This window comes from Brachypodium distachyon, chromosome 4, assembly GCF_000005505.3.
Source record: "Brachypodium distachyon strain Bd21 chromosome 4, Brachypodium_distachyon_v3.0, whole genome shotgun sequence".
Taxonomy (NCBI): domain Eukaryota; kingdom Viridiplantae; phylum Streptophyta; class Magnoliopsida; order Poales; family Poaceae; genus Brachypodium; species Brachypodium distachyon.
Genome location: NC_016134.3, coordinates 26,942,049 through 27,013,457, shown reverse-complemented (window position 1 = coordinate 27,013,457; position 71,409 = coordinate 26,942,049). Strand labels below are relative to the sequence as shown.

Below are 71,409 nucleotides of genomic sequence, written 5' to 3'. Positions count from 1 at the left end.
AAGAATCCACCATAATGTCAAAAGCAGTATATGATGCACGAGCTTGATCGGTTTTGGACGAAAGATTACGTGCCATGTGTCAACCTCATGCCCTAGAACGTCACACGGTTTGTTTTATTTTGGTTTTGAGTGGGTGAGAAGAGGGGGCTACATTCATGAATGTGAATTTTGTGACTTCTTAGAAGTTTCGACATGAAAAATGAAACTTTTGAAGACCCAAAATTAGAAAAATAAATAAATAAATTTACATAGGAAAAAAAAGAGGCTAAAACATTGCCGGGAGTACAATATACAACTAAAAGAAGGGTGTGCCTATTTCTCGGTCGTCTGATATTTAAGCAAAATGCCTTAAATTTGTGTTGATGTTTCATATCTGTTGGATTAAAATCTGAAGGTCATTTCACTCTTCCCTCTCCAGGTGCTATAGTTGGATTAAGATTTTATGGACAAACACGGCGACTGATCTCTCTAACTAAAACGGACGACTTCTCAATAAAAAACCGTAAGAAGAAATTATTAGTACAAATTTGCATCAGCAGAAGACAACGCCTAATCTATGGGTCAATGTCTCGTCCTCCTCATCTGTGCCACGAGACGCTAGATCGAGATTCATATACACCACACGTTGGGCAAGGGGAACCGCATCAACACGAAAGTTTGGGCGGCATTTAGGGAGCAATAAGCTTTTCTTTTCAAAAAGGGAAAAGGGTCTCCGCCAACTACATCAATCAACCCACACATCTATTTTTTGCAAAGTTGAGTTGAGGCCAAAACAAGGGATATTGCCCACATAAGAAACTTCGGTCGGATCATCAAGTTTATATGACATAAAATGTACTCCGGCGAAAGGACCGGTGCTTCGTCAATCCGTTAAGATAATTAAAAGTACTAGGGTACGTATTCGTGTTGCATATTGATACTAATGTTTTTCAACATTGCATCAATATTTATTTTTCTTTTCTCTACTATGTTTATACCATTTTTCAAGAGCACTCTTTTAAATCCAAATGGGGGAGAATTTTTTACAGACGCGCCTATTGTTTTTTCTTGACGAAATGCAGCAGCGTTGCGTTTCATTAATTAAGATGGAGAAAAACGAGTACATTACAGAGATAATTACAGGGCAGGAGAAACAACAGCAGATGCCATGAACAGTAGCAGAACCAAAAATTTTAGAGCGTGCATCTCTTGCCGGTGTAGGCATGGCGTAGAAGAGAAGCTAGCTACAGTAACTAGCTCCGGCCGGAAAAGTACCCTCCTCGCAAAACATTACACAAAACTCTGTACTCCAAACTGCCGTTTAATTGCCCATTACTTAGTTTCCTAACTAACGCCAGCACCAGCTATACCGGCTTAAGTTCCCTCCAATTTGCACGCATTATATGTACATATATTGCACGGAATGTGTAGCCAGCGCGACGTGCCGCGAATCACTCTTCTCTTAATTGCCAACTCTCAGAGACATGCAACGTGCCGGGCAATAAATGGCACGGCCGTTGAACCGGTGAATGTAGCTAGAGCTAGCTAGCTAGAGGCCGGCGCTGGCCGGACAACGCATGAGCTATATCGTCCTAGAATCAATTCCCTGGGAGAGAGCATCACAGCGTATAATCGTTGATGCCCAGCCAGCTTAGCCATGAATACTACGTGTCTGTGGATGCCTGGTCGCGATCATCACAGCGTATATAATCGTTATCTTTCTTCCTTTTCTGCATGCATAATTGGCCGGTGCCCTGCCATGGCACGGCAGTTCCTTTTCCGGTTAATCTGGTAAGGGTTCCTCGAGCGGTTTAATCTATTGCTTGTCTGCATTTTCTTGGCCATCAATGTTGCTTGTTTGCGAGCCCCAAGATGTGTCTTTCAGGGTCTTAATGGCTAACTAATTGCGCCCCAACGCATCCCGCCTTTCAATTCATTTTGAGTGGACACATATTCGAGCTTAAAATTAACGACCCGGAAAAGAAAAAGATTGAACTCGCTGGAGTACTCCGTAGTAGCACTAATTGTTTCTCAATAAAAAAAGCACTAATTTTTGTTGTTGTTTTGTGATCTTTCTTACCCTTGTCGAAGGTGTTGAATCGAAACTTCGTTCTGGGGATGACAACATCGAGTTCGACCTACAGTTAAACACGCAGCATCAGCACACGTATGATGATCTTTCTTGCAGGCTTGCATAGGATTTGATCTTTTGTTTGTTTCAGCCATTTTAGCATAGGGCTAGTCTTTTTTTACACTAGTATATCCATGTCAGGTTTCACATATTTTACAAAAAATACATATGAAAATTCACAATGCTAACAATGCATTAATTAAGCGTTCATTTTGTCCATCGTCAGCTGGGTAGATACATATTTAACAATTTTAAAACAATAGTCCTCATAAATGATTTTACTAGTTTAGAGCCGTTGTAGTAAAATAAAACCCTTATATGTGCCGGCCCGTAAATCCTACATGGCGGCGACTAAATCAACATTTCCTGAGCCTAAGTCAAGACGCCCACGTGGCACAGTCAATCCTACATGGCAAAGAAAGACAAATCAACAAGTCAAACCTCTCATGCCATGGTCAAAGAGTTAAATGAGTTAGAGTAGTGGGCAAGAAAGGTCTGAAGATGAGGCTTTTGGTCCATGGTCCATGGACCAACACTCACTTCCTTCTCATGTTACACACAAAAGTTATGCATCAAGGATCTACTTTTACCATTTTGCTTCCACTTTTCTCTCTACCTCAAGGGTAGCCATGTTCTTTTGTCATGAACCCCTACGCTATAAATACCCCCCATGGGGGCATGTACCATTCACTCTCACTTGAATAAACTCAAGAGAAGAGGGCTAGAGTGCTCCCTCTAACGTTTGCTCTCGCGCGCCGCTCTCGACTGAAAGTCGATCGGCCTCGAGGAAGCCTTCTAGGGACTCTAGTTTCGAGGCTCCAAACTAACCTCGGTTGGCACGGGCTCGAAGGAGAAGGGTTGGGTTAGAGTTCCGAGGGTATCCTAACCTCGATACTTAGAAAGACGCGTTCGGTCCAAGTACGATGTGGCCTTGACGAATCTCTCGCTAAAATGTGTCTTGGAAAGATCCGCTCGGCCTAAACCCTTGGCTAACAACCCCCTCGAAGCATTTCCTAACATATGATTAAGTCGCACCCGAAGGGGCGACCGAACCTATTCAAAAAATATCGACGTGTCAACTTGTCCAAGTGTACGGCGACCTTCGCTATAAGGCCGGCGTACACGCCCTACCTTTATACTCGCACTTGTGCCATCGAGCATTGGAACCCCTTACTCTAATTGTTGTCGAGAACAACAACAGTGGCGCCGACCGTGGGGAACCCTCGCCGCAATTGAAAATTAATGACCCCGACGAAGCCTACTTCATCGGGTCCCCAACTTGCCGCGAAGTCTACACGGTTGCAAACGAATAAAGCAAGTGCCTCGGGGGCTCTCGAGGAAGAAGGAATCCTCACCAATCCGGACGTCGCCACAAGCATGGTCGCCACGACGGAAGTCGCGGTCGCCCCTTCGCTACCGGCCGTCCCGGAAGGAACCGAGGTGCTCGAAACCGTCGTACGCGGTCCCTCGACACTCACCAATGTGGTGGCCAGGATCGCCGAGCTGCCTACGGTTGCCGCCCCCGCAGGGGATATGGAACTCGGCATGCCTCGCTTGATGGGCTTCACGCCACCTTCCCTACAACCGGTAGTGACATTGTCCTCGGAACATACAAGAGGAAACAATGTGGCGTCGGGAGGATCCGCGCCGGAAAACCAAGGAGTCCCGGCCTACGACCCCTCCAACCCGGGATTGCCTCCGTTGGCGCTCGTCGCGATCGTCCATGGAGCTCCTTGGTATCATCCATATTGGGGGCTTCCGCCGCAAGGCGCTCTCCAAGTGGCACACGCTCAGCATCAACCTCGATTTGCGAGTGCCCTGCAAGTGCCCCTCGCTCCCCCCGTCAGGGTCGAGCAAGGTGGCAACCGGGTACCGCCTCAAGCTGCGCCTCCTGGGGAACGAGACCCCATCGTGCATGGGAACGAGCAAGTGGTGGAGTCCGGAGCCCGTGCTGACGGCGAAAGGAATTCCCGTCGATGCTCCAACCCCCCAAGAAAACGCCGAGATCATTCTCCGAGCGACTCCTCTAGCGACGAAAGCGACGAGGGAGGACCTCGCCGCCGAAGGAACCAAAAGAATCGGCCGACTTGCAACCCGCTCACGCGGAAGATCCAAGACACACTTTTTTCGACAAGGTTCAAACCGCCTACAATACGGCCGTACGACGGGGAATCGAATCCTCTTCAATTCTTGGATGTCTACTCCACCGCAATACGGGCCGCCGGAGGAGGTCCCGTCGAGATGTGCAACCTTTTTCCGCTCGCGCTCACCGGGATGGCGGAAACTTGGTTTTATAACCTGCTGAAGAACTCCGTGCACTCGTGGGAGCGCCTCCAAGAGGTCTTCATCGCCAACTTTCAAGGAAATTTCAAAGAACCCGTGCAGGCTCACGAGCTATACACCGTAAAACAAAAGCCGGGGGAATCCCTCCGAAGCTTCTTCCATCGCTTTGCGAAGGTGCGAAGCCAAATCGCCAACCCGCCGTCGACCACCGTGATCGACACATGCATGCAAGGCCTTCTCTAAGGATAAGTGAATCGGGCCCTAAGTCGTAACCCACCGAAGATGTTCAAGGAGCTCTATCGAGTCTTGCAAGAATACGCCCGGGGCGAAAACGGGGACATCGCCAAAAAAGACGCGGCACGCGCCACTCCTGAAGGAGCTCCCTCGTCCGACAAACCCCCTGTGCCCACTTCGTCTTCCAAGAAGAAGAGGAGGTGGGGGGAAAAGGCCCCCGGCGACCAAGCCCAGAAGATCTTTGCCGTCGAAGGACAAGCACCACCCCAACAGACTTGGCAACCCAAGAAACCACCTCGCCCCGCCGAGGGAGGAGCTGGGAGATGCCTCATCACAACTCGGCAAGCCACAACACCGAAGAGTGCAACACTCTCATCACGGCTCGCGAAGAGTTCCAGGCACGAATGCAAGCCCGACGCAAGGATGAGAAGACAACCGAGGCTCCACGCCCCGCCAACGTCCTTGTCGCTGACCCAGCACCCAAGGAGGATAACCTCCCATTTCAGGAACCTGCGCATCACGTCGGAGTGATACTCGGGGGCTCCGCCACGGGACGGGGATCAAAGCGGCAACGCAAGGAGTATGCTCGCGAAGTCAACGTCGTGGGAACCTTCACCCCGACACCACCACCCAAGTGGGCGAGCGTGCCAATTGCCTTCACCGAAGAAGACACCAAGGGGATACGCTTCCCACATGACGACGCCCTCTTTGTGACGGCGATCGTCACCAATTGTGAGCTCAAAAAGATTCTTGTGGATGGAAGAAGCTCCGCCGACATCCTATATCTGGGCACATTGAAGAAGCTGATGGAACCACAAGGGGGATACAAGAACGACTCGCTGCAGCCATCCCTTTATCCCCTCACCGACTTCGTGCCAGGGAAGTCCATTCAGCCGCTCGGACAAATTGAGCTCCTCACGACTTTCGGAGATGCCACAAATCATCAGACCGAGCTCGTGCGCTTCGACGTGGCGGATATGGAGGCCTCCTTTAACGCCATCCTCGAGAGGACGACGCTAAACCGTCTTTGTGCCGCCATCCACCACAAATTCTTGTGCATGAAGATCCCAGGCCCGAAGGGCGTGATAATGGTCCGCGGCGAGCAATCTTCCGATAGAAAGACACTCTACCGCCATGAGACCAAGTGCGCCGAAAAGGGAGAATCATCCAAGAATATTAACATGCTTTCGAACGCGGGAGCATCCGAAACCAATCCCCCGGAGTGCTACATCCCTAAGCCCCTCCCAAAAGGAGAACTCAAGGAAGTATGCGTCTTCCAAGATGACGCCATGCGCACGGTGAAAATTGGAGCCGACCTCCCGAGTAAACTCGAGGAAGAACTCGTTGACCTGCTTCGAAAGAATTCCGATCTCTTCGCTTGGTCACCTTCCGACATGGGAGGAGTCTCGCGCGACGTCATGGAACATCGCCTCGCCGTGAGACCCGACAAAGCTCTCGTAAAGCAAAAGCTTCGGAAGCTCTCCACCGAGCGAAGCGAAGTCATCAAGCAAAAAATCGCCAAACTCTCCCACGCCGGTCTCATCCGAGAAGTTTGGCACCCCGAATGGTTAGCCAATCCGGTCTTGGTAAAGAAAGCCAACGGCAAGTGGCGAATGTGTGTCGACTTTACCGACTTGAACAAGGCGTGCCCCAAGGACGACTACCCGCTCCCTCGGATCGACCAACTGGTCGACTCCACGACGGGATGCGAAAGGTTGAGCTTCTTGGACGCCTATTCAGGGTATCACCAAGTCCACATGGCCAAGAAAGACGAGGAAAAGACCAGCTTCGTCACTCACATCGGCACCTTCTGCTATCGCAGAATGCCTTTTGGTTTGAGAAACGCCGGCGCAACTTTCCAACGCCTCATCAGCCTCATCCTCAAAGAACAATTGGGGAGAAACGCCGAAGTCTACGTTGACGACGCCGTCATCAAAAGTCAAATTGCGAAGACCCATCCTAAGGACCTGCAAGAAACCTTCGACAATCTCCGCAAGTATGACGTGAAGCTCAATCCGGAGAAGTGCGCATTCGGAGTTCGAGGAGGAAAACTCTTGGGCTTCCTCGTCTCTCAACGAGGGATCGAGCCCAACCCGAAAAAAATCCGGGCCATCATGAAGACGGAGCCTCGTCGCTTCGTCAAAGATGTGCAACGCCTAGCGGCAAGAATGGTGACCTTGGGGCGATTTGTCGCCCGGTCAACCGAGAAGGGTCTTCCTTTTTTAAAAGTCTTGAGAAGCCTCGACAACTTTGAGTGGACCGTCGAAGCTCAAAGGGCCTTCGAAGAGCTCAAGACCTATTTGTCGACCCCTCCGCTTCTCACGAGCCCAAAGCAGGGGGAGCCTTTGCTCCTATACCTTGCCGCGACCCCGGTCGCCGTAAGCGCAGCACTCGTGAAGGAAGAAGACAGGTCACAACGCCCAGTGTATTACGTGAGCGAAGCCTTGGGAGGAGCAAAGGGTCGATACATCCAGATCGAGAAGATCGCACGCGCCCTCCTCATTCGCCTCTCGAAAACTCCGTCATTATTTCATGGGCCACACCATCATGGTGCCAACTACCTTCCCACTCAAAGGAAGTCTTCGGCAATAAGAAGGCCACCGGAAGAATCGCCAAATGGGCAACAGAATTGGCCCCCTTCTTGCTGGAACTCACAGCGAGAACGGCCATAAAATCCCAAGTCCTGGCTGACTTTGTGGCTGAGTGGCATGCTCCACTAACCCCGCCCGAAGAAATCGCGTCCAAGATCGAACCCCCCGAACCACACTGGATAATGAGGTTCGATGGCTCCAAGCGCCTCGACGCCGACGGGGCTGGAGTCATACTCATTCGCCCCGAAGGCAAGATCTTGGAGTACGCCGGCCATCTTGACTTCAACGCCACCAACAATATGGCAGAATATGAGGTGCTACTTCTTGGGCTTCGATTGGCCAAGGTCATGGGAGTCCGACGCCTTCTCATCCAAGGAGACTCTCAACAGGTGACAAACCAAATGGACAAGTCATATCAATGCCTTGATGAAAGGATGAAGAAATATATCGAAGAAGCTTGCAAGATGGAACTGTATTTCCTGGGCATGGAGGCGCGACGCATTCCACGAGGAGAAAATCACCTGGCCGACAGATTAGCCCGAATGGCCGGTTCCAAAGAACTGTTGCCGCCCGGTGCATTCTTCGAAGTAATTCGTGCCCCATCCATAAAGGAAGAAGCCGATGCCCTTGACGAAGCTTCAAAGACCAACATGGTCATCGACGCTCCACCCTCTTGGATGACACCGATTATCCGCGCCTTGAAGGGCGTGGTGGACGAAGAAGCGGAAGGTCCAAGCGCCAAAACTCTGCTCGCAAAAGCCAAGATGTACGTCCTCCTCGACGGCATCCTATACAAGAAAGGAGCGGCCGCATTGCTTAAATGCATAACTCCCGACCGAGGAGCCGAGCTCCTCGTGGAAATCTCTCAGGAATATGCGGCCACCATCTTGCGCCAAGAGCCACCGCGGCAAAAGCCCTACGTCAGGGATTCTATTGGCCCACCATGGTGCAAGACGCAATCACCATATTGCGAAAATGCGAGGCTTGCCAGAAAATGGCTAAGTCAATCCATGCGCCCGTGACTTTCCTGAAGAATACCCCGATAACATGGCCATTTGCACGCTGGGGAATGAACCTTCTCGAGCCTTTCCCCGCATGCAATAGGGGCTGCAGGTACCTCGTGGTAACGATTGATTACTTCTCCAAATGGATAGAAGCAGCGCCGCTTGCCAAGATCACGTCACAGGCCGTCCAGAATTTTTTCTAGGAAAACATCATATGCCGATATGGCGTCCCGCGAGAGCTAACCATGTACAACGGCAAACAGTTCGATTGTGCGGAATTCATCAAATTCTATGAATGCCTTGAGATCAAGCTGCACTTCGCATCCGTAGCTTACCCCAAGAGCAACGGAGCATGCGAAAGGGCAAACGGACTAATGCTCCAAGGACTCTGCCGAAGGATAAAGCACACAGTTAGCAAAGCAAGGGGAGCATGGGGAGATGAACTCGCTAGCGTGGTTTGGGACATACGCACCTCCGTAAGCCGTTCCACGGGCCGAACACCATTCTCCTTTGTGTATGGAGCTGAAGCAGTTCTTCCCGCCGAGGCCGAGTTCCGCTCACCTCGGGTCGAAAGGCTCCAAGAAGCCACCCCAATCGCCTTCATCGAAAATGAAGAGCATCACAAGACGGCCGTCGATCTTGTGAAAGAAGCTCGTGACAAAGCCCTCATGAGGCACGCCGTCTACGAGCAAAGCGCCGCACACTTCTACAACACAAGGGTGCGGGAACGAGCCTTCTCCCAAGGAGATCTCGTGCTGAAAAAGAATGTTGACCCAAAGCTCCAGCGCAAACTCGACCCTAAATGGGAAGGACCATACCGCATTGCCACAGTATTGGGAAATGGTGCATACCACCTCGAGAATATGAAAGGGCAAAACCTTGTCCATGCCTGGAACGGCGACAAGCTTCGGCGTTTCTACGCATAAGGAGGATCTTCAAGGGAAATCCTTGCCGCTCCCAAAAGGAGACTATCAGCACCCAACCGGCCTTTTCCCTACGAAACTTCGAGGGATCGTAAGCGCCAACGAGGCCACGTCTACATAAGGCTTGTAAGTGCCCATCGGGCCATACCTTAAGACAAGGAAGAAAGGATCAATAAAGCAAGTCCTTGAGGAAAAATTAAGAGTGACACGCGACACTCACACAACTCATCATCATAAAAGAGCCGCTGCCCCTGTGCCGCTCACCGAGGAACGCGGAAAGGCCTCCGTTGGCCCGAGCATCCTCTAAAAAGTGTCCACGGACATAGGTCGCTACTAGCGACTTGTTTCTTGGAGGATCCTAGCGTGCCTCAAGGCCATCCACCAAGTAGAACCAAGTCCCCCGAGGGCCGGAAGCTCCTTAAAATGCATTTAAGGGGACCCATAAATAAGCGAGTTAGGCATGAGCTTACTTACCTCGGAGAACCGTGCTACCCGTATGCGAGACGTCGCGCACGGGCCTGCATGATAGTAACCGGATTAAGGCTCCATAATAATCGTGGGAAAGCATAACTTCCTGAAGTACGAAGAGGGCAAATTCCGCATGAAATTTCCCAAACGGCAGTTCGAAATGTCCGGATCACTAGCGGCATATCGATAGCGACCCACAAGGGTACTAGGACCCATGGCTCGTAACCATGGCCTAAGGCGCCGAAGCCGAGTCGTATCCCAACGGCGACAGCAATTGATGACACAAAAGTGCAATCATAGCGAACGATCGCGAGCTGTATAAACTGAGGAAATATAGTACTTCACAAGAAGGAAATATAGTACTCCAAGAAACACATGTTGAGCCAAGTTAACATTTCCAATAATGTCGACTACATGGTGAAACATGAGAAATACATGCTGAGCTAAATTAACATTTCCGATAATGTTGACTACATAGTGAAACATGAAACACAACAAAAAAGCTGCCTTACAACCTCTACGACTATGAGCCTAAACATGCTTGCCATGAGGCTAAGTAGGGTGGAGATATGCAACATCGCATAAGTAAGCAGCTGAGGTACATCACCACCTCCGAGGGCAACGAGGCTCACACCTCACCGTCACCCTCCTGAAGAGCGGGCTCAAGGCAACGCACGAAGCGTCGAGCCTAAGCGCGAAGAGGAGCACCCTGGTCCGCCAGAAACTTCTTCGCCTCGTGAGACATCTCACCCTCAAGTCCGCTCATCCCAGCACCGCCGTCCAGGATTGCCGCAACCGCCGACGAAACAAGTCGGTCACCCGTACTCAGGAGGCACTTCTTCATGGTAGGCTCAATGAGCTCCACCTGGGAAGTAAGCACACTGCTCGCCTTATCCACCGTACGACACGGAGGAAGATCCGGCTGGGGAACACTCCTCAAGCAAATCATCGTCTCCCGAATCTTGGTGGCCTGAGAAAGTAAAAGCGAAACCACCTCGGGACGACGATCCGGAGGAGGGCGAGCACGAGGAGCAAGCATCAGGCTGTCACCCGCTGCCGCCAACTCCACCTTGAGGGAAGCAGCCTCCGCACGGGCATGCTCCCTATCAAGGTTGGCCACCACCAAGTCCTCCTCAACTCAACGGGTCCTCACAATCTCGTCCTTTTGGCGCTCCTCAGCAAGTCGAGCCCTGGTCTGCATGGCCGAAAGCTCCACCGAGGCGCGAGAAAGCTTGGCCTCCCCGGCCTCGCGCCGCACCCTCTCCGAAGCCAACTCGCTCAAGGCAAGGGTAGACTTGGACATCTCCACGTCCAAAGCAGCAGAAACCGCCCTTACCTGAGTCCTGAGGGCAGGAAGGGCCCCCACGGCCTCGACCAAACCCCTCACCCACGGGAAGACTCCAAGTTCATGGTGTTTATCTCCATGTTCTCGAAGTGGGTCATCACTGGGGTTGCATCCTCGTCGTTGGTCGTAGCCACTGCCGAGCATGCATGGTTCCGCCTTCCAAAGAGGAGGAAGGGGGAGTCCTCGGGGAACTTGTGCCGATAGTCCCGGCACACCTGTGCGAAGGCACACTGCATGGCGAACTGAAGGCCTTGCTCGAAGGTGGGGTAGCGGCTGATGAAGGTGATATCCGGCGTTGTTGGCGCGATCTCACGCCTGCGGATCTTCGCCTCGATCTCCCACCGTGGCTGCCATCCTTTGGCTCCCACAGTGCCAAAATATTCTACACTTCCTAAGGATTCCAAAAAGGTGTGTATCACTAAATTTGGCCAAACAGATTTAAAGTTATGATCATTTGAAGTTACAGGGGCCTATCTGCAAAAGTGCCATTTAATTAATCGGGGGATTAAAATTATATTTTTATTTTATAAAAAAAAGATGCCACGTGTCGTGCTCCTATTTGTCGGTACCGGTTCGGTTAAGTGAATAAGCAAGATCTAATCTACACCGTTGATCAAAGATCGGACAGACGAGGGGCTAGGGTTTGACCGGGCGGCGGCGGCGGTCACCGGAGACGGAGGGGATGGCGGCGCGGGGTGCTCCGGCGATGCGGGCGGCTCGGGGAAGTCACGGGGAGACGCGGCGCGGCACGGCGAGGTCGATGGCGCCGTCGGCGCGGCGCGGGGCGATCGGACGCCTCGCCTAGGACGAAGCGAGCTCGGCGGCGCGGGTGGCGGACTCCGGCGAGGTTCGGTGTCGACGTGGGCGGTGCTGCAGTGCACGAAAATGACGATGGAGCGCGTCACGGGGTGCGCGCGAGAGAGAGGAGAAGAATGGGGCAAGCAGCTTTGAGGTTTACTCACGGAGCTCGTCGGCATGACGCGAAGACGGCGACAGCGCGGGCGCGGTTCTGGCGAAGAATCGGGGCGGCCTGGCGACGCGATTGGCTTGGGGAAGCAAGGGGGAAGAACAGAGGAGGGCATGGGCTATTTATGGACGCGCTCGGGCTCGAGGACTAAGGGACGGAGCGAGGGGAATCCGGCGGTGAGCGCGCGGCGGCGAAGAAGGAAGGCGCGCGGCGGACGCGGGGCTTTCCTTCCGGGGAAGAAGCCCCCTGACAGGTGGGCTCCACCTGTCAGCGGGTGCGGGCGCGCGCGTGCGGGCGCTGGGCTGGCTGGGCCGCGGGCACGCGCGAGGAGTTGGGCCAGTTCGGCCTAATTCGGCCGGGCCGGTCCGTTTGCTCCTTTTTTTTTTCTTTTACCCTTTTCTTTTTGTGTTTTTCTTATTCCTTTGATATCTTTTGATTTTGAACTCGAAATTGGTCCAAACGAAATCCAGAAAATTTGAAAAATCATGTCCTACCATGATACAACTTTTGGGAGTAGTTTCTCTTCAAAATAAAATACATAAAAATACATTTTCCTTATAAATGCCTTTAGGGCCATATATCTATTTAAAAAAAAATACTTTTTCAACTCCAATGATTATCCAGAAATTATGGGATAGCTTATATATGCATTAAACCCCTTTTATACACAAAACCTATTGGTTTGAAGATCCAAAGTTCAAATGGGTGTAAATCCTAAAGTTCAAGTTGAAATCAAACTTTTAAAGACTTTTTGAGATTCAAATTTGAATTCAAACATGCAATTATGGCATGATGCTCATGGATGCAATGCTCATGTAAAGGTTTGAAATTTTGGGATGTTACACTCACCCGAGGTAGGAGCATCCTCCTCAGGACGCTTGCGGCCAATGGAGAACACCTAGACGCCCACACCGCTGGCTCCGGTCGACAACTCCACCACTGAGTCGCTCAGAAGCCGAAGCCCTGTCTTGCGAGTGAAAGCCTCAACCTCGTGACTTGAAGGAGGAAGAACTTGGTCCAGTCCAATCTTCCCCTTCATGTGTAGGTCCAAGGTCACCCTTAGGGGGGACCTCGACTCGCCCACGACGGGATCCGCCGAATCCGCCGGGGCATAGTCAAGAGAAGGAGAAGGAGTCGGGGGAGCTTTCCTCTTGCATCCACTCGACGGACGGGGTATCTTGGGGACCGGCACGACAGGCACCGCCAAACCCAACACCGCCGTTCCCACCTTCGCCTTCCCGCAAGAGTCCCGTAACTTGGACCCCACTGCCAACATCGACGGTGTAGCCAAGCGGGAGTAGCGATCGCCCACTCGAAGAAGGCGACCAAGCTTGGGGTCCTGTCACATCTGTGCCATCTTCCCGAAGCACTTCGCGATGATGTTGTGGCATCCCCCCTCGCTGATCTTGGTCTCGTAGTCGCGGTGCTCCGGTCCGCCATATGGACCTATCAGCTGCGCGGCCCACAATGCCGCCCTCTCCTCGGAAAACGTCGCTGAAAAAGACAAGCCAAAATTGTTAAGTACCTTCACAAGGGAAAACAATCAAGGCACGAAGGGAAGAGGAGTGCCATTTATGTGCGGTGACGAGCTGTGGAGGACGGAAAGATCGAGAGATCCCAATCTCGAACCTTGGACAGCTCCTCATCATGAAGCGCCCCGCCATCACCATCTCCTCCATGAGGTCACGAAAGCTCCTCTTGGCGGACACCTCCTTGATCTTGGCCACCTTCCAAAGGTCGGCCGACCGAGGATCGCCGGGGTGAGACACCTCCCTGAGGCCACCGACCCCAGCGTGCCGAGGGAGATCACCCATGTGCGGAAGACGGGTCTTCGAGGCCCGAAGGAGAAACCACTGGGACTCTCACTTAACGAACAACCTCTCCGCGCTCTTCCCGGCATGAGCAGGAAGTCGTCCCAAAGCCGGAACGAAGCCTCAGGTTCACCGAACCAAAGGCGCTCAGAGCAAAGCCGTCCGGGGTGAGCAACTCCCTCACCTCCACGGTGAAGTAGAACAGCAGAAGCTTCATCGAAGGCTCCTTGTGAAGTGCCGTCTCACACAGCCACCTGAAAACATTCAACCTCACGATCGTCGACGGGTGAAGCTGGGCCAACTTGATGCTGTACGTCTCCAGGAACTCCAGCAAGAAGGGGTGAACAGGCACACACAGGCCGGCGTGGAACAAAGCCGAGAATGCCACGATGCATCCCGGACGCCGCCGTTGGTCGAGCCTCACCTCCTCGCCATCGGGCAAGATACCGTCCCCCTTGGGGAAGTATCCCGCCTTCTCCAGCTGGGCAAGATCCTCGGGGCTCATCAACGAAGGGAGAAGGTGGTCGTGTGCCCAACCTCCGCCGTCCACCGGCGCTATCGGAACCAAAGGAGGGCCACCACGAGGGCGGAAGGAGACCTTCTTCTTCCACGACAGTCGGTTCGCTGCAAGCTGCGCCGCAGAAGACCCCCTCAACGGCTCACCAACCGGATGCTCGACATCGGGTCCCGCCATCTCACCTGCAAAAAGATCCGCCAAGAATTAGCGAAATGCGGGAAATATTCCGAGAAGAATTGGCAAAGGGAAGGAAGTCAAGCTCCTCGGGCCGGAGCCTCCCTCCCGCGCCGCCAAAAAAAAAAAAAAGGGGAAGCCTAAAGCTCCTATGGCCGCAGGCACGTCCGCTCTTGAGCCCATCCGCTCCTACGGCCGCAGGCCCACTCGCTCTTCAGCCCGTCAAAAAAAAAAGGAAGGCAGGGCGAGCTGCCACTCTCGCCCGCCAGGCGTTCGATGAAACGCCCGCGCTCGCGCGTGCCTTGCCTGCGCCGTGCCGACCCCGCGCCCGCGCTCTCGCATGCCTCGCCTGCGCTCGCGCCCTCGCTTGCGCGCCATGCTCGCGCCCGCACCTTGCCGCGCGCGCGCATATACCGCGCCACGCACGCGTGCCTGCGCTCCACCGGCCCCGCATCCGCGCTCGTCCGCGCGCCGTGCCTGCACCGCATCCGTGCCACACCGCACTGCGCCGGGCCACGCACGCTGGCCCGCGCCACATCGTACCGCGCGCACGCCCGCACGGCGCCCGCCTCGCCACGCCAGGTTTGCATCGAAGCCATGGCCGCGCGCACAACCGCGCCGCGCCCTCACCTCACAAAGCCAAGGCCACACCCACACGGGACGCGCCCAAGCTCATGCCAGGCCGCGACGCCCTGAGGGCGTTCGGCAGAATGCCCGCAAGGGTCGCCGGTCCTAAAAAGCATCAAAAAACAGAGGCACAAAGCTTCCCCCCACCTTCACAAGAGCAAGAAGGGCGTGGCCGAAGACGAGGATCTCCCGAGAGGACTTGTAGGCACGATCGGCACCTCGCCCCGAGCGGCCTCGAACATGCTCTGCGCCCCCACGAAGGCTCGACGATGGAAAGCTTCCGCAGCGGTTCTTCAACAACCAACACGACCTCCGTCGTCGCTAAGGAGTAGCTAATGCCCCTGCAGAGCTCCCTACTACACCAAGCTCTCGAAGGAATGTCGGACGTCGCCGAGCGCGTCTTCGGCACCGGGGAAACCAAACGAGTATGGTGTGAAGCTTCACAGTGCCCAAGGTCTCCATTTTATAGGCCAGCAAGCTCCTAGGCGTCCAGGTACAAACCAATCCCCCGACGACACATCGCCGTCCTCTCTCCAGTCCAAGGCCGACGAAAATAGCAAGGGGACAAGCTTTCTTTCCAAAAAGAAGGGGAGGAAGGAAAGGGGAGCCCCCCCGCGCGGCCCCGACCGGAGCAGAAGCTCCCCTCATCACCAAGGATGACGCCAGCAAAGGGACAGAGGGCAAAAGGCGGTCGGCTTGACCGCCACCTTTCCCTGGCCGTACCGAGGTTGAAGACGGGTCCCAAGCCGTCCGATCTAGGGCCAAGTGGCGCCCTCAGCCGTCGGATTCACTTACATTAAGACGAACCGGTATCGGGCCCCGCAGGGCCCCTGATTTTTGCAAAAAAGTCCTCCAGGACACCGGATTTCTCGCAGAGAGGTCCCTGGGGTCCCGGTTTTTGCTAAAATACCCCCCGAAACTCGATTTCTCGCAGAGAAATTTGCCGTAGGCATGGAATTTCCCCGCAACGCCTCCAAGGCTCCTATTTTTTACAGGAAAACGACCAAGTATCTCTGTTTCTCACAAGGGAGCCAGCCAGGGAATTAATCAAAGACACCATTGCGAATACAAGAACAGGACTCAAGAGTCTCGCATAAAAGGTTGACCTGAAGGCATTCTCAATGCCTCCGGCTCAAGAGGGCTACTGTTGTAGTAAAATAAAACCCTTATATGGGCCGGGCCATAAATCCTACGTGACGGTGACTAAGTTAACATTTCCCGAACCTAAGTCAAGACGCCCACGTGGCACAGTCAATTCTACGTGGCAAAGGAAGACAAGTCAACAAGTCAAGTCTGTCGTGCCATGGTCAAAGGGTCAAATGAGTTAGAGTAGGGGGCAAGAAAGGTGTGGGGATGAAGCTTTTGGTCCATGGTGGACCATGGACCAACCCTCACTTCTTTCTCACGGTGCACACAAAAGTTATGAACCAAGGAGCTACTTTTACCATTTTGCCCCCACTTTTCTCTCTCCCTCAAGGGTAGCCATGGTCTTTTGTCATGGACCCCTAGGTTATAAATACCCCCCATGAGGGCATGTACCATTCACTCTCACTTGAATAAACTCAAGGGGAGAGGGCTAGAGTGCTCCCTCTAAGGTTCGCTCTCGCGCGCCGCTTTCGACTGAAAGTCGATCGGCCTCGAGGAAGCCTTCTAGGGGACTCTAGTTTCGAGGCTCCAAACTAACCTCGGTTGGCACGGGCTCGAAGGAGAAGGGTTGGGTTAGAGTTCCGAGGGTATCCTAACCTCGATACTTAGAAAGACGCATTCGATCCAAGTACGATGCGGCCTCGACGAATCTCTCGCTAAAATGTGTCTTGGAAAGATCTGCTCGGCCTAAACCCTTGGCTAACAACCCCCTCGAAGCATTTCCTAACATATGATTAAGTCGCATCCGAAGGGTCGACCGAACCTATTTAAAAAAAATATCGACGTGTCAACTTGTCCAAGTGTACGGCAACCATCGTTATAAGGCCGGCGTACACGCGCTACCTTTATACTCGCACTTGTGCCATCGAGCATTGACATCCCTTACTCTAATTGTTTTCGAGAACAACAACAAGAGCTAAGATTTTTGGTTATCTACTTGTGTACCCATTGGCTCCGTTTCTAGCTAGGTTTTGCTGCAGTCCGAAGGGATATGCCAATAGTTATGGTTGCATGTATTCAATTTGAGTGCGCTATAAGTGAGGTTTTCATCCACCACAAGTGGGGACAACGTGACTTATGGCTGCGGGCTGCTTAGTGCAATTTCTTGTCCAGTTGTTATAAGCCACCAGCAGTTTTCTTTTAATTTATGCAGAAGCGGGCTACGTACCTTGCTTAATGTATCTTTTTGATGCAACTTCTTATTCAATAAAAATCCTTTTATAAAAAAATGTTAATACCATGTGTACTTGTTGTACAGACTTTTAGTTTTCTATTTTTCATATGTATTATTTAATTCTTGGTCCTATTGTTGCTTATTTAATAATCTTAAATTTTCAGCAGCTAAAAAGGGTCCATTGATGTTCTTTATTTTTCTGTTTTTTTCCTGAGCATCAATTAGTTACCTCCGAACAAATATACAGTACCACTCTTCTTTAGTCGATCAAATTAGTTGTCATCGGTTTAGACAATGTTTAGACAAATTTTTGCTTAAACCTGTGACAATTAATTTGGATCGGAGAGAGTACTACAGGCTACAAACCACGTACGACTCATGTACTCCCTCCGACCGGTATTACTTGTCTCAAATTTGTCCAAATACGGATGTATCTATGTGTAAGAAGCGTCTAGATACATAATATTTTGACAAGTAATCGGCAGCTCCTGTTTATGAAGTTCCCGCTCCCAGTATATCCCAATATATACAAGTCAACTAACTGCGATGAAATGCGTAAATTCGGAGAGAGAAAATATCAAAATGTGACAGTAACAGGGGTGTGATCGTACAGATGGGGTCACGCTTGTAACTCGCTAGTACTTTTGTTGAAACCGATCTTGTCACTTAATTAACTGCATGAATAATGCCCGACCCTTGTCACTTTGAAGTCACATAGTCGAATGATCAACCTGTGTCGTAGGGTCTCTTTCATGTGCCTTTGACGCCTAAAGAAACTACACAAAAAAGTAACAATTAAGGCCATGGTTTGTTACCCTCTGCACCCATGCATGAAAAGACATGGTTTCCAGAATTCCAGTTCCATGAAAAGCCACGATCTCCCATCATGAAACAGCTTTCAGGGTTCAACTTTTTCTGCAGCGCATCAATGCCAGAAAAATGGCAGAGATCCCAAGCCAGGGGAGACCTCTTGCACTTTCATAATTCAGGCAAATTCGCCTGTGTGTGCAGGTATGAACGAATGGTGCGGCAAGGCAAATTCTTTACTGACCCGTGTAGGAGGCAACTTGCCGCACCTTCTTTTGCCGTGGCAATTGGGCCATAAATTGGTGGCCGCGCATAAATTCCGGCCGGTGACGACCTGCGCACATGGTGGCCGGCCTAACCATGCATGGGCCCTGGAGAAATTTGCCCGGAACTGTGTGAAGCATTCATGGTGGTGCCCGGCCTCCTCCAAAAGATTGAATTTGGGAGTTAAAGGTGGGGGACGAAACGGTAGATTCAGCTTCAACCGTACCCCCACGTCCCCACATGATACATATATTCGTCCCCGTTATCAATGGAAGAAGAATCCATGTGAAATGCACATCAATTGGTCGGTTTGAGTCTTTGAGACGAGATCCATGTGAAATTTAGCGCAACATGAATTGGTTGGTTTGAGTTTGAGATGAACCGTTAAAAGGAATCGAAGTGAGTAGTACTTCCCATGTATACGTACAGTACTACCCTCTGCACCATGTACCATGTATGCACGCTGAATTATGCAGTTATATATGTACCACTAAACGCGTGACACCTACAGACCTACTCTTTCCGGTGAAGGTCAAACCCTGCATCCGTAGTAATGTTACAGCATTTTGGCAGCCAGTAGCCTCTGCATTTCTCCACCGGATCATCATTCATCAGAGCCCTATAAAACCCCATTAACGCAACGCACAGGACCCTTGCGTCTATCACCACCTCTCCTCGAGCCACACCCACACACACTCCTCCTTCACTACACGTTCTAGCTAGATCCCCTTTCCCAAGATGGGCAGCAGCCGTGCAAGCACCACCATGGCCCTGCTCCTGCTAGTTCTAGGAGCAATCGTGAGCGTGTCCCAAGGGCAGCTCCAGGTGGGGTTCTACTCCAGCTCCTGCCCCGGCGCCGAGTCCACGGTGGCCTCCGCCGTCCGGTCCGCCTCGGCCTCCGACTCCACCATCCTCCCCGCGCTCCTCCGCCTCCAGTTCCACGACTGCTTCGTCAGGGTAACAATCTTCTTCACGATGAGATGATCGTCTTTCTAAATTTCTCTAAACTTGGATCATGGTTTATTTTTGCTAGGGGTGTGACGCGTCGGTGCTGATCAAGGGAGGGAACAACAACGCGGAGGTGGACAACGGGAAGCACCAGGGGCTGCGTGGGCTGGACGTGATCGACAGCGCCAAGGCCCAGCTCGAGTCCCAGTGCCCCGGCGTCGTCTCCTGCGCCGACATCGTCGTCCTCGCCGCCCGTGACGCCGTCGCCTTCGTACGAACATACATATGCACATATATGCACTCTGTCTCTTCTTCTTCTTTTTCACCGGCCTGATCGATTTCATTAATATGTTGTTTGCAATGCCTGGTTGCAGACGGGCGGCCCGTCGTTCGACGTGCCGACGGGCCGGCGCGACAGCAAGGTGTCGAACCTGCGCGACGCCGACGTGCTCCCAGACGTCAAGGACTCCGCCCAGGTCCTCCGCTCCAAGTTCGCCGCCGCCGGCCTCGACCACAAGGACCTCGTCCTCCTGAGCGGTAAGCATCATTCGTGCATGCAACTCTCCATGCCGCAATAAAATTGGATGTGTGCATCATTTTCATGCAGAGTTCAGGATACTATCTTTTTTCCAAAAAAAATATATGCAATTCTGTATCTTCCTTCCTGCTCATGTCCTAGCCTCACTGATCATGCGGCGAATGCATGCATGCAGCGGCGCACACGGTGGGCACGACGGCATGCTTCTTCATCCAGGACAGGCTCTACAACACCCCGCTCCCGGGCGGCGGGCGGGGCTCGGACCCATCCATCCCTGACGCCTTCCTCTCCGAGCTCAAGTCCCGGTGTGCGCCGGGGGACTTCAACACGCGCTTGGCATTGGACCGGGGCAGCGAGAGGGTGTTCGACACGTCCATCCTCCGCAACATCCGCAATGGCTACGCCGTGATCGCCTCCGACGCGGCCCTCTACAACGACACGGCCACCGTCGACGTCGTCGACTCCTACTCGGGCCTCCTCAGCGCCGTCTTCGGCCCATATTTCCGGCCCGACTTCGCGGATGCCATGGTCAAGATGGGCAGCATCGGGGTGCTCACGGGGTCCCAGGGGGAGGTCCGGAAGCTCTGCTCCAAGTTTAACTGATGATACCCAGATCGAACGGAAGATTATTCAGACTTCGGAGATCCGCGAAGAATTGTTCATCCTTCATTGCGCTGCCGGATTAATGGTTGGCTAGCTGGAGATAGATCGCTCCAAAAAGCAGACTCTAGCTATATAGCTGGCCCGTGCATATGCATCTCGTGCATGGTTTCATGGGCATGCATTTCGTCCTTGGATTATTTAATTGTGTACATGTGGGAAGAAAAAGAAGAGAGATCGAGGGGGGAGAGTTAGTGTATTCATGTGATTCATGGGAAATGGTTTTAGGATCTGTGCAGTTTCTCTTTTTTGCAGTGGTGATATTCCAAATCGAAGATACTAGTAGTATATTTTTGTTTTTTTATGTTTATATGTACACACACATTATGTGCACTTATGCGGACGTGTTATTATTTTGTTCTTGGGCAATGGTTCCTTTAATTTATTTAACGTCCGAGTGCTGCAACTGTAAATTCAGGAAAGGTCAATATGGTGTGACCATTCGTTGTCGATCTACCTTATATAGTCTTTTTGTTAGATTGTGAACATATGTCGCTTTCTTGTCATTGGTTATTCTGTATCTTACATATTACCTCTGATCCATAAAAAATATCGAGTGGGGACATTTTTTATGGATCGGAAGGAGTCGAAGATAATGTGTGTTATTTATTTGTTTACAAATTAATCTTTATTCGAAATGGGAGTGGAACATAAATCGATCATGGAACTGTAAGGAAGACCGCAGTAAATGCTTTTCTCTCCTGCTTGAGAACAGGCAGCTAAGATCCCTCCTAACATCTTAAAGGGCAGAGGCTTTTTCGGCCAGAGTACAAACACGACGGTGCATAATTCATACTGAAGGAATCAGTTGTGTGTGCAATCCAACTCCAGGCTGAGAGTGCTGAACTCAATTGGATGCGAATGGGTCAATCAAACTCATCATTAAGCCAAAGTGGACTCTCCCCTGTTTACAGAACGGTTTTTGTTTCCATGCCCTCTTCTGTTCGGGTAGTTGGCAGAGCAGGGAAGTAGGTAGCGTTAGCTGGGGTAGTTCTTTTTGGGGAGGACAGGAACTTTTCTTGCATAACCTGCAACTCCAAATTAAAGCTAGTAGTCTAGCACCAGTAGTACTGCATTGATTGAATCCGGCTGTCCCTGGACATGTAATTGCACTGCAGTAATTAAGGTTTTAGTTACTGAACGGTAATTTTGACCGTCCAATAATCAGGAAATGGGCTTGTCGTCAGACTTTGTTTTAAAAAAACCTATGTCCATCGAAATATTACACTGCAGTAATTAAGGTTTTAGTTACCGAAAGGTAATTTTGACCGTCCAATAATCAGGAAATGGGCTCGTCAGACTTTGTTTTTAATAAACCTAAGCCTGAACAAAACCTATGTCCATCGAATTAGCGGAGATAACTCTGTCCACTATGTTCGTAAAATCAGATATGTACTGTATAATACATAATCATCTTGGAAGAAACAAAATCCTACCCAATTAATATGATTGTTATTTTTTGGTTACCATGTTTATCGTCCAGAAAAACAGGACCATGTAACCAAAAACCTGCTAGCAAAATCTACTGCTTTGTTTGTTTTTGCAAGAAGTACATGTGTTCTGTGGGCCTGTCCCAGATCTTTAAAGAAAGATCCAGCTTCTAGATCTGGTGTCTGAAAACAAGTACTTCTGCTAACGGCAGCAGAAAGTCTGAGAGCTTCATGTTCGAGAATGGATGCATGGATGCTGCCAAGAGGTAATAATAAAAATATATGCTTCATGATTTGGAGTGTAGTATATATATGTGTCGGCAGTCGAGAATTAATGGAGGAATAAATGGAACATACGTGCCGAGTTACGCTAACCAAATTGAAGCTGATCAGGCGGCTATTCAATGAATCGAGTAAACGTGCTGTTGAGTTGTGCCACACAGCCATACACTGCGGATAGCCGGATACCGTGGAGTGTACTGGTTATGCATATCACCCTTGTCGTCAAAACTCAAAAACGACAAGCTTTCAAAGGACCAGACAAAGTAAAGACCCCAGCTCGAGAAGAATCAAGAAAATAGGGTTATATACTTATATGGCAGAAAAATAATTATAGCAAATAAATGTTTTTCAACAACAAAACGTAGTCCCTCCATCCCATAATTTTTGTCTCAAATTTGCCGAAATATGGATTTATCTATTCTTAAAAAACGTCTAGATACATGTAATATTTCGACAAGAATTATGCAACGAAGTGAGTACTAAACAACTTACAATTTATTTATCGGTCCAGCAGAACTAGAGAGTAGTATGGCCTAGTGTTGAATGAAGTAGAGATTGGACCTCTATGTCTCCAAGAGGTAGTGCTTAATTAGGCATTAATCGAATCGTTAGTACCACTCATGTACAGTGCTAGTACAACGCATTGTCAAGTGAAATGCAGAAGTGATATGGATAGCAGCTCCCATCAGAAAACGCGGCTGCTTAATAAGCGACGCTGTGGCTGGCCGTCCGCGAACAGCGACATGTCGTAGTACGTGTGGCTCCGTCGACCGGCCGGCCAGTGGGACGATTGGTATATAAGCTGTAAAGCGACGGCCATGTACTTGTTGGGAGCTTCAGAGAAAAGGAAATTTTATCCAGGAGATAGTATACATCGATCGTTGGATGCCATTAATTGGTTGACATCACGTAAAATCAGTAGCCATGGATTTCACAGTGATATGTTTCAGATTTTGTTTTTACCTTGTCGCACTGATATGTTTCAGATTGTTTTTCACCGGCGGTTAACTATTTTATTTGTTGTTTATACCTTGATTTTCTAATAAAAATTCTTCTTGTAGGTTTAATGTTCCTCGACCTTAGTTTTTTTTTAAGAATATGTTCTACTCATTACTGAATAACTTGAGAAAGCTGTTTCAGTTCTCCAAGACGTCAAATAATACGAAACTCATAAAGATAGGGTGTGCGTGCGTGCGTTCATATGGATGAGTGTGTGTGCGTGCTTGTGAGCGTCTGCGTCTGTACCGTGTTAAAAAAAACGAAACAAAGGGAGTACAACCTTTGGAACATTTGATTTGAAAATTACAACTTTTGGAACATGAAAAAAAAAAGAAAACGACGTTTCAGGCGATAGGCCCAAATTTCTCACGCAGGCCCATCAATATCTTGCAGACCATACTGGAAGGCCTGTTAGTAATTGATTGCGACGAGGTAATTGGGCCGAAGCAAACTGTGTCACTCTGCCATGTGTGCTCCTCCGTCCTCTCAAAAAAAAGAGTGCCCCTCCCTCTTTGATGCCGTCGCCGCCTCGCTTCCTTCTAGGCACCTCCAGCCTCCAGGGACCTCCATAGCCAAGCTCCTTCACCGTCGCCGCTGTCTAGCCATCCTGTGTTTCTCTTTCTCCGACGGCACCGCGTGCTCCCTTCTGTGCTTCCCCTCCAATCCTCCATGGGTGAACTCGGCCTAGGGTTTCACATCCTTGCCGCAGCGTTGGACAGTTAAGAGGCAATGGCGACGGACCTCTTCTGTGTCAACCGGCAAATTATATCTTTCGTGTCACGAGGTGAGGATTTGATTCTCCCATTTCTGGTCGACTTATTTTGTCCAATACAAATGTTAATATGCCAATATGCTGGATGGGTAGATACACCAATGATGTATGTTTGTTAAGAGAAAAATAATGGTTTATTCAGTGAGAATCATGTTGTAGACTGAGAGCAAAAAAAAAATGTTTTCTTCTGTTTGGTTGTTCCCTGAATTTTATTACCATATTTAAATGATTTTTCTCTGTTTTGGCAAATGCTTATTCGAATCTGAAGTTGCATTTTTGGTCAATGAGTTTGTTTCTTCGAAAAGGGGGTATACCACTGACTCTACATCGAGTGATTCACAATCATTTTTATTGCAAAGTGAAATAAAAATGTTACAGTTCACGGGTCACAAAGAATAGATAGAAAAATCAACCAGCTCAGGAGTAGTTAGCAACTTTGTTATGAATACAATGCCATTTATAAATATACTAACTGCAACAGTGACTAGTTAAGCATGAGTCCCATTAATGTGAGAAATAAGCCTATTAAGTATTCATTTCTGCAAACTGAGTAAAGATCTGTTGCTAATTGGCTTTGTGCGTGATCTGTTTTGTAGCATGCATTATTTCCTTGCACTTGAGTGAATCCAATGTTCACGAACTTCAGAATGACTCTGCTCTTGCACTGGCTGGTTTTAGAATAGACTAGTGATGAAATGAAATGCTGCTCTGAACCTCGTACGAGTACGAAGCAATCATGTGCCATGTACTCTGCATCTTTCTCAGTCTCTTCTTGCACAGAAAGCAGATGTTTCAGGTTGTTGTTCTTTTCTTCTTGCCATGGTAATGAAGTTAATGATGGTGATGGTTTTTAGGTGATACAGTGATTAGATATGCAATCTCTAAGATGACGTTAGGAAAGAGCAGATGCATATGTCGAGGTTTAAACAATAGCTATGTTGAACCCAAACTAATTAATCGTCATAACTTTGAGCACACATATTGTAACCTGTAGCTTTTGATGTGCATATTCAGGTATATGTATAGGATTTCAATTGTTGCCTTGAGTTCCTTGTCTGGTTCAGTAATTCAAGGTTATTCAAATATCAAAATTATTCTGGGATCACGGTTCCTATCATAATTGTAAGGTATATTCCAATTTTGAATTCTCATCGATTTTGTTTCTTATGGGTGACTGAAATTAGGTGTTGGGAATTTGGGATGCTTTTATACATGAGTTTCATATAGATTTTGTGCAAGTATACTAGTCTGGTGGTGTACAAATGCTCCTGGTCACCAGCTTACCCTGTTTTTAATCCGTTGCTGGACTTGCTATCGATGCAAACAGTGATTTACAACGGAAAATTAATACCTTCCGCTCAATTGTTTTTATTTTTAAAGTAAAAGGAGCACAGCTCCCGGTTTAAAAACAGATTTGTCAGAGGTTCAATACAGAGGAATGTAAATAACAGAATTGAAAGTCTTAAGATCGCGGGAAAGTCAAGTGTTTGAAGTTTTATATAGCTCCCAAGCGGGGCCTAATTGTGCTAGAAAATGTTCCTTAGAGTGACGTAGTGCATGTTCAAACTTCAAACACATCAGCCTTATCCGCAAGAGGAATTCATTTCAGACAAGATAATCACCTTCAATGATAGATGCAATCATTTCAGACAAGATAATCACCTTCAATGATACATACAAGAATGCTTGCTCCTGGGAGAAAGAATGGCAAGGAATATCCTGCACATTCGCAAGATAGATAAATGGAATTTAAGTTATGCTATCCTTGACAAAATCATAAATGTGATCCATTTCATCAGAACCTGCAAAGTTTCCTAGAGCTGGTCTTCTGAGTTCTTCTCTTGCTCGATTTCGATCTGTTTTTACGGGGAATAGCATGTAGAAAACTACACATCTGATCTAATCTCTCATCGGTTTTGAGCGTCTCAGGGTCCTGATCCTCATGATTCTCTTCAGCAGAATCAGCCGTTGCCGATGTCAGCTTTTTCGGTGTCACCGGAGATAGCCTCAAACGGTCCACCTCGATGTTCTTGACTTTGTTAAGCGAGAGATCATGGAAGGGGAATTGATGCACCAACATAGGATCCTCGCTCTTCTTCGTCTTCAGCTGAATCAACCCGGCATTTTTACTCTGTGCCGCCACCTTCTGCTGCTGCTTCACTTCTCCATGATCTCCTCCAATGCAGGTCATGCTCAGCACAATCTCTCTTTCTCCCTCTGGACTCTCTGTTTCTCTTGGTTTGATTATTGAGTTCTGTCTCGAGCTGTTCTTGCTTCACTTGGGTTGCTTTGCTGCTATCATGATCATGCAGTGCGGGCATTTATAAGGACCTAGTATAAGAGGAAAGAAGAGAAGCTGAGGCGTTGCAGGAAGGACTGAAGCTTCGTGGAGGAAGGCGAGAGCGATGGCTTGAAGCGGAGGCAACGGTGACTTGATTGCCACTGCTGCTGCTGCTGCCGCCTTGGTCGCCAAGGTTCTCCTTGTTGACTTTTCTGACGAATCTTCTTGCTCTCTCTCCGAATGTGCACGTGATCTGAGCTTTTAAGATGGCTTTTTAGTAGCGACGTATATTTGGAGGGAGGAAAATTCTTCACTAAAAGGACGGAAATGGTACTATCAAAATGAAAATGATTTCAAACAGATAAAAAAACAGAAGTGAATTCCCTTTAAGTGCCTCATATTTATTAGTTTAACTAGCCAACAATGTAAAAAAACAACTAACCCTTCAGTTTCAAAATAAAATACAAGACATATGAATTGGGACTATATAAATAGCTAGTATGTTCTTAATCCTTCGGGTTGCTTTCCATTTGAAAAGAGAGCAATCCCGGACTCTGCACCGTCGACACACACAACTCATATTGTTGCAAAGTGTCATAGAGCAAATGTAATGAAATAAGTTTAACATCCAGAATTGCAGGCTTAAGGGAGCCAAGTCATGTTGCACTAAGCTGGCCTGAGGCCAACACGGCGTCCAAACCGGCTAAATAAACCTGTGCAATTATCTCCGAGCGGTCAATCCCAAAGTCAAACAAGCCTGCGTCTTCACACTGTGAAGTGGGGACCACGTAAGGATCAAGTGTGCTGCTAGTTGAATCACCTGCAAAGAATAAAAACTTTTTTCTTATGAAAAACAAAGATCATTACCACAATCCAAACATACCAACAAATAGCCTTTGGATTGCATGATTAAAAAGACGATGTTTCCAATCTTTTGGGATTTTTTTTACAAGCCTGAATTAAAATCGTCAGATTGTGGTTGTCAAATTACTTTTGAGCACAGTTAAAGAAAAGTTCATGTACTTTAAAAAAGTACTCATGTATGTAGAAAAAAATGTTTTAACCCAAAACCAGCACAGGGTGTTCATGTATATTGACAGGCTTAATTGTGTTTATTTTTTATTGTTGCGTCAAAAATAACAAAAAAACACTTACTTGTGTTAATGTATTAATTTTTTGGGAAAAAAATGTTGGGCATGAACAAGCCATATCTACCACCGTTGCAATGATCATATGGATATCTTTTTTACTAAAAATATCATTGATATACATAATAAACAAACTAAACAACGTAAACGAAAGAAAGGAAAATAAATACAGGGTTAAAATAAGAAGAATGAGGGAAATAAAAAAATAAAAAACTGTATAACCTTAGAGCCTCTTTGACTAAGAGAATTGGAAAAACATAAGAACATGAAAACACAGAATTGCCATACCATGCGCATTCAAATCCTGTAGGATTGTGGTTGCACCAAAGTTTATCGAGAAAATTATATTTTCGGTCTCTCAATTGGCAGCGAAGTCTAGAAATGGTTCATGAACTCAAAATCGCATACAGTTGGTCCATCAATTGACAAAACTAGATACTTTTTTATCTAAAAAAAACTAGATACTTTAATTGGTCTCTCTCCCAGATTCAAAGGGTTTCAAATCCTTGATAAAAACACTGGATTTTGTACATCAGGGTGACTAAGAAATGACTGTTCGAAGTCACCTTGAGAACCATTCGACCTAAACATGAGTTTCGTGCAACGTACTATTACATACGTGAGAAGATATTGATCGGACCGTTATCAATGTTGACCGAGTCATAGACACGCCCGAAAAATAAAAGTAAATCGTCACCCATGCAAAGGTCATGGTTCGTAATACCGTTGTTTGTATATTCATCCTCAAGGCCTCCTACAACAAAACAGATCAACAATAGTTCGCACTTACACACCTTGGACTAACCTTAAAGATTTTGAACAAACACATGAGATGTTCGCCCACGATCATTCACGGGATTAAGGGTTGTCGACCTGCGGGAACAAATCAGGACAACCGGTTCCATGGTATTTGCTGCAATGGTCACGCTAGCACAGAGCCTGCAGGAGATCTTTATTTTGTATGCCATACGGAAATAAGTGACTCGGATTTGTCTAGATTCATATGTACGCGTTTTAGTGTATCGATACAAGCAAATCTAGACAGATTTGAGTCACTTATTTCCGGATGGATGGAATACGTGATATGATTGCCGTGGTTTCTTAGGCGCAGTTGATCGCTACATTTTTCCCATAAGTACGAAGAGATGGAGTATCAACAATATTCCCAAAAACGATATGTAGTATATATCAGCACATAAGAAACAATTGTAACAACACCACTACACTCCTTCTCAAAGTCCTGAAAAAAATAATCAACCAATAACAAACTCTATAGCCCTCTTAAAACAGGTGAACTCGGGGGGAAAGCTGACAGAAGCTTCAAGACTACCCTCTTCCAAGGAACGACTGGTTAGTGAAGAAGGATTGGAGGTCGGAATCAGAGCAATCCTGGACGAGAATGGAAGGGGAAATGATACATCAAGATAGGAGCCCCACTCTTCTTCCCCTCCTCCTTCTCCCCAACCTTCACCTGATCACCTCCCTCCCGCTTAGCCTCGGCCGATGCCTCTTCTTGGATCACCACTTTCTGATCCTGCACTTCTGCTCCTAGCTGCTTGCTTGCAGGCGAGATCTTCCTTCCAGCTGCTCCGTGAGAACCAAAGCAGTTCATGCCCAGCACCATCTTTCCGGCCCTTCTTATTTTGTCTTTGACTCACTCACTCAATCTTGCTTTGCCTCAGCTTTAATTTTCTTACTACGATGATCATGTAGAGCTGCTGAATTTATAGGGGGAGAAGAGAAGAGAAGAGAAGCTGAGGTGTTGCAGGGAAGAAAAAGGCCTGAACCTTCGATGGCTTGACGCGGAAGCACGGGGTCAGTCATTTAACTTACTTGGTCGCCAAGGTTCTTGGGTGCTGCTGACTTACCTGACGAATCTTGTTGCTATCTGGTCAAATGGACCACGTGGTTCCAACTTTTAAGAGGGCCAAAGGAGATGCTGAGAGGGAGGAAATTTCTTACGCATAAAGACGGAAATGGCGCTGTCAAAATGAAAACGACTCCAATGAATGCCACTGAGTATTTGCAGCTCTCATTGAAGCTCTCCTCAGGCATGCCCATGGAAAAAAAATCCATTCATTGCTTTGTGCTATAACAAGTATCTAGGCAAATTTGGATGCAAAAATATGACCAAAACGCATTTTGCGAAGAAGAAATTGATGCAGTTTGAATAGTGAATAGTGTGCTACTGAAACAACCGGAGTTTATTTTCTACAGACAGAGCTCATAAAGTAATTTCTATTGCATTATATGTTCATGCATAGCTTTTTAAGTGAAGAAAAAAGTATTTCAAATTACATAGGGTACAGTTGCACCTAGGTAGGTGAAGGTAGACATTGAACTTGCACCGTCATTTTTCAGCACCAAAAGAAAAAATAGATCGCAAATACAAAAGCCCATTTGGCCATTGCCCCCCAGTATGTCAACATCGATACGGGCTTCGGTCTTAACGTGCAAATCACGGACCTGGTTTCCTTTTCTCGAGCATAACTCACGGGCTTTTGGTTTCTTCTTTTTCCTACACGGGCTTCACGAACCTGAATGACACTTTCCACCAACTGATGCAGCCAGCTTTCCTAACGGGCTCTTATTTTTTGTTTTTTGTTTTCCGATCCCTGTTCCTGTTCTCTGCTCTTGTTTCACCAGTAAGGATGCATCTGCACGCAGGTCCTTAGACTATAAAACATGTCTTTCGTCGGTGCCCGCTAAAAGCATGTCTACAACACGTATGCAAAACCCCCCGATCATAGCTTGATTCTCCTAAACAAATGCATTGTAATCGCTTAAGGGCTTCCTCAGTTTTTCTTAACACAAACAATAAGGAAACCCGTCACTAATCGGAATATAAAAGAGAGCAACGAAGAACACTTATTTGCTAGAGCAACCATGAACAAGAGAAAATTATTCATATTTAAGAAAATGAACATTGATCCTGCACTATGAAAACTGTTACTTTAGATAAGCCCGCAGATTCCACCTAAACAATGTGTGCATTTGTTGCTACAAAGATAGTGGACTTTCTTGTCTGACAAAATATATAATTCTTTTAAGACCCCTAGCCACACGACAGCGTAATGTATTATACACCAACAAAACCTGTCCGCCAGAAGAAATAGAAATTGTTGCCACTTCTGCAAAGCCTAAATCATATACAGAGAAATGTGGCCATCAATAATTTCAAGTTGTTGAAAATAAAATTGAATCAGAATATTCAGCTGGGAATAATCAACAAACATACATATGAATCCTGACCTCATCATGCAACGATCTCCTTATCAAATATTTCCTTCCATTTCCAAATTCATTCGCTTCAGGTGTCTCTTATCATCACAGTAATCATGTGTCCATGACATATGGGGCCCTCTAATTAACTATACTTGGAACATACATATCAAAATTATAAGTTTGCTTTACAAACAAAACCATGTAAAGAAAATAAATATACCATGGTCACTCTCTTACTTGACCAGTTCTAATTAAGTGAAACTATATGCAGCGCACTTTTTTTTTGCCAGAAACAGTGACCCCATTTTAATTCGTCAATTTTATCATACATCATAGGTGTTGTGTGCTTGACTGAGGAAATGTAACAGGATAGCATGGCATGGTGTATATGTTATTTAGTTGTTTTAAGAGACATACTTCTTAGCTAGTGACAGTTTCCTCACCTCAATGGCTGCAGAATGGCCCTCAATAATCTATTGAAGGTGTAAGAGCAACTTGCGGTGAGCCTAAATTTCACTATCTGCATATATACTTCAAAGCGCACCTTGCAAGCCGGATATCATTTTCAGCAGTCTTCATGACCATCTCTTCCAGTTCTATAGAGGTTATCGCAATGTCATTGAACATTAACAGAAGCTCTTGAATATCTAACTTAAATGTAATTATAAGAATGAAGGAACTGAAAGCAAGTCAAGAAAAAAGTGATGACAGGAGAGCAGCTTCAATTGATGTGGCATAAAAAAACCAGACAAACGCACGCAAGATCTGGAGAACACCAATCCCTTTGACCCGAGAGTATTTGACTTCCTTGTTTCCATTCACATTCAGCTTATGATTTTTTTTGACAACAGCCACCGATGGAACAAGGCAAAGTAGGAAACTATGCTTATGCGTTTCAATCAGTACAAAGGATATACCTGAGACAAATATTAACCAGCCATGCCGTTTTTTCTTCATTGATGTGCTTCTCCATAGATGTCATCTTAGCTATAATATGTCCCTGTAATCAGGTACAGCAGCATGATTTACCAAAAAAACAAAAAAGTCAGGTAAAAAAATATTGATCAACCAATCAGGATCCCTATTGACATACAAAATGGAAATTGTGCAAATGAGAACTTGTACAACTCAACTAACCCAGCCAACTCTTTTTAATAACCAGTAACATTGGCTAATCTGACACTGAACAAAAGCACTTTCTCCATATAAAGAAAAATCGTCCTAATATAATATCAGATCTACTCTCTTGTTAAATTGGAAATAAATAAATTAATTGTTCATATATGAAGAACTGACAGTAACTCTTTCGTGGCGACCACACAATTGGAAAATAGCAAAATACTTCTAGTTCAAAGTTAGATCCCACAACTTCAAACCTTGCCGATAGAACCTTGACATATACATTCAGGTGAAACAGGTTTCAAAATTCCACAACAAAACCAACAATTGATCCATTAACACAATGCAGATCTTATATTATTGTTTTACTAATCACCATTACTATATACTCTAGCCACAAGATGTCCGAAGTAGACTCTGGATACAGATGGTTCGGTATCTATCATGATAGTTACAGAACTAAGGATTCAGCAAACAATGCAGATGTTTTACAGTTGACACAGATTTTTTTTATAGGGTTGTCGCTGAGAATAGATGTTGAACATTACAAAATTTCAAATGGTGATATGCACCCTCATTTGATAACTGAAATTTGGCACATTGAACTTTCTATATATAGTGGATAATCTATCCCACAACTTCTTCCACCATCAGATACTTCCTAGTAGTACTAATACAATAAGGCCAGGAGGAAATCGCAGGCCCATTGCCCATGCTCTCTTGCAATGTTTAGGTTCAGTAACAGATCACTTACTCTTTGGCCACAGTCTCAGCAAACAAAACAGCAAGAACACCATGCATACTTCATCGCAGCTCTCATTCGCAAGCCTCTGAAGTTTGTAAAAGCCGTACATACTTATGAAAAAGAATAATTATAAATGACATACAAGATATGGGCGAAAATAACAGGCTCTAGATAGCAGGCACACAAACTGATTTGGTGCAGATTTCCAAGTAAAAACAATAAGGGACACCTGATTCAATTGGGGGGAATGAAATTCGTCAATTGAAAAGCACACGATACTCCGATGTAACATGCTCAAATAGAGTACCGAAAAAACTGGGCTCATTCCAATTTTGTCACAACAGCCTAGCATAGTGAGAATCAACATCAGTATAGAGACAGAGAGGGGAAGAGAGAGAGAGGAAGCAGAGGTAGACGAGTTACTCACCACCTCGCGCCTGCGCCGCAATCTCGTTATTTCCGCGTCTGCTGTGGTGGTCTTCTTCCTCGCGGCCTCGCTGCTGGCGCACCCCTTCTCACTCCTCGTCCTCCTCAGCATCCTCGGCGCAGGCCTGGTGCTTCCTCTATGGCTTCCCCGCCTCCGACCAGCCCGTCGTGCTCTTCGGCCGCACCTTCACCGACCGCGAGACGCTGCTCGGCCTCGTCGTCGCCTCGATGCTCGCCTTCTTCCTGACGGCCGTGGCCTCGCTCACCATCTCCGGCCGCGGGGGTCAGAGACGGAGGGAATAGGGGGGCGGGGGCGCCCGGGGTGTGTGATTTGGGATCTGGAAAGCAGAACAGGGAGACAACCACGTGGTACTCTGCATCCGAGATTGAAAGCACATTTCGTTTTCTTTGGCAAACAATCAAGGAACAATCGATCCATTGCGGAGTAGTACTTTTTTTAATATAACATTAATATCATCCTATTTTTATTTGCAGAGTAAAAACTAGTCAAAACAAAAAACAACACTAATAGCTCTTTTTTACAACCATCGTTTCATTTCATTTGGTAGAAATTAAATGCAATCAATTTTTTGATAGAATTTCATTTGGTTGAATTTAAATTCTTTGTTCAAAAATCATGTTTGTTACCACCTGAATTTGTAGAGTGAGATACAATTCTAGAGAAATGATTCCTTTTGGAGAGAAATTGGGGTTAGTTTTTTTTTTTGCAGGTATAGGAATTGGGGTTAGTTATAGTGCAATTCAAATTCAATGAAATTTGAGATTGAATTCCTGTGACCAATTTCGTGCCAACCAAACAAGTTCGTTTCTGAAATTTAAAATGAATTCCTGAATTCTAGGCCCAATGATTGGTGCCAAACGAGTTGTAAAAGTATATGGTTTTACGTATTGAAAGACCAAATGTATATGAATTTGGGTATCACGCTTGGTAAATTTTTTTAATTTTGCCCTGCGTATCCCAACAAGGAACCGGCAACGGGTTGAGATTATTGTAACTCCCGCTTAGAGGGGCTGAAACTGGGTAAAATCCTTTTGTGTGTGTGTGTGTGTGTGTGTGTGTTCGTTCTTGGTAGATCCCCGATCGCAACAGCTAGCTTTACCCTTCGTTAGCCACCCACTCGTGATAGACCAATCCCACCGCATCCTTATATGTTTTGAAACCAACTACCCGTCGAAAGATACCAGACGATCTTCGCCGGCCGACCCTTCTTCACTTCTTCCTTATCGTCTTCGTCATGATTGTCATCTTTCTTCTCGTGTCGTGACGTACCGCATATTGGGCATTTGTGCTTGTTTTTGTGCGGTCCTGTGTATCCGATGCTGTCGAGTGGACATGCATGATGTTTTTATGACATCTAATCCAAACGGGCAGGTAATCTGCTTTGCCTCGTACGTGCTCTTAGGCAACTTGTTGCCCTTTGGAAAGATTGTAGCAAGGTAACTCAACATTTCCGTGAAGCCCTTGTCAGAAAGCTCGGATTTTTCCTTCATCCTCAGAATTTCAAGCGTTACTTCTAAGACATTATTGTTCATGCCGGCATTATCATACAATGGTGTGTTTGCATCCTCGATCAGATTCTCGAACTTCGTCTCACCTCTGGCATTGCCGGGCTCCTTCAGTTGATTCTGTAAGTGCTTGTCATCTAGCATTTCCGCTATCCGACCATGTGGAGCTTCATCCACCAGTGTTTCTCATCCATGGCATCATCAGCGCGATATTTTTCACCACTTTAGTCGTACCCCATGTGTTCTTCTTCACAGTCGCTGCCTACTTCGACCGGAACCTCCCCGTGTGAAGTCCTAACCTTCAAAGAATCCGTTGCCATAACGTGCATCTCAACATCATCTGGCAGGTGCATCACTGTGTTACGACATCTTTCACATGGACAACACATCTTCACATTGCCCCTACTCTTCATTTTAGCTACCGCAAAATCATAAAAGGCGGACCATTCTGCAACCGAAGCAGTCGACATTCTCTTTCTCGCATTTGCATACATCCAAGCACGGTCCAACGACCTAGCTCAAAAACCGTAAAAGAAATTAAAGCAATTAGGCACAATTACATCACAGAGTATCGAAATCACAATTAACCTCATGCGGAGCCACCAGCTCATGCCCTCGGACTTCATGTCTGCTTAATTGGTAGCGGTCAGACTCCTGCAGCCATGTGTTGGGCCGACGGCGAGGCGGCATTTGCGGTGGCAGTGGGGGAGGGGGGACGTGGGCCGCGTACTATACCCGAAATTGACGACCGTCAATGGTGGGGAAGGTGGGGGGAGGCGTGGATTGGACCGGTAGTGGGGGAAAGCATGGGCGTTGGCTGAAATTAATGGCCGCCGGGGAGAGAAAGGCCAAGGGAGGAAGAGATAGCTGAGGGAGAGGAAGAGAGGGAGAGGAGAGGAGATCAGAGGTAATTGCCTGCTGGTGACCGCCATTCTCGGCAGGGCTTTGCAGTTGCTGAAGGAGTAGGGCGGCCGCACCTGGTCACGAAGACGCACAGCGCGCGACCAGTTGCTGCCGCTCGCTCTATTCATACTGCAGCCTATCAGCGGCGGGCCCGTTGCATCCGCACGCCACTAAAGCCCAGCCCCCACCCCCCCCCCCACACACACACAATCAAGACACCGATGGCTTTAGCATTAGTGGAAGTGAAGAAGTGTGCGCCCGCCACTTATGGTCTGCGGGCGAAAATTTGACCGCCACTAACGGACGGTGTGGGGAAGGCCCAAGAGCCCTCATCGGTCTATGAGTGGCGGTCGCCTGACACTGATGGACCTCCATCAGTGGCGGGTTTTGTGTGCCCGCCACTGAAGAGGGGGGGGGGGGTCACCTATAGCCTGATTTCTACACTAGTGATTTATGATGCCATCTGCCGTGTCGATACCATGGCAGGTACCTTTTAGGGACTCCGGCCAGTGGGGGTTTTGGAAGCGCCACCGGTGCCCTAACCTCTACCATTGGCGGCTCTTTACAGACTTTGTAGTGGTGTTTATTGAACCACGCCGTTTGTGCACCCAGGGGTGGAGCCAGGAATTCGATATGAGTGGGGGCGAGTTGGGCTTAGGCCAAAAATTAGAGACCTCATCTATTTTTAAGAGATTTTTATGAACTGATCAGTAACTATTAAGCTAGTGGGGCAAACCCCCGGCGCCCCGTGGCAGCTCTCGAAACCGCCACTATAGGTCTACCCCCAACAGTGGCAGGAGACCAGTGACAGTTCGTCCAACAACCAATGAAGGCAATTTTGAACCGCCACCGGCTGTCTGTTCTGCAGTAGTGATGTCTGCGTATCTATACTCTCAATTTTCTCCTGCTCCATTCTGGCTTAATTACTTTGGTTTTCGGATTACTTCATAAGCATATCTAGTACGGGCAGAAAAGAATAGGCTTCAATAATTCAACAAATGCCTCATTCACGGCTTCCAAATGGGGACCTTTGATATGCTTCGGGGATAAATTTTTTATTTTTAGACACACAATAGAAACGTAGATGCTGACAAGAAACACGTACACAGACCCTTATGAACGTAAACACACATATTCTATTATTATGAGCACCTCCGAGGATATAATCATAAGACTCTCACCTTTTGAGAAAACACATATAGAATGGTTTTTAGTACCGGTTCATTCATCTGCATGCATCAGATGATATAAATATATCTTTCCTACTTATTTTGCGGGCGAAACATTTTCTTGGTTGTCAATGCACTTCTTTCTAACATTTTCTTGTCACTTTTTTTTGTGGGTGAAACATTTTCTTGTCACCTTGACAAGTAGATTGTACAAACTCATGAATTAAAACTTGTTGGGTTTGCCTAAAGATGAAGACATGAAGACGCACATGCTCACACGATAATCACCAGATTATGGCCAAAAGCACCTGTCATGCTTTTCTTTATTTCTTATCAACTCAAAAAACACGACCTGATGATTACAAGCTACTGCCCTCGGATGTATATATACACACACGCACAGCCGGAACACTTAAACCTACTCGAACACAAACTCATATTTGTAAACAGCAAGCACCTAAAGACTACTGCTACTCGGGAACACACACGTCCAAGCAATACCTAAATCAACTAGGACTGAAACACATGCGGACACTAATTGCTAGTCTTCGTTGTCCTAACTCTAATAGGACTCATGCTCAAGATTAATCTTAACATTCTCCCCCTAATCTTGAAGTTGACGTCTTCCATGTTCCCTTGCTTTTGGCTCTCTCTTCAGCTTCACGACTCGTCGACTCAACTCAATGCATGATCCGGACTACCAGCCCACGGGGACACATCTCGCGTGCTACGTGCAGATTAGACACACCATTAATCTCACGCAAGAACTCAACTAAACCGGTCATGATCCCACTACACGCCAAGCTTGATCTTCTCGCCGAGACACGCAGATGACCACATGCCACCTCGTCTGCACGCACGTCGATCTCTTGCTCCGATGACACACCATACCGGACAACCTTCGACTGTGACATGCTTCCACTGCAACAGAGCCTTGCACCGACGAGCACTTGAACACAACCACGACTCACAGACGCTGACCTGGACACACATAACTCCTCAATGAGCTTGCCAACGACAGTTTGCCCTGATGCCGAGTACTTTCCGACGATCAGTATTATCATCTCCCGTTACTAGAAGATCGGTCCACTGCGACGATAGTCCTATCTGATCTGCTGAACGTCTCTCCACTGCATTGCCACTGTTTGCCCGCTCTTATCCGCGGACGTCGCTTCGCCGCCGTAGCCCGCCCCGAGGCGCTAGCACATCGCCTTCCCGGGGCAAGCGCGTCTTCAAATATTTAACCTTGCTCTGATACCAAATGTTGGGTTTGCCCAAAAATCAAGACATGAAGACGCACATGCTCACACGATAATCACCGGATTATGGCCAAAAGCACCTGTCGTGCTTTTCTTTATTTCTTATCAACTCAAAACACACGACCTGATTACAAGCTACGGCCCTCGGATGTATATATACACACATGCACAACCGGAGCACCTAAACCTACTCGAACACAAACTCACATTTGTAAACAGCAAGCACCTAAAGACTACTACTACTCGGGGACACACGCGTCCAAGCAATACCTAAATCAACTAGGACCGAAACACATGCGGACACTAATTGCTACTCTTCGTTGTCCTAACTTGAATAAGACTCGTGCTCAAGATTAATCTTAACAAAACTTGAAATCATAATCCTCTTAGCGTTGTCTCTGCTGCTGCCTTTTCTCTCCAATTTTCATGAGTTTGGGTTCAGTGTTCAAATTCAGCAAATCTTATTATCAAACTTTATGATATTAGTTCATAAACTGATTATCATGTTGTCTTCGGTCGTAAATTTTTTTCCTTTTTATTTATGATTTCGTAGCAAAACACGGAAGAAGCTAGTATAACACTAAAATTGGGGATCGATGGGGTATATATGCTAGGCGTACCGATCACGTTCATTCATTTTGCAACTGTTTTCGCGCAGTTTTCACGGTACGATCGAGACTTGAAACATACGGAAAGCATGCAGCTAGCGGATGGTCAGATTGATTAAAGGCGGGGACCGAGAGGTTCAGCGCTCATTTATTGATCAGACAAACAATTATTTGATGGATGGATCAATCGGTCGATGGTCCGCCGGCGCACTCTAGCTACTCCGTAGCAGGCAGCCAGGAGTTAAAGCCGCAGCATAGAAACTCGTGCCTGTAGCGATCGCGTGCAGAGGTTTGTAGTCAGTGCAGGCTCAGAAATTAATACAACCAAGGGTCTCTTTTTTGATTCGGGTCCTCAAAACATACGGATAGGAAAAAAAAGACAAAAACATGAATGAAATGTATATGTGCAAAATAGATGACCAAAAAACAAAAGAATTTTGTTGATTTGGCGGACCCAGCCAGGTGCCAGGTTATTGGGTAGGGCACGTCCCACACAATGATTTTTGAAATTTTCGTTTTTATTTGTAGAAATTATAATAAATTAAGAAAAATAGAACAATAGTATATTTGCCACACCTAATATTAAAACCAAAGTGTTTGCCCAACCCAATATTACAAACCTGGATCCACCTTAAAAATTTGATCGTTCGATTCGCAGGAATAGGAAAAACATAAAATCTTTAATAAACATGTCAAACTAATTAATCAAATAAATACTCCCTCCGTCTGTTTTTACCGGGCGTGTTAGTTGAACAGCCAAGTCCATATATACGAGGCGTCTTGTTCTTCCAGCGCTAGATTACCCCTGTTCCCGGTCCATCTACACGAACGGCCCAATGCAGAGTGCACACGATGTGCGGGGCGGGGAAAGCGCGTGCGCGGCCGACCAATCATCAACGTGTTAATCTCAACTGATTGGCCAACAAAACAGCAGGTGGGGCCATGCACTCGGGCAGTTTCGTCCAAAAGGTTAGCACCCGACACTGCCTTGGTATGGGCGCAAGAACTAAAATGCCTGGTAAAAGCAGACGGAGGAAGTACAAAAGTAAAGTTTTATTTTTAGGAAATGTCTATTTCTTAGTCGCCTAAGAAATAGTTATTTCTCAATCAACAATCATAGCCATCCACCGAAGATTTTCTTATCCATCGGACCTACATTAATCTTACAGAAATATCAATGATTGAATCAAAAGATTGTTATCATCGACTAAACAATAGTTATTTCTCAGTCGCCTAAGAAATAGCAAAACCGTTATTTTTATTATGTCATGAATACTCTTTACTTGTTTCTCACGCAAGCCGATTCCAAAAAAGAGGTCCAAGTGGATTGTAAAATTTCGTTTCTTTCTTTAAAACCGAGATTACCATACAGGAAATTCTCCCGTGTTTTTAGTTCGTTTCATTTTTTTGATCAAATGATTAAATAGTGCCACACCAAAGGAATTCGTAACCCTATGTTTTTTCTCCAATCTTCCTCCAAATCAAACATGTCCCAAAAGAGAGAATCACCATATACTACTATCTACTCCGCGCCTGTCTCACGTGCAGATATGAGCAGAACGTTCAGACTTGAGAAGAACAACACCGGAAAAACCCGTACGTCCAGAGGGGTAGTGGTGACCAATTAAACATCGACACGGAGGATCAGTAGATACCTCCCGCCATTCATGGGCTTGGTCTGGACGCTGCAGAGGCGTCGTACCCCTCGATTCGTCCAAAACACTCATTGAACAACCTTTCAGACGGCAGTCTCGGTATGCGGTTTTTTTCAAATCTACTGCACCTGCAAAACTCCATCCAAAAAGTATCGCGGCATGATTGCATTCATGCATATATGAAAAGTATATATAGGTGAATTGTATCGCACGTACGTACATCACTTTTCATTTTTGCCGTCATATTTTTTTTTCTGCCCTTTCCATTAACAAAATAATGGAAATACAAAGTTGTTGTCACAAACAGAGACAGAATTAGAATTTGGGAGAACATAAGAAAGCTGGAAACTATATGAGCAGGAAACCGGCTGACCAGCGCTCGCAATCGAAACGCTGACTACGGGACAAAAAACTGCTCCTACCCTCTAACTTAACAAGGTTCAGGCGTTCTTCTAGACAGCTTGTGCTGTGGCTTTTGGTCCCAAGAAGCCTTAAGCTGTTTAGAAGGGAAAATTTATGGCCAGCTTATTTTTGAAGCCCACTAGTTCTTGTTGGTAGCAGGAAGCGGCGAAACAGGTGCTTCCCGAGCTTCTCCAACCGGTACAATTACTTTTCCGTGAAATTACACCAAAACTGCCCCTGCCGAACCGTTCCCCAACGCCTTTCTCCTCTTCTCTTCTCTCCCGAGCGAGCCGCCCCCACCCCTTCGCTCCTCTTGTCCCTAGCACAGCCGCCAGCAGTCTCCTCCCCAGATCCGTGCCGTCACGCAAGATGGGACTGACGGCAACCCTCCTACGGTGAAGATCCCATCCCGGACCACCTCCTCGGCCGGTGAGCTCCCTCATCTCGGCCCCCTCTGGTTCCCCTCGCGCCGCCCAGCCCCTGACCTTGCCGCTAGCCGATTGTTTGCTCCTCCGCCGTCGCTGGTTGTTTGCTGGGCTCCAACGACATCGATGGCCCCCCTTCTGCGGAGCTGCTCCACGCGCCCATGATGTCCTCTGATCTGTCGCCTGTCGTGCTGCCCTATGATCTGCCGCCCGCCTCTAACTAGTTCTTCGCCTCTGTCGCTGATTGCTTGCTGGGATCCGGCACGATATGGACGAGCAGCTCCGTACTCCTGATTTGCTTTGCCCGCCCGGGTTGTCCTGCTGCTAGAGCCATTGCCAGATGAATGTATTGCGATGAGGAGTATGCATGTATTGCTAATGCCATTGCCAGATGAATGTACTGATATGTGTATGCATGTACTGCTGCTTCAAATTTGGTGTCTTCGTGTGTGAAATTTTCAGTCAATTGTGTGCAAAAGCAAGGAAAGAGTATGTATTAACAGTTAAACATATCACAAACAAACCTAGGAGTACTACAGGATTTGCATAATTCTAGACAAAAAATAATAAGCTGCAGGAGAGAAGCCATTTGAAACAGGACATCAAAATAGCCAACCAGAAGTTAAACAAATTTTTAGAGATACAAGACCGGACAAATAGATAAGCTACAACAAGCAATTCAACAGAACAAACAGGACCAAAAGCCTCTTCCAGCAGCCCAAGCAGATCAAGGCATCGGCAGATAGGGCACCACCATAGACTCAGTCGCAGACGTGCCTTCATTGAAGCTCCTCATCAGCATCTGTGCGTTGGCAACAAGCTTCCAGACGCCCTCTTGCAGCATCGCAGCATCACCCCCTTTGTGTAGACCTGCCCATGATAACAAATACGCACATGTCGAAAATACAATCTCAAAGGGTGAACGAAGCTTATACTTCTCAAAAGTTACACTTTTCCGATAATTCCAGGTGGCCCAAGTGACAGCAGCAAAACCCACCACAAAGAAACGATCACCACTAGGGAGAAATGCATGCATCCAAACAAAGAATTGCCACAACGAATTAGGAACTATGGAAGTACCAAACAAAGACCCAACAATTCCCCAAACCACTCTGGAAACAGAACAAGTGAAAAACAAGTGTAAAGCAACTTCATTTTGTCCACAAAAGGAACAAAGAGGGGATCCTGCCAATTTTTCTTTTGCGTACAGTCTCTGGTAAGTACAGAGCCCTGAAACAACAACCATTGAAATATCTGAATCTTTAGGAGAATTTTGGGTTTCCAAATCCATTTATTATAGCACCATTCAAGTTCCTTTCAAGTCAAAGATATAAAGATTTTACAGTATAACGACCAGATTTTTCAAAAGACCAAGCCACTGAGTCAGAATCATCAGATAGAGCTAAAGCATCCAGCTTAGTACGCAACGCCTGCCATTGACCAGCTAGAATAGGATTAAGCTGTCTCCTGAATCTCATCACAGAACCAGCTTCTCTAAATTCTTTGATAGTATCAGGGGTCAAACAAATACTGAATAATTTAGGGAACTGATTAGCCAAGGGGCCATTCTCCCCATCCTAACAATCTTCCCAAATCCTCATCAAGTCACCACATCCCAACCTTATAACTCTTCCAGCCAAATAGAATTCTCTAACTTTCAATAAAGATTTCCAACAGGGGGAATCAAGCTGTCTCATCTTGACAGTAGGAACAGTTTTATTATGCAAATACTTTCTCCTGACCAAAGATTGCCATAGACCTTTACCAGTATCCAACTTCCACCACCACTTACATAACAAACTAACATTCTTTTTTTCTGAGATCTTTCACTCCTCAACCCCCTTTCTTCTTGGATCTACACACTCTAGACCACTTGACCAAATGATATTTCTTTTTGTCCCCATTTCCTTGCCAAAGGAACTTCCTTCTGTGCTTATCCAGTTTTTCAATAAAAGTTTTATTAAAAAGGAACATTGACATATGATAAGAGGGAAGATTAGACAAACAGGCATTGAGAAACACAGTCCTCCCCCCCATAGATAAGCTGCAACCTTTCCAGGCTGCTAATCTTTTCATAAACTTTGTTTCCAAAAATTTCCAATCTTTGTTCTTAATGGAGGAGAAACTCACAGGAACCCCAAGATACTTTAGAGGCAGAGTACCAACTTGACAACCAAGCAAGGCAGCATACTGAGAAGCGAGAGTGTTATCACCTCCAATAAGAAAAACTTCACCTTTCAAAAAATTGATTTCCAGGCCAGACATTAATTCAAACACATATAGCAACAACTTCATGTTAACAGCTTTCTCCAAATCATGCTGCAAACAGAGTACAGTATCATCTGCATACTGCTTAATTGCCAGCGCATTATCAATTAGGTCAGAAGCTAGACCAACAAAAAGGTTATTACTTTGCCCTTTCAAAACCATCTTAGTGAGAACTTCAGCTGCCAGATTAAACAACATGGGTGATAGGGGGTCACCCTGTCTAACACCTTTAGCACTTTGGAAATATGGACCAATCATATCATTCAACTTCACACTGACAGTGCCATTTCTTAATATCTGATCAGTCCACCTGCACCATTTATCATTAAAACCTTTCAATTTCAAACAAGATAGCAAAAACTCCCAATTTACTTTATCATACACCTTCTCAAAGTCCAGTTTTAGGATAACACCAATCTCTCTTTTCACATGTGTGTGATGCATGATTTCATGTAGTGTAAGCACTCCATCCATAATGTTCCTATTTTTTATGAATGCATTTTGCTAAATACTAATTAGCTTGTCAGCATAGGGTTCCAATCTTAAAGCCATCACTTTAGTAATCCACTTGTAGATACATTTGAGCAAACAAATAGGTCTAAATTGTTGAATTTTATCAGCCCCAACCATTTTAGGAAGCAAGGTAATAATCCCATAGTTCAACCTCTGAACCTCAAGCCTACCCAGATAAAACTCATGAAACATCTAGAAGATATCATTACAGATAATATCCTAGGTAGCCTGGAAAAACTCAATAAGAATATTATCAGGTCCAGGAGCCTTGTTAGGTTTGTTGGAGAAAAGAGCATCTTTAAGCTCATCCATTTGAAAAGGTCTTGTTAAGTCCTCATTGTCATGATCATTCAGCACCGCATGTGCAGCCCATAAATCAGAAGATAGACTAAAAAGGTTACCAGGAGCTGGTCCAAAAAGTTCTTTATAATATGATGTAGCATGATCTAAAAGATTCTTAGTTCCTTCAATGTTTACCTCTCCATTTTTGAAATGATAAATGATATTTTTCCTTTTCCTACTATTCACAATTCTATGGAAATAAGTAGTATTATTATCCCTTTTTAAAATCCAATTCTCATGAGATTTTTGCATCCAACCTAATTCTTCCTCAGCATACAAGGCATCAAGCTCAGCTTGAATCTGAACCTTCCTCTCAAACAAACCAAGAGATAGAATGGCAACCTCCTCCCAGCTTTCAATACCAGCCAACTCCTCTTTGAGCTGAGCTCTTTGCTTTCTATTGGCTCCAAAAAGATTAGATCCCCAAACTTTAAAGTATTTCTTTATTTTTTGAGCTTAATATTGATGACATCCAACACATGAACATGTTGATTCCAAATCTCAGCCACCTTAGGCAGGAAGCCCTCATTTTTCAGCCAGGCAATATCAAAATGAAAATCTCTCTTCACCACCTTAGGTAATCCATCATTAGAGTTTAACAAGAGAGGATTATGATCAAACTTGTCCCTCACCAATTTATTAATAGTAACAAGAGGAAACAAATCTTCCCAAGTCAAAGACATAAGGATTCTGTCAAGCTTTTCCAAGGTAGGGTCTAATTGATTATTGGACCAAGTAAAAGCTCCCCCATTCATGTGAATTTCTCTCAAACCTAGTGTATGAATCAGAGAATTGAATAAATCAGAAGAATGAGAAGCCTGGAAATTCTTATTTTTCTCCCCACCATGTCTCAAAACATTAAAAATCTCCCCCAACCACATAAGGAATAGTTATCACATGACAAAAAGCAGCAAGCTCAGCTAAACAATCCTCCCTCAACTCTTCCCTGGTAGCCCCATAAACAGTAAGAAGACACCACTCACAACTTTTCTTCTTGTCCCACAGATTCAGTTACAGTACATATCTCCCAAGCTTAAAAGATTTAACCTCAAAGGAATCATGTTTAGCTCCACAAAGAATACCCCCAGATCTACCAATAGAAGGAATCCATTTCCTGAAGAAATCATTCCTAGAATCCACCATTTTAAAGAAAGTAGGTTTATAATATTTTTTATGAGTCTCTTGTAAACACACAAAGTCTAGGTTATTAGCATGGATCATATCAGAGAGGCAGGCAGCATGCCTTTTTTGTCCATGCTCCTGCAATTCCAGAACATTCCAATCATGAAATGTTAGTGGACTGCTGACTCTTTCTAACAGTTTTTGCCAGGGGGTACAGGGCAACTGTTAGACAAGGAAGCAGCTTTTCTCTGACTTCTAGTCACAGGTCTACAAATTTTAGGAAGCACTCTCACTTTAGGTTTCCTTTTTTTGGATTGAACCAACACAAACTGGTCATCCTCTGCTTCCTCAGCAGTAACCCAGTCAAGAAAAAGAGGAGTAGAAACACCATTTTGTGTAACAACATGCAAATCAGCTTTGTTATCTAAGATAGAGATTTTTTTCTCCTAAATTTGATCTAACAAATTCAAGTTCCTTTAGAAGATTGAGAGACGTAAAACAATTATCAGGAAAGCAAACCCCCATAGCAACAGTTCTACACATTAATTCATTATCCCCCGGTGTAGCAAAAGAGAGGGGGATAGAAGTGGGATGAGATGAGGAGTTAGTACCTTCCAAGTTTCTCTTCTTAGAGATTTCAAAAGCTTTGTCCATCATATTAGCCAGCTCTCCTTGCTGCATTAAACGATGACTAAATCTGTGTCCAACCTCAGGGATCACATGAGCTTCAAAAGAAGCAGGTACCTGTTGTTCCACAGCACAATCTTCCAACAGAGTACCAGAAGGAGAATGTACCACATAATCTTTAATCTCAGCAAGAGCATCAGCTTGCAACTCAGTTAGTTCTACAATAGAGGGAGCAATATTGTCCATCAGTGTAGCAGGAACACATAGGGGAAAGGAAAATATGGGACCATGAATAAACATCTCAGATGACATATTCATACAAGCAGGAGGGGGAGTAACTGGTGCAAAAGAAGGAATAGCACAAGAGAGCAGCCAGTTACCCTTATCATTTTCTCTAGCCAGTTTATCAAGAAAAAGTTCATCATCTTCATCAGAATGCTACTCAGAGCCCTCAGTATCCTCATCAGTAAGTGTATTAGCCACCCCTTTCCCAACAGAGGTGTCCCCCACTGGAGCAACATCAGTAGTATCCACCACATCACCAACAGCATCAAACCCTAACATCATATCAAGCTGGCGCATAGTGTTAGAGGGATTGCCCCCAGCTTGGCTACTGGTTCCCCCTCCACACATAGGCTTCTTGTCAGTAGTTTTAGGATGCTCAGTCGTACGAGGATGTTTAGAAGGTGATGGGAGAGCCGAAGTATCAGTCCCATCAACCACAACAGCTTTACCAGTAGTGTTGGAACCACCCACCAAAACAGAATTCACCTCATAGAAGAAGCCATAGAAGTGTCGTCCCAGGCAACCTTCGGCCACAGCAGGAAACTTAGAGATATCTCTACAGCCAATCAGAACTGGCACATACTCTGGCTTATGTAGCGTAGACAAATCAATCCCCAAGGGAACACCAACCAGTGAAGCAACAAACGAAGCATTTTTCTCAGATCTTTTATCTAAAGGAATATTAGCAACTCGAACCCAACCAACATTCAACTCAGCTTTCGCTCCCACAGAAGCAGTCCAAGGAGATAAACGCAAAGTAGCAGCACAACCACGCATCCGAAATCGGTCCTGGTAGCAAGCTTTCTCAACCTCTCAAGCAGAGGGGAAACACATGACATACTTGTCAGGACCAATAAGCCGTGCAATACAGCGCCAACCAGATGCAAAGAAATTAGTAAACTCCATCTCAATATCCTTGCAAGAATAAATCCCCTCAATCAAAGTGATAATCACACTACTAGTTCGGTCTTTCAATTGCTTAGCAGTAGACGAATCATGCATGTAAAAGAAACCCTGCCCCCTCGACTGAAAAGCACACATCTGAGCCACATGCTCCCAAGGAAAGACAGCACGACAAGCAGCTTGAAGATGACAAGTTTTACCACAACGCTCACAAACCACCGAAGGACAACGGGCAGAAACATGAGCGGAAGAACCACAGTGAAGACAAGAATCGGTATTACCGAGTTTATCCGCCATCCGTGCCCCTTGCTTAGCATGCGGCGACTGCACCCCCGGGCCGCCAGCACCCACCAATCTTGCGGGACACCCGCCCGATTGTCTTGTGCCACCGCCGCCTCATCCCAACGGTTCGCCGGAGCCGTTCCACCCGTGTTGGAGGAGGACTGGACGGGATCCGGTGAGTTGCGCTGCCCCACATTGGGATGGGCACGCCCCCGATCTTGCCTTCCCGCACCCCAACCTTGTTGCCCCGCTCCGAAACTATCCAAACAATGGCCTCGGTTATAGCGCGCTTCGTGATCCGCCATCGGACCAAGCGGCGAGGATACCACCTGCGCAAAGGAACGTGTGTCCCTGGCGACCTTGCCCGGCCACCAACCGAAGGACTTGCCCCGCGAGCGAAGAGGGGAAGAAGTAGTGGAAACCCTAGATCCAGACCAGAAGTGAGCACAGAATGAGTCTAGATCGAACTCACCGAGATCGGAAGAGGTGTTATCAACGCCCACGCCACCTCGTGGGACCCTAGTGCCAGTAACCGATCCACCATTGACGTCGCGGGGGTTGGTGGATGTGTTGTCCACGCGTCGAGCCGGCTTCACCGGGAGCGGCCCGAGCAAACCCAGTTCATCTGAGCGTGGAGGAACCGCCCCGATGACTCGCACCTCTGGCGCCCGCACCCGTGGTCCCGTCGACGTGGAGCCACTCGTATCGTCCACCACCACCGGTTTGCCTGTCCCGTGTACCACATGACATGGAAAGGAAACAACGCCACCGTCGTATGAGAACCCTCCAGTCCGCACCACCACATCCACCATCCGGCCGACCGAGTCCCGCAGGAGAAGCTGCCCCGCACCGGCACGATACTCGAGAATCCCGTCGAGAATCCTCAGGCGAGATGAGGAGATCGCCGCCGAGAATTTGATCTGCCACTGTGGTGACAGACGAGGAGCGGAGAAAACGGTCACGGTCATATTTTTGGACAACATTTTGCAAGTGCACAAGATATGCCCCCACGCTGCGTCGATCTGCTTTGCGCTCCGGTCTTCAATATATATTAATGGGGCCTCCTGTTGGAGGTCTATTTCAGTCTCTTTGTTTATTTAATTATGACAATCCTCACGTTACGTACGTAACGAACTTTGGTCCAAGGAAATCAAATAACCTCGTCTCAATATACTCTCTCCGTTCCATATTAAATGACGAAACATTACATTGTATCTAGACGATATTTGGGTAGATACATACATATTTGGACAAATTTGAATCACTTAATATGGGACGGGGATTATATAAAGTCCAAAGTAGGGGATAAGAGACGAAATTCACTCTTGAATCACTAGTAAAGCTAGAACATTGTTCTCAGAGAAAAATTAAGCTCGCAGGGTGGTTTCAAAGTGCACTACTAGTTGAAAAAGAAAACACCGTCCACGACATCCGTGATCCCCGCGTTCTCCTCAGCCGAATCGTCTTCGTCATCTTCCTGAGGCTCTGGGGAAGCATTCAGATCAATGCTCAACCGACGAGATCTCACTTCCTCCCTTTGAATGTCATCTCCCTCCTCAAGGCTCTGCCTGCCCAGTCGTGGACGTTTCATCTGCGGGGACGAAAGTACGGACGACCCCGAGTCGACCACTTCAGAGTTCATCAGCACCACGATGACATCCTCCAAGCTGACAACCTCGCCATTACAGCCCCTCACTGTTCCTTCCTTCACCGCGTTCTTCACGAAGGTCTTCGAATCACGGTCCAGCCTGTTCACGCCGTTAATCAATATAACACGATGAGGGTTTTCCCGTATCGCCTCGAACAACCTTTCCCCAACGTAGCCTCCACAATCATTGTTCAGTAGTGATCTCTTCCCCTTGATGGCGGGGATCTGCTTGCCGTTGCGTGTGGGAGTAATAATATCAGAGTTACCCAGCACCTCCAGGGCAGTGAACTCCGAGTAAGAGCCGAACACGAGCCTCGCGAGCTCCCGAGCAACCAAGTTGCCGCCGCCATTGTCCCTTCCTTGGAAGAGCAGCCAAGTTGCCGTCGTCCTCGACGACGAGCTGGTTAGATTCTCCCTCGCCCTCCTCGTCATGCCGGATCGGCACAGCAGCACGACGGTCGATATGCCGGGAAAGATGGCCCCGTGCCACGGCACGCGCAGCATCAGTGCGCCGCAAAGGATCTTGTGGTTCTCCGCAGTGAGCTCCGTGAATTTTGGCTGGCGGCAAGCAGCCTGCATAGACGTGGTGAGCTCACACATTCGATCAAAGGAGAGTCAGGCAACCAATTTGCTTAGATATTCCGACTGTGCATATTAACGTACGTATGTGTTCTACCTGAATGTTGCTGGTGCGGCCGCGGTGTGTTGATCTGGTCAGAAGTTTGTTATGGCCGAGCTTCGTCGTGCCCCGCGCTGATGGTCTTGGTTTCACTTTGATAGCTTGATTCTCACTGCAACGGAAACAGAATTAACACATGCAATGCCTGTTGTTGCGTCGATACGATTTTTTCCAAGATCACATATTGCCAAATGTAATTCTTCGTACTCGTAACTATATTTTTATCTTCTAGCTAGTTTAAATGTGCAATATTCTTGTGGCATTTGTTGATGTGAAATCTTCAATTACGATCTTCATAAGCAGCCCATCCAAAACATTAATTTTTTTAGTTCCACATACGTTTTGATTGCACTATGATTTGATATTGAGTTGTTTGGAGCCTACCGATTCAATATCGGATTTTGACCTTAAGTAGTACGCGTTATCAGTTCATTGTCACCTATGTCTTTCTTTAGAAAATATCAGAAGTTAGCTACGAAGGGAATCGGGGAGAGAATTGAGATGAAAATGAGTTATTAATTTCACAGCCATATGATTTATTTGGTTCTTAACACGGATGAGAAGAGCAAAAGCTGAGAATAAGAGAGCCAGAGTCAGAAACTGATGGAACGCGCGTGGTTTGACAGATGTGTTTATTTACTTCGGTGTCTAAATGCCTCCTTTTAACCATGTCTAATGTGCCACATTAACTCTGAAAAGCACTATTAAATACTACCCCACTTGTTCCTAAATGTAAGATGTTCTAACTCTGTCACAAGTTTAAGCATCTTAAAGTCTTACCAAGTTTATACAAAAATCTAACAACTTCTATCACTCAAATAGTTTATTAAATCCGTCCTGATATGTATTTTCATACTGTGCTTATTTTATATTGTAGATATTGCTATATTATTTTTTCGTTAAGTTGTTCAGACTTTAAGAAGTTTATCTTAGAAAAAAATTAAAATTTCTTATATTCCGGAACGGGGAAGTACAAACAAAGAATCCGTACTACTCCCTCCGTTCAACAAAGAATGTCTCAACTTTGATTAAATTTGAATGCATCTATACACTAAGTAATGTCTAGATAGTTCCAAATTTTAACATTTTTTGTTGGACGGAGGGAGTACTGCTGCTTAACATAAATTTGGGGACCACAGATTTTGAGTGCACTGTGCCGCTTGCACATGGCCTGCCTGATCGCTTATTACCCCATTCGTGAGGTTACATGCATGCATGCGCGTACATAGGCAACCAGTTATGCAATCATCCATGCATGATAACTTGACCGATCAGGTTAGTTAATTAGCTTTCTATTGCATGCATGCACCTCTGGCTATGTTTGTACGTAGCACAAACAAGGACAACCTGAAGGCAAGATCTGAGCTACTTTTTTTAAAACGAAATATGTGTTGTTATTAAGCAAAACTAGTACTAGAAATTAATTAGCAGAAATTTGAAAAAAAAGATGAAGAAGAAATAAAGCCACTGGGGCTTCATCCTCAAAGTTTTCTTCGTACCTCGACTAGTGTTGTCATCTTCGGACCGCACCCTAAATCCTGCCGCTCATATAAGGCAACGTCCAATGAGAACTGTGCAAGAAGTTTGTCGTGGGAATTAAAGCGGATGGAGATGGTGCATAAGGGGAAGTTGGCGGATGATAGAATCCAGCAAAACAAAAAAACTCTCTAGCTACTGTTGGAACTAATCTTGTTATCAGTACCACGTTTAGATGAATAAATCATGTTTTATTTAGTAGTTGCGTCTAGACACTCTAGGCTGCGGCAATATACACAAAAAGAAGTGATCTTTTTTTTTTCGTTGAAAGTGCAAAAAGAAGTGATCTTGTGTGCATATGCAAGCTGATAGTGTTTTGTTAGTGCACGTAGCTAGCTACTGTTGGATAAGCATGTGTATCGAAACTCAGGCGTGTGACCCAGTTAGTTAGATGAGGTCCATGCATGAACGTTGCATGCATGGCGTTAGTGGCCGGTGTGGCCGCATGGTGCTGAGGTTACGTGTGAGTTATCTTGTACTGTCTATTTAAGCTGAGCAAATGAATGAGAAAGAGGGGCCTGCGGACAGAGAAAAAAATGTAGTCCTCAGTCACCAAGGAGGAGTGTCTCTTTGCAAAGCAAGAGTATTTCTCTCTTGGTGTATGTGTACGTGTGTGTCCTGGCGTGTTCTCGAGTGAAACCATGCATGAGAGAAAGAGTGAAGTTTGAGAGAGAAGAAGAGGAGCTGCAAGGTGCAGCTCCAACAGCTACTACAACGGCCAGGCCGAGAGGCTGTGAGCTTGGCGTTTTAAACACTGGCCAGGGCTGTGTTTGGAACGCGGGAAAACTAAATACAGTTATAGAAAAAACCCAGTAATATGATGTTGTGTAAATTAAGTGGAAGCCTACCGGTTTTGAGAACAAATGATCAAAATAGGAGAAATTAAAACCGTAGGTCTGGGCTATGTTTTGTTTCATTTGAAAAGCATAGAAAACCTTCCCTTTCCTAAGGAATTGTTATTTTTGTTTCCTTCGTTCCAAACATGAAACATTCATAAAGGAAAAATTCCATAGGAAACCAATCTTAAAATCCCTCTAGTATTCCTTTGTACCAAACAGGGCGGTAGATCAGCGAGGCAACCCTCACTTTTGGTGAGTCGATCATCGTAGGCTATTAAATTGCACCGTCAGGAACAAGGGGAACTCCAGTAGTGCTGTTATTGTCATATTCATGGCCAGTGCATGTGGCAACACCAAAGACCTAAATAGGTAAAATGGTCTGAAATTTAAGGAATTGTTTGTCTGAACTTTCAACTATCCTAGCCACATTTGTATTCTTTTCAATCAACATCCAATAATTCTCATCGTGAAATATTACCTACTCCCTCTCCGTTACTAAATGTAAGATGTTCTACCTTTGTTGTAATGTTTTTTAAAGTTTGATCAAGTTTATAAAAAAAATCAACAACCTCTGTAATTCTGAATTAGTTTTATTAAGTGCGTCATGTATATATATCCTAATAATATACTTATTTGATATTATAGATATTAGTATATTTTTCTGTAAACTTGATCAAACATGAAAATGTTTGACTTAGGACAAAGCTATATCATCTTAGAGTTAGAAACAGAGATAGTACAAAAACAAAAAGTTGAACTACTCCCTCCGATCCATATTACTTGTCTCAAATTTGCCCAAATGTGGATGTATCTATGTTTAAAAAGCGTCTAGATACATGTAATATTTCGATAAGTAATTCCGGCCGGACCGGAGGGAGTAATATATTATAAATTTACAACCTCAATGAATGTGAAATTCTAGGTTGAGTAGCATGCAATTTAGGTGTCTAAGGTTTAAAAATGTTTAAGACAGTTGATAGTTAACAAAAGCGGAATTGAAGCTTAATAGGGATCCACTGATCAGGCCAAGAAGCGAGACGTTGGCCCTCCCAGGTGGATCGGATCGGAGTACTCTGTATGTAAGGAAAAGGAAATCGAAAAAATATTGGAGGGCAGTTGTGTTTTAAGAAAAATTGATCGAAGTAACTGCGAGAGCACGTTGTAAAAAAAAATACAAGATTCCAAGCGCACGGAAGTATTTACCGGATTCAGTTTAGAGTGAAACTAATAAACATGTAACTATCGGCCGCCGGCTTTGTATTTCCTGCTGTGAGATCCCATTATCCAAGTGGGCCCCCGTTGGCTTTTTAGAGATTCCCGCTCCTGTGTGCTGGCTGTGTCGTACGTAGGACTTGCAGCACGCACGGCGGTCCACCGAGTAGGTAGCTAGCTAGGTTTGTTTACCCTCCCTTTTTTCTGGAGTAGTATACGTGTCTTGTTGCATAGTTATAGGTAGCGGCTACGTACGTATCATCTTATAAATTGTCCTTGTAAAACTTAATCCTATATATAGCTAGCTCTCTCACCCCCCCACCCCCACCCCGACTGCAGCGGCAGCAGGTACATGCATGCATGCATGCCATCTATAATTGGTACACCCTATAGTACGTGCCACACGTACTTGGTGCCAGCTGCATGCATGCAGCTGAGCCGAAATCAGTTTTGGCGGAAGCGAGAGAGTCGGAAAACTAAGCAGCGTACGTACGTACGGCAGGCATACCTTCCATTGGGGACGACTGCAGCTGGTCGTTGGTGCCGACGTGCCAGCTGCTTCGTCCCACGATCAGGAACAGGATCAGGATCAGACGACGGTCGTAGTAATAAGCTGGCGGCGGAGCGCAGGGCGCGGTCCACGCTGGGGTCGAGGAGGACGGAGGCCACGAGCCGCTCGACCTCGCTGCTGCCCGCTGCTGCCCTGCTGCTACGACGCCGGCGCTTCTTCCGCGCCCGCTTCAGCGCTGCCAGGAACGCGTTCGAAGGCGCTGCCGCCGGGGCCGGGGCCGGGGACGGGGACGTCGTCGTCACGACGGGGAGGCCGTCGAGCGCGGCGCCCAGGGAGAGCGCCAGCGCGTCGATGTTGTCGTTGTTGTGAATGCTGTTTGAGGAGCGTAGGAGGAGAGCGGGCGAAGCGGAGAGGATGGCGCTGGCGATGTGGAGCGGGGTGACATGCGCGTGGCCTCGCCGCGACGCCAGGTTCCTCGCCTGCGCCACCAACGACCCCGCCGCGGCTTCCTCCTCCGGACCAGCTGCTGCTGTGAGCTGCATGTTAGCTATGGCTAAGCTAGGGGTACTCGTATGGCTAGCTCGATCTTGAAACCGCGCAGGTAAAAGCAGCAGATTTATGCATGGATCGGAGGAGCTAGCAGTAGTTAATTAATTGTGCTGCGTCATACGGATACGCGCGCGGGTACGTGGTTTAATTAGTACGTTACATATACTGTATATACCTGCATGCACGATCTTTGCTACTACCGTATATCGGTCGATCTCGAGAGGATTTATACGAGAACAAGTACGTACAGTTGGTGAAGCAGTAGTCGTCCATCATCCCCATATGCATGTTTTGTCCTCACGTGTTTAATTGCCTCGATCTCTTCCCACAGGGGGCCGGCCGGCACACCTAGGAGATTTTGCCAATGGGTTCACTATATTTGTGCACAAACGACGAAATATAGTGTTGCACGACCTTGGACATGCCTGAACAAGAATATATGTCAATTAAAATTTAAGAACGTATAAAGCCAAAATATCATACGTACCATGCGTCACTTGGTCAAACTGACTCATCTAGGAACGGAGATGGTAGCAAATTAATTAGATAATCACTCGTGAACCGATCACCCAATTTATAACTAACGCAACTTTTCTTGACAACATTTCATAACTGAAAATCTCTCCACTAATGTGTGGCAACTGGCAATATCATAACTAACTTTTTGTGACAATACCGTTCCATGACCTAAGTAGATGGCTAGCTCGAAAAATCAACACATTAGGGCTAGACAAGACTTGCACAAGAGAAAGAGGATCACCCGATCACGGGATGTGTTATTGTACCTAATTTGATTTCTCAAATTTGGATTGCAATTGCCGGAAATACCATAGAAGAGGCGATCAGTGGCAGTTCAAAATCACCCTTAGTGGTGGGTGGCTGAACCGCCACCGCCGATCACACGCCACTATTGGTCTACCCCACTAGCATAATCTCGACAAATACTCTCGTCAACATGCCTATGCGAGTATATGATAACACGAGACATGTATATATAGATGTAAGAAAAAACTTCTTTTTAAAGAATACTTTTCTTTGTACGACGGAGTTCGTAGGGCTCTTGATGATCATATCGTCCCTTCTCTTTCTCGCCGATGTTTCACAATTGCGTGAAAGTTGTACCCAAAAGGACGACCTACTTCACAATCTACTTGGTGGGAGTCCCCGAGCCCCCGGGTCGCCATACGACCGATTTTACCGAGGCATCTCCCTTCAAAATCTCCCTCCATGCATGCACACACAATCTTGTATTTCTGAAAGCACCGTTTCGGAAATGGTCTGTAGGCGAAAATTTGACTGCCACTGATGGGCGGTGTGGGGAAGGCCCAAGAGCCCTCATCGGTCTATCAGTGGCGGTCGCCTGGCCGCCTGACACCGATGGACCTCCATCAGTGTTGGGTTTTGTGTGCCCGCCACTGAAGAGGGGGTGGGGGGGTCACCTATAGCCTAATTTTTACACTAGTGATTTATAATGGCATTTGCCGTGTCGATACCATGGCAGGCGCCTTTTAGGGACTCCAGTGGGGGTTGTGGAAGCGCCACTGGTGCCCTAGCCTCTACCATTGGCGGCTCTTTAGAGACTTTGTAGTGGCGTTTATTGAACCACGCCGTTTGTGCACCCAGGGGTGGAGCTAGGAATTCAATATAAGTGGAGGCGAGTTGGGCTTAGGCAAAAAATTAGAGACCTCATCTATTTTTAACATATTTTTATGAGCTTATTAGTAACTATTAAGCTAGGGGGGCTTTGCCCCCGGCGCCCCGTGGCGGCTCGAAACCGCCACTGTAGGTCTACCCCCAAAAGTGGCAAGAGACCAGTGACAGTTCGTCCAACAACCAATGAAGGCAATTTTGAACCGCCACCGGCTGTCTGTTCTGCAGTAGTGATGTCTGGGTATCTATACTCTCAATTTTGTCCAGCCCTATTCTGGCTTAATTACTTTGGTTTTCGGATTACTTCATTCATAAGCATATCTAGTACGGGCAGAAAAGAATAGGCTTCAATAATTCAACAAGTGACTCATTCACTGCTTCCAAATGGGGACCTTTGATATGCTTCGGGGATAAATTTTTTATTGACTTGTGTCCATGTTGATTCTAGTAGCAATTATCTAGTTGAGTATGCTTTAAATCTTGCCACTATTTTGTGATCGAGAGGGAATATGGTTATAAATATTTTGGCATATTGAATTTAATCTCTTTTTTCGAAAAGAGGACGGGTCCCCGGACTCTGCATCAATCGACGCACACAACCATATTGAATTTACACTCTATTTCTTAAATTTTTTATAGTGAATCCCATTTTGACCCCTAAGTTTCACTTTTTTGACAATTTGGACCCCATTTAGTGGCTTTTCGTTTTTTAACCTCATTTAGCAAAACTTGTGCCACTAATGACCCCGATTAAGATTTTCGCCCTAATCCCCTCCGTCCTGATAGATGGGACCCATTGTTCAAGCTGACGTGGCAAGACTGATAGGACGCATGTTTTCTCCTGGGCGCTTCCTACGCATTCGTACGCTAGATGAGCCGGCTGATACTCCATAAGAAAAGCTTTACTTTGATCCATATTATACTAATACCATACTCCATTTCAGATCATTCGCTAGTTCTGATTGTAACAACACAAAAGCTTTACATGCATCCATCACCCTCGGAAGGCCAGGCATGGAAACAAGCTGGTATCCTTGGGGACAGCTTCAATTCGTTTCTGGTAGTGGAGAGTGTAGAGTTAAAGGGAGTGGGTTGAGTTTGCATCCCTTCTTTTCTGAGGGTGTAATGAACTGCGTCGCAGTCTTTTTCTTTAATGAATGATACACCTACTTGGTTGTATTCTAGAAAATAAAAGCATGCATCCATCCACTACTACTATCATTGCTACTTTAGTCTCTCTAGGTGATTCATTTTTTCCACACACACAGCAACAACTACAACAATCAGCACCAGCACACCAAGGACCTGGACAACCAACAGAGCATGCTTCATCTACAGGCCGTCTCACCAGCAACGTTCGATGCGTAGGAAACCCTCAGGAGAAAAAAAAATACGCGTCCTAGCTGTCTGGCACGTCGGCCTGGGTCTGATTTTTCAGGACGGTGAGAATCAGGGCATTATTGTACAAATTTTTGCTAAATGAGGTCAGAAAAAGAAGAACCAACCAAAATGGAACTTAGAGATCAAAAATGAAATTCACTCAAAGTTTTAAAGTTGCAATATTCCATCTCAGATCTCATTCTTGTTGGTTCTTGAACTTGATCGGGACTTGCGCTCGAAAGAGATGAAAAGCGGGCCGGCTATGGCGGGTAGGTGGGAGTACAAGAGAAGTTTGGCTTCGAGGACAGTGACAAGCCGCTTATGTAGGACAGCGTGACGGGGCCGACTTTTTCTCCACAGGGGCCTAAATTCCCCCCGTATGGGACGTTAATTTGAGCCAGTGAAACGTCACCAACATAGCAGGTTTCTGGCATTAAATCTCATTAACTGTCAATTTTCTGTACGTATTTACTAGTAAAAAAACATTCATTGGATATTTGGAGACGAGAGTTGGTGAGAGGAGAGAATGATATTGTAAATCGAGATTTTAGAATTTTGGAGATGAGGCTTGAACATCGAAAGGAGCTAAATACGTACTAGCTGTGGAGGCACGTCCACGGCTCGACGCGTGTATCGCTACGTACGTGTGGTGGCTACCGGCCTTAATTTACTTACGGTCGTGATCGAGAGATGCCGTGATTCACCACAGATCGCCAAATCTAGAGGACGTACACAGTACGTATGAAATCTCGCTCGATCGGTGCCAGCGTGCGCCCACGTATATATAGGTCACTGTAGAAAACCCTATGCAACTAAATCTGCAGAACAGGCTACTGATCCGGGAACTTAATCGCCGGCGCGTCGTCGACTGATACTGTTGCTGCTGCCGCGATCGAAAGATACTGTTGCTGCCGGCCGGCCAGCGGCTATCGATCGACCGAGATGTAAATGTACTCCAACATTAATTGGTTCATTTTCAGGCATGTGGCGGTCGCTTAGCTAGTACGTACTCGCGGTCGTTCAATGCGCATTGATTGGTTTCATTTCATGAGGAAATGAAACCATGCATGCATGCATGCATGACTCACGGCAGAAGGGCACGCAGGACAGTAGATTCTTCAGTTCCTCAATCATCGACACATGGCATGAAGGACACAAGCTAGCTGTACACAGGGGCGGAGGCAGGAACCGGCCAACTCTAAGATTTCGAATTTCTATTTGGCTTCATGTATAATTTTGCGATTTAATTATATGAGCTTCATATTTTTATGTTTTGCTCCTCCTCATAAATAATCCCTTCTATTCTGGCGCTTTCTATGATTTTTTCATGCCTCGGCCACTGGCTGTATACACGAAATTGGCTATGGTGCTACTACAATTCACAACCTTGATCCATGCATGCATGCATCATGTGCATCTACTTCCTTGTTTCCTTGCTTACAGGCTGGCCCGGGCAGAGATATATTAGGGAGGTCGATTTGATTCTCTCTGTGTATTTGGTACTCGCTGTCCCATCACACGTTTCTTAACTAAACTCAAAGCCTACATCCCTTGGAAGAAGTTGATCAAGGACTAATATGGTATGGTAGCGGGCCTTGCATATACCCCACATAGATTTAGACCAACCTCCGAATCAAGAAAACAAAATTTCTCAGCAAATAATTTAAAAAGTATAATTCATCAAAGTTCTAATTCTTTCACAAAGGTATCAAGTTAGTCATAAGTCTTTCAAAATGTATGTTTAGGTCCTAATAGTATTTTAAGTGGTTCATCACAGGTCTCTCTGGTGTATGCACCCCACTAACCGTATGACGTGGCCATTTGATTAGTGCCACATAGGATTTGGCCCACGCGTCATGTAAAGATATGGATTGAAATCTTATAGAAAACCTCTCGACGGTAAGGTTCTTCCATTTCGTGTTCCCTGGCTGTTCATGGCGGGGAGCTGCGTCATTGGCTTTCATATAGTGTCCACCCTCTCCAGGATGTTGAGTAGAATGTCATCATACAGCTCGCTAAGTCTATCTCCCCCAACTCCTTGATGAGCTGTTTGTGTTCTTCGAGTGTTTTTAAAGTATTATCCACTCTAAATTTAAAAACATTAGAGAGACCCCAAATGAGTTATTTGGTAGACAAGGATTATACGAGATTATCCCCACAAAACACCCACTTTTTTTTAGATGATCAGGGACAACGTCCGCGGTCCCAATCTTTTCATTGAGACCCAACAGGTCATAGCAGATAATGTAGCAAAACAATGTTTTGTCGCAACAGTTCCTTTAAAAGGACCAAAAGCTATTGCTAAAGCATTTACGAACAAAAGCTACTACTAAGTCTATTACAGCCGGCGAACGGCAATCAGCGAGCCTCACAGGGCATCGAGGAAGAACTTGATAGCGTTGCCAACTTCTTCTTCTTCTTCATGGGAGAAGGCTGCGGGGAGGATCCACCGACGTCCAGTGGAGACACCGGGTTCAGCAGAGGGTCCGGCGAGCTTCAGTGCACTTTGGAGGGGACATCTGGAGTGTGTCGGAGATCTTGAGCCTTGCATAGTCTCCCAGAAGATCATCACCGAGCTTTGGCGTCAGCGGGCGAACTCTACCTCCAGTAGATTCGAATGCCACTAATGCCAGCCCAAGCAGGAGGCGCCTTCAGCACCAAGCGGAGGAGGGTATAGAAACCCTCTACCTGCTCCAAAGCAGCCTGTTTGAAGATGCTTCTCCATTTGTGGATAGTTTGGAGGATCAACCGCCAAAGTTGGTTAGTACTTATCCAAATAATATTATTAAAAATGAAGCTATTTCTAAACTTCCAAAGATACCATAGGACAAAAGCACATATGGAATTTAATGCCCCATGCTTTTTATTTGAGAGCCAGAATCTGGCTACATATTCTAGATCAGTGCCTATTCCTTGTTAAAGTATAAAGAGACAGTTCCCCGGACAGTTCTTGCAGCTACACAATCAAAGAACAAATGATGAACATAGTCTTTTTTAGCGCAGAAAACACAATCCTCTTGTTTCTCTGTTTTCCTTTTTCTTCAGGTTATCTTTGGTCATGATTTTATTATGGGACATCAGCCACAGGAAGACCTGCACCGTAGGTGGGACATGTATGGACCAGAGGGAAGGAAAAGAAAATTTGCTTAACCCCTCTAAAGTTGATATTGCCAGATAAGGGAGTCAGTATCCTCTCTAAGTGCAATACTCTGGGCAATATGTTCCAGAGCATACCAATATTCCATCATGGACTTGGAAAAGGTTCTTCTAAAAGTGAGTTTGAGAGTATGTCCATCCCAGATCTCAACTGTAGTGGCGTTGCTTTCATTGCAGATAATGTAAAGGGGGCAGAATTGGACAACCAGTGAGGATGTGCCAAACCATATATCTTCCCAGATTTGATTTTGGTGTCATCACCTACTATACATCTATAGCCAAATTTAGCAGCTTTGGCAGCCCACATAACCCCTTTCCAAAATTTGAAAACGCCAACAGTTTTGCTGTAGAAGATGTTGGGGCATTGGGCTCCATATTTGCTATCAACTATCGTTTTCCAAATTTTCCCATCACTAGAGATGTATCTTTTGACCAAGAAAGGTAAAAAGAGATAAATTAAGGTCTTGGAGATTGGGAATACCCAGCCCTCCAAAGTCCCTTTTCATACAGACCAAGGACCAGTTAGCCAGGTGCAGCTTTCTGTTGCCCTCAAAATCATTGCAAAGGCAATGAGCCATCTGGGAATTTACTAAATGCAAAGCACATTTATGGAATATAAAAAAAGACAGTAGGTAGATTGGGATATTGGCTAAGTAAGAATTAATGAGGACTAGCCTACATGCATAAGAGAGGAGTTTTCCTCTCCAGCCACTAATCCTTTTTATGATCCTATCCACTAAAGGTTGGATATCCTCTTTTCTTAATTTTTCATAGTGTAGGGGAATTCCTAGATACTTAATGGGGAAAACACCTTCAGTGCACCCAAAAGCAGAAAGGAAAGGTGTTGTATGTTCAGCATTTAAGCCAATATAGGAATGAGTTCACTTTTAGAATGGTTAATCTTCATACCAGAGACTTGCTAGAAGCAGGTTAGTGCCATTTTAATTTTTTTGCCATTTATATATTACTAGAGGAAAAAGGATGGTGTCGTCACCATATTGCTCATATTAATCTGCTGACCCGACGCTTCGCAGTATCGATCCAACAATAATTTCGCTTCGGTTGCACCTTCATAACTTGCTTTAATAAACATCAGTCTGTCATCCGCAAAGAGCAGGTGATTCACATCCGGGGCGGAGTGAGCCACTTTAATACCATTGAGACCAGATGACCGAAATGAATTTAGGAGGCACAAGAGGCCCTCTGCTGCTAACAAGAAAAAAGGTGATATAGGATCGCCCTGTCGGATCCCCCGACTCGGTCGGAATTCTTCCAACGATGAACCATTAAGCAACACTGAGAAAGAAACCTAACTCACCAGTTGCATAACCATGTCCACCCATCTGCTGTGAAACCCCAATTTGAACATAATTCCCTTGAGGCAGCACCACTCAACACGGTCGTAAGCTTTTTTCATATGCAGCTTCAACGCACACGTCTGGTGTTTTTTTGCACCATTCCGCTTCATAAAGTGGAGACACTCGTAGGCGGCAATGATATTATCCATTATCAGCCTCCCTGGGACAAAAGCAGACTGTTCCTCAGAAATAATCTCCGGCAAAATAACCTTCAACCTGTTAGCCAACACTTTCAAGGCAATCTTATAAATCACATTGCATAGGCTAATTGGCCGGAACTGACGCAATTCGACTGGGGAGGCCACTTTCGGAATTAAGATAATAAATGTCTTATTGATGCAAGTTGGATCATCATGACCATCAAGGACACTCAGAACCGCTATAGTCACCTTCTCCCCACAGATTTCCCAATGGCGCTGAAAAAAGTGTGCAAGAAATCCATCCGGGCCCGGCGATTTAGTGGGGAACATTTGGAACAGGGCAGCATTTACTTCCTGCGCGCTAAAGGGCGCAATTAACTTTATATTCATATCATCAGTGACTTTCGTGGGAACCGTATTCAGTACCCCTTCCATGTTATGAACACCTTCCGATGTAAGCAAACTCCCAAAAAATTGGTTAGTGATCTGACCAGTTTCGTAGGAACCGTATTCAGTACCCCTTCCATATTATGAACACATTCCGATGCAATCAACAGCCGTCCGGCACTGTGTACTGTGGATACTACTGCTGTCACATCCTTATGGAGAATTCCAGCATCTTCAAACCTGATTGGAAGGGGTTAATCACGGCTGTGGAAGAGTACTGGCGGCCCCGAATGGATAGTGCACACAAATCTAAATGGCTCGTGTATAACATTCAGAGGGAGCTCGCCCATTTCATCAACAAGGAGGTCATCAAGCCAAGTGGGGACTTCTTCAAACGCGTGGAACCCGTGGTTACTAGGGTTCACCCAAAATAATAGCTTCAAACTTGACTTTGTTATGAAATTCTTAAACTTTGTAATCAATGTCGTGAAGTGAACGTTGCATGAGATATATTTGTATGCTTTGCATAATGTGGCTGTGGTTTTAATTCGAAATATATGTGTTGTTTATATATTGTGTATTTCTATTCATATGTTGTGTATTTCTGTTCATATGGACCACATCGACCGTTAGTGATGATTCCCATCATCAGTGACGGGCGAGGAAATGTGACCGAGACTGATGATGGGTATCATCACTAACGGGTGGGCCAACCGCCACTGATGATGGCATCATCACTAATAGTTGGAGCGACAATTAGTGATGATGACCATCATTACTGGCAGGAAGTTAGTGACGGTCATCTTACCCGTTAGTGATGCGGTTTTTTGACCGTTACGGATGACTTTTTTTGTAGTAGTGGAGAACCACTTATGAAACTATCAGAACCCAAACATGCATTTTAAAAGTATTAGAACTAACTTGACACCTTTACAAAAGAATTAGGACCTAGACTGTATTTTACTCTAAAATAATCGCAGTATTGGGTAATGTGCACTGGGGGCTTCCACCCATAGATCTGTCATTTTCTTATGACTTTACCTGCAACAAAGCCCATCTAATCGTAAATCCTGGTATTAAGAAAATGTAATAATAGTAGAGAAAAATGGTAGTAAGATTTTCCAGACAGCAGATGAAGAAAATAAAAAGTGCGCGCAAAGGCGCCTCTTTATCCGTACACATAGGAAGCTGATATCTATATCGGTGCATTTTTAGATCAAGAGCTGGTGCCTTGGTTTGCATGAAGAATGGAGAAACTATAATGCGTTTATTACCTAGTTTTCATTGCCAGTCGGTGATGTTCCAACTCTACCCATATTAACTTTTCCAAACAGCAGTTTGAATTTCTTCGAGATAGAATTGTTCAAGTATTGCAATGCGTGATCTTAGTGTTATCCATTTTAGGAAAGAATAATGTTGCCTAATAAAATTTCAGTAACACGATCTCTTTCCAAATACTATCTGGCAAAAAAGTCCAACAAGTGAGTCTCCTAGGACTACTACTCTAGTGGTAATTAAGGGTTTGCCACAGAAAATTACTAGGACTCAAGGGGTAATTATTGTCATTTAACCCAAATCTTTCAGATTAGAGCATTTTGACAAAAAAAAAAGACAAGACTGGCTCACATGTAAGGTCCTACATCCCAATTTTTTTTGCATCCCATTTTCCACCCAGCCCTTTGGCTTCCTCTATACTCTGTCCTCTACCCTTCTCTTCTCTGCTCCATTCTTTTTAGAGTAACAGGAGGCTGGAAAGCCTCCCGGTCCCATTGCATTAATGAAACCGGCATACCGAGTTCAAAATAAAGTGTTCCAAAATAAAAAGAGTTTGTCTTCTCAAGCAAACAAAACAAAAAAGAGCAGACTGCCTAGGAGCAGCAGGAGGATATACTGAAACATCAATACAGAGGAGGACAACTCAGGCATCAGGCATCAATTTGGGCATGCCCAGCGGCGAGGCGTGCCAGCAGCACCTGGAGCTTCTCACGGATCTCAGAAGCAGACCGCGCCTCCTTGCTGGGAATTCCAGGCAGGCAGCTGGAGATGGGTGGCGACGGGTCCGAAATGCGGAGCGACGAGCATCCCTCAGGAACAGCCTCCGCCAGGATAGCTCCAAGCTCAGGGGTCGCTGGGGAGAAGGAAGTAGACAGGTCGAGGATCTCGTTCATCTCCAAGACAGCCGAATCGGTTCCTGGAGCAGGCAAGAGATGTGTGTGCAGAACTTGTTTACTGCAGCCTGCATCTTTTCTTTGAACTACAACTCCCACTTGCGGATAGTTCTCAAGATCAGCCACCAAATCTGCGTAACATCATGCCAGCGCTGATGGTTAAAAATAATATCATTGCGGAAAGTCCAGAGATTCCACAATATTGCAGCAATAATAGAGTTCATAGCAGCATTCCGTTTGTTAGCAACCCAAAAGCAAGCAATATATTCATAGGAAGTTACCCAGATTCTGATTAAAGTATTGGGAAACATCATGCCAAATGGCCTTAGCAACAACACAATAAAAAAACAGGTGGTGGACCGACTCCTTTTCAGTACAGAAGGCACAATCTTCAGGTTTTTTAATATGTCGTTTCTTTAGATTGTCCCTGGTCATAATTTTGTTGCGACAGACCAGCCAAAGAAAGATTTGAATTTTAAGGGGAACCACTAGGGACCAGATAGCAGGGATAAAAGTAGGCATTATTCTCCTAAAGTTGATGATCTTGTAAAGGGTGCTAGTGGAGTAAGTCCCAGAGCTACTATACTTCCAGATAAGGGCATCATGATAAGTAGTCAGCAGAGTACCTAGGACAATTTGTTCAAGCTCATATCATTTCTCCATGAGGACAGGGGAGAAATTTCTTCTAAAGGAGAGCTTTACGGTGTGTCCATCCCAGACATTACTAAGAGAGACGAGTTGTTCATTGCATATATCATAGAGATCTCAAAATTGGACAGCGAGAGGAGAGGTGACAAACCAAGTATCCTCCCAGAAGTGGATGCTAGCACCATTCTCCACTTGCCATCTATACCTCATTTTTACTGCTTGTGCAGTCCACATGACACCTTTCCAAAAGACAGACCCCTCCCAGCCTTACAATGAAAGATGTTAGAAGAGGCAGTGTCATATTTGTGATCAATTACTTTTTTTCCAAAATTTGCCATCAAATTGGATGTATCTCTTTATCCAAGAACCTAGGAGGCACAGATTGACATCTTGGAGACAGGGGATTCCTACTCCCCCGAACTCCTTTTTCATGCAAAGGATATGCCAGTTGGCCAGATGTAGTTTTCTGCCCCCCTCATCATCACTCCATAAACAATGGGCCATTTGAGTGTTGATTAACTCAAGGGCCATTCTTTTCCCCTGCTTCGCACGTACACATCCAAATTTGCCGGGCTTATAGCATGCGCAACATCCGAGACTAGAGGTGCAATATGGTGACCCTGAGGGTACCCTTTGACACTTCTTTATTCAAACAAATGAATTAGTTTTTCAAAAAGTTATGTCATTTTAAAACTTTAATTTATTTGGTTTAACTAAGGAGGGTCAAAGTGTATCCTGAAGGTCACAAAGTTGCAGCTCTGTCCGAAACCCATTTGAACTGCCATCTAGCATGTCAGCGGTTTTTGCGGCGAGCAATTTGGAATTGCGCCGGCGCCAAGTCCCTGGGCCTTTGCCCATGGGCCAAGCATCAGACGAAAAATTAGCGAAACGGCGGTTCCGCACCGTGATAGTAGTAGTTGCAGAAAGTCACCCGACCCGTATTTGCAGCTCTCATTGAAGCTCTCCTCAGGCATGCCTTTGGAAAAAAAATACATAGTACATCACTTTATGCTACAAAAGTATCCAGGCAAATTTGGATGCAAAAATATGTCCAGAAAGCATTTGCGAAGAAGAAATTGATGCGGTTTGAACAGTGAATAGTGTGCTACTGAAGCAACCGGAGTTTATTTTCTACGTACAACCAGAGCTCATAGGGTAATTTCTATTGCATTATGTGCCTGCTTAGCTTCTTTATGTGAAGATGGACATTTTAAGTGAACTCGCACCTTTTTTGTAAACGCTTTCCAGCACCAATCAAAGAAAAATAAAAGGCCGTAAATACGCAAGCCCATCTGGTATATTGCCATTGTAAACGTAAACGTATTGTTTGCCATCACGGACGGGATTCGGTGATTTCCCTTTTATGGACCAACCCTCACGGGCCTGAAGCCCTTTTGTTTTTCTAGACGGGCTTCACGAGCCTGAATGAAACGTCCACCAACTGATGTATGCAGCTTTTTTTCTTTTTCAACAATGTAACATCATCGTTTAAAGAAGAGAAGTCAGAAGGCAAACAACGCCACAAGTGGCAAGAAATGAAATCAAAACAACTACTCGCTATCTATCCAACCAACCGCCGAGAGAATCACAGCGGGCACCCTTCCCCTAATGAAAGCCATATGCTTCCAACGTCCAAGCTCCTTCCGGATGCACCGTAAGATCCTCGCCACCGAAGGGACCACGCCGTTGAAGACCACAACATTTCGATGCCGCCAGATGGTCTAGAGGACCAAAATGATCGCCGTCCGAAGATACTTCCTGGCCCGACGAGGTAAAGGAAGGGAGGACCACTGCCAGGTGGCAGACTCGCGGCTTCATGCATCCAGCTTTCATAACCGGCACTATAACTTTTGTCTTCCGATCCCTGTTCTGCTCTCGTTTCATGCTCTTAAAAATCTCAATGAACATCCCCGGCGCGCAAACTTGCAGGTTTTCCGTAGCCCGTAGGTGTCAGAGACATGGATTGTTAATTATACGTGGAGATGCATCTCCCGTGGTCTTGTTGGTTAAAGCTAGAACTGTGCTCTTGTTGGCGGAAAAGACTCTAGCTTCAGAGAATCAGAAAGCTTGCAGTAGGGCGCAGTGCATGGTCTACTTTTTTTTTTTTTTGCATCATTCTGTTCTCATGCTCCGGCAGCCATCCGCCTCCGCTCCATCGGCTCCTAGGCCGTGCCGTCTCGCCCTCCGCTAGCATCTGGCGGCACCTCCTCGTCCTCCTCCGCTAAGATCCGCTGCTGAGATTAGGGATCAGGGACGAAATTGGGGATCGTCGAAAAATTGAGGCTCGGTATTAGATTGGGGGATCGGACGAAATTGGGGATCCGGGACACAGGAGCGGCAGCAGGCCGCCGTCCGCGAGGTGCTCCTCTCCATTGTCGGCTCTCCATGCTCCCCACCGCAACCGACGATGCCAGGCACGTGCTCATTGGCCACAAGCAGTTCCCGTACCTTCGCCGGTGTGCCCGCTCGATCTGCAAAATTAAGGGATGTCAGCCGGTGGTGTACGGCCCGGCGGAGTCGTCGATCACCGCGGAGCAGCTGGAAGCGCAGATTGGGCACGTGAAGATGGTGGTAGAGGCCGTGAAGCAGAGACGGCTCTTTATGCTGGACTACCACTACCTGTTCCTCTCCTACGTGCACAAGATACGGTCCCGGGAAGGGAAGCGGATGCCCAAGTGTTCGAGCCCATGACGCCGCCCATGGGCTTCGGCCAGGTTGGACACTCGCAAACCTGCAAACTCCGGCCATGGGGGAGAATAAGATACAGAGGAAACAAAAGGGGCTAAGTGCATAAATAAGATGGACAAAAATTATGCCACCTAGCACCTCACATGCATGTGGCCCAACTTGTCAGGTTTCCTGTCAAATGTCTTAATCGGCCGGGTTTGGGTGAAGTAAAAATAAATAGTGGTAAACTGTTACGAACCCTTAGAGCGGTAGCTCGTTGGAACCCTAGCCTCAAAAGTAGTGTTTTTGTGAAATTCACTTAGATTTTTCTAAAGATGAACGCCTATTTTCTTCTTCACTTCTCTTCTCCTACACGTGGATCTCAGGCAAAGGTGGAGAGCCTGCACGAGAAGGGAAACACGCGCGGTCGCCGGAGAGGTTGGGGAAAGCCGGTGCGGCGGTGCCGAACTTCCTCCCGCCAGTCACCGCCAAGGAGCCGCCCCTTCCTATGAGCAGCCATAGCCACTACGCCAGAATGGGTTACTGGCGCACGAGCTCCAGTGGCGGTTCCGCTGGTCCAAAAAATTCGCCGCCACTGGACGTCGTTGGAGGAATCCAAAACGAACACCAGTGGCGGTGAGCAACCACCGCCACTGCTAGTGGAGCACCGGTGGCGGTGAAAGCACTCGCACGACCAGCACCGCCACCGGTGCTCTAGCACCCGTGGCGGTGGTCATTCACCGCCACTGGAGCTCCTTAGTAGTCACCGGCGCACAAGCACTAGTGGCGGTTGAAGTGGTTGAAAAAACAAACCGCCACTGGTAAGTCGTTGGAAGAATCTGAAATGAGCACCAGTGACGGTTAGCTTCCACCGCCGCTATTAGTGGAGCACTAGTGGCGGTGCCAGCACTGATGCGGCTTTCACCGCCACTAGTGCTCCTAGTACCAGTGGCCGCATCAGTTACCCGCCACTAGTGCTCCTCAGAGATTCCCATCCCGTTTACCAGTGGCGGCAGATTTTTTGAACCGCCACTGGTAAGTTATCTATAAAGCAAAGTTACCGTGGCCTTATCTTCCTCAGCTCGTGCGTCTCTGGACCAGCTGCGGCTCCTGAACACACAGGCGACGGCGAAACTCTGCCAAAATTCCATGGCGCCGGCGGCCAGAAGGTTGCTCCCTTTCCCTCTCCTCCTTCCTCTCTTCTCTTCTTCCTCGATGTGGCTGAAATGGTGCCGGCGGCCGGGAGAGCTCGATCTCTCTCCAGGAGCTGTCCCGGCCAGCCCCCTTGCTTGGGAGGTCCCCCACTCTTCCCCTAGCTCTGTTTCTCCCTCCCCTCTGTCGTCTCTCTGGTTGCTGCGCGCGCCCCCTCCCCTCTGTCTCTCTGGTCCCCTCTCTCTCTCTGCTCCCCTCTGTGATTAATTAAGCTGCTCTCTCTCAATAAAATATGTGTTGAATGTGCATGTTCCGCGGCCATCGTGCCGTGTTTGTGAATATTTTTGTTTGTACATGTATACGGGCCATCGTGCCATTTGTGTTCATATGTGGGTGTGGGTGGGTGTTTATTTGGCAATTTTTTGCAAAATTTGTAAATTTTATAGCAAAGGTCATGCCAAAATTTTGTGTGATACTATATGTAACTTGATTTATATTTTTTTATCGTGTTTTAGCTCGATGATCCGTGCTTGGATGTACGAGGAGACAAGAAATTGCGAAGAGTGGATAAGAAAACTGAAGGACTTCACTGATGTCGCCACGGAACATATGCTGAGGAAAAGAGACGACATGACATGTTGTCCATGTAGCAATTGTCGTAACACAATGATGCTTCTGCCAAGTGATGTGGAGTTGCACTTGCTCCTACATGGTTTTGTGTTGGGTTATTCACGTTGGACTTGTCACGGCGAGGATGCCATTGAAGTTGAAAGTGACCCAGAAATGGAGAACATGGATCATGATGATCCACCCAACGAACCATGCCGTGGCGAAGAGCAAGAAGTTCTGCAAGGCAGGGTGGCCGAAATGCTAGATGATGTGCACCTGCGTAAACAGTTAGATGACGCTGACGATGAGTTAGTGTCCCGTAAATTCCAGAAGCTAAGGGAGGACGTAGAGACGCCGTTATATGAAAATGCAGGGCCGGACAAAAGTCTGCTGGAAGTAACGCTTGAACTTCTCCGAATGAAGGCAAAATATAACATCGTGGACTCGGAATTCATGGATATTTTAAGTTACCTTTCTATAGTTCTTCCTGCGGGCAACATGTTGCCTAAGAGCACGTACGAAGTGAAAAAGGTTGCATGTCCCCTCGGGTTAGAGGTTGTCAGATACCATGCTTGTCCGTTGGACTGCATCATATACAAGGGTGACTACAAAGACATGCACAGCTGTCCAGTATGCAAAACATCCCGATACAGGAAGAAAGACCCCAATCCTGAGGGCCTCCCGGAGGAAGAAGTGACTCGTGGTCCAGCGGCGAAGACGGTATGGTACCTCCCTTGTGGTAGCCGGCTAGAGCGTTGGTTTCAAAACGAGAAGGAGGCCAGGTGGTTCATCTTTCACGACGCGACTTAGAAGGATATCGATCCTGATGGGGTGTACCGTAATGACGATGGTGTACTTAGACACCCTGCCGATGCGGCTCAATGGAGGACCCTGGACGAGGAGTTTCCAGACTTCGGCACAAAGCCCAGGAACATCAGGTTCGGGATGAGTACAGACGGAATCAATCCGTTCGGAAACATGAGCAGCAAACACAGCACATGGCCGGTGATCCTGTTCATATACAACGTTCCTCCGTGGCTTATCATGAAGAGGAAGTACATCCACCTATCCATGCTCATACAAGGCCCTAAGCAATCGGGAGCTGATCTGAACGTGTATCTGGAGCTACTGAAAAATGAACTTGCGGAACTTTGGAGTACTGGCCGAAAGGTTTGGGACGCTCACAAGAAGGAGGAGTTCACCCTTCGGGCAGCTCTGCTGACATGTGTGCATGACTACCCTGCGAACGGGAACTCATCTTGCCAACGCACACATGGGTACAAAGCGTGTACAAAGTGCGGGGATGAAACGAACTCACAGACGCTGCGAGTTTCACAAAAGATTGTGTACATGGGACACCGAAAGTGGTTGTAACGCGATGACCCATGGAGGAAGGACAAGAAAAACTTCAATGGGAGGACAGAGCCTCGCCCGAAGCCCAGGGAAAAGACTGGGCACGAAATCTATGAAATTGTTAGGAACTTGGAAGTTGTTGCCGGGAAAGCAAATCCGCAAGCGAAAGAGGAGGATGGCGATGGACCTGTGTGGAAAAGGAGGTCGGTGTTTTGGGACCTGCCTTACTGGAAATTCTTACAAAGCCGTCACACCATAGATGTCATGCACGTCGAGAAGAACGTGTGCGACAGCTTGTTGGGCTTGCTAATGAACAATGCAGATAAGACAAAAGATGGGCCAAAGGCACGGAAGGACCTGGAGTTCTTGGGCATAAGGAAGAAGCTGTGGGCGGTAGAGGAAGAGTCACCGGAAGACCACAATGGTGAAGTCACGGTAACGACACGATGTAAACCTGCG

General features: G+C 46.4%; 3 protein-coding genes and 2 long non-coding RNA genes across 11 annotated transcripts; 2 read left to right on the top strand and 3 right to left on the bottom strand.

Annotated features, from left to right (window-relative positions):
- Positions 1–19,059: 19,059 nt before the first annotated feature.
- On the top strand, positions 19,060–21,004 carry LOC100842076 (peroxidase 43). Its single transcript, XM_003577673.3, has 4 exons — positions 19,060–19,402; positions 19,479–19,664; positions 19,768–19,930; positions 20,107–21,004. Exons 1-4 carry the CDS (start codon positions 19,184–19,186, stop codon positions 20,532–20,534), a joined length of 996 nt encoding a protein of 331 aa, XP_003577721.1. The 5' UTR covers positions 19,060–19,183; the 3' UTR covers positions 20,535–21,004.
- A 2,777-nt stretch (positions 21,005–23,781) lies between these two features.
- On the top strand, positions 23,782–25,239 carry LOC112268594. Its single transcript, XR_002959898.1, has 2 exons — positions 23,782–24,086; positions 24,671–25,239. It is a non-coding gene; the product is annotated as an uncharacterized LOC112268594 (long non-coding RNA).
- Positions 25,240–30,354: 5,115 nt separating this feature from the next.
- On the bottom strand, positions 30,355–33,433 carry LOC106866875. 7 transcript variants are annotated; one of them, XR_001407981.2, is made up of 5 exons: positions 33,020–33,433; positions 32,822–32,937; positions 32,602–32,677; positions 31,646–31,728; positions 30,355–31,324 (listed from the first exon to the last, which is right to left on the bottom strand). It is a non-coding gene; the product is annotated as an uncharacterized LOC106866875 (long non-coding RNA). The 7 variants fall into 7 exon arrangements; XR_001407979.2 differs by having other exon boundaries at positions 32,602–32,937; positions 33,020–33,431; XR_002959896.1 differs by having other exon boundaries at positions 31,646–32,677; positions 33,020–33,430.
- Positions 33,434–48,555: 15,122 nt separating this feature from the next.
- LOC112268819 (protein SMAX1-LIKE 3-like) lies at positions 48,556–54,308 on the bottom strand. Its single transcript, XM_024454974.1, has 3 exons — positions 53,731–54,308; positions 49,633–49,747; positions 48,556–49,529 (listed from the first exon to the last, which is right to left on the bottom strand). The coding sequence occupies exons 1-3, from the start codon at positions 54,273–54,275 to the stop codon at positions 48,708–48,710; spliced, it is 1,482 nt and encodes a 493-aa protein (XP_024310742.1). The 5' UTR covers positions 54,276–54,308; the 3' UTR covers positions 48,556–48,707.
- A 9,926-nt stretch (positions 54,309–64,234) lies between these two features.
- LOC112268919 lies at positions 64,235–65,371 on the bottom strand. Its single transcript, XM_024455194.1, has 2 exons — positions 65,321–65,371; positions 64,235–64,652 (listed from the first exon to the last, which is right to left on the bottom strand). Exons 1-2 carry the CDS (start codon positions 65,352–65,354, stop codon positions 64,279–64,281), a joined length of 408 nt encoding a protein of 135 aa, XP_024310962.1. The 5' UTR covers positions 65,355–65,371; the 3' UTR covers positions 64,235–64,278.
- Positions 65,372–71,409: the final 6,038 nt, after the last annotated feature.

Bases quoted from the DNA above. Each gene is read 5' to 3' on its own strand.
- LOC100842076 (XM_003577673.3), top strand. From the start codon at position 19,184: ATGGGCAGCAGCCGTGCAAGCACCACCATGGCCCTGCTCCTGCTAGTT. The intron at 19,403-19,478 runs GTAACAATCTTC...TATTTTTGCTAG, and splicing joins TCCACGACTGCTTCGTCAGG to GGGTGTGACGCGTCGGTGCT. The intron at 19,931-20,106 runs GTAAGCATCATT...GCATGCATGCAG, and splicing joins GGACCTCGTCCTCCTGAGCG to CGGCGCACACGGTGGGCACG.
- LOC112268819 (XM_024454974.1), bottom strand. From the start codon at position 54,275: ATGCAGCTCACAGCAGCAGCTGGTCCGGAGGAGGAAGCCGCGGCGGGG. The intron at 49,748-53,730 runs GTATGCCTGCCG...TTTCCGTTGCAG, and splicing joins GCAGTCGTCCCCAATGGAAG to TGAGAATCAAGCTATCAAAG. The intron at 49,530-49,632 runs GTAGAACACATA...ACGTCTATGCAG, and splicing joins GCCGCACCAGCAACATTCAG to GCTGCTTGCCGCCAGCCAAA.
- LOC112268919 (XM_024455194.1), bottom strand. From the start codon at position 65,354: ATGGTGCTAGCATCCACTTCTGGGAGGATACTTG. The intron at 64,653-65,320 runs GTTTGTCACCTC...GATGTTACGCAG, and splicing joins CACTTCTGGGAGGATACTTG to ATTTGGTGGCTGATCTTGAG.